The 57,731-nt window shown below is 49.2% G+C and overlaps 1 protein-coding gene and 1 non-coding gene across 2 annotated transcripts; one reads left to right on the forward strand and one right to left on the reverse strand.

Annotated features, from left to right (window-relative positions):
- Positions 1–9,211: 9,211 nt before the first annotated feature.
- Positions 9,212–55,787, forward strand: EMILIN2 (elastin microfibril interfacer 2). Its single transcript, XM_072949162.1, has 8 exons — positions 9,212–9,663; positions 10,190–10,312; positions 30,417–30,592; positions 35,478–37,406; positions 51,052–51,408; positions 52,716–52,748; positions 53,402–53,530; positions 55,379–55,787. The coding sequence occupies exons 1-8, from the start codon at positions 9,530–9,532 to the stop codon at positions 55,714–55,716; spliced, it is 3,219 nt and encodes a 1,072-aa protein (XP_072805263.1). The 5' UTR covers positions 9,212–9,529; the 3' UTR covers positions 55,717–55,787.
- Positions 32,603–32,708, reverse strand: LOC116285362 (U6 spliceosomal RNA). The gene has a single exon (XR_004195042.2). It is a non-coding gene; the product is annotated as a U6 spliceosomal RNA (small nuclear RNA).
- Positions 55,788–57,731: the final 1,944 nt, after the last annotated feature.

Raw genomic sequence — 57,731 nt, forward strand, 5'->3', positions numbered from 1 at the left:
ATTCCACACCAAGAACAGTTTATGCAAAGATTATATTTGCTTACGGGCCTCCAGTGAAAATGACTGGAAAAAAGGTAAAAAAGGGGGCAAGAACTGCTTTCCCTCGTCAGGCAAATTAGATTTGTTTCTGGATTTAACACTCCTGTCTTTGAAGACTAGTTTTCATGTGGACGAAATGCATTTGGTGGATTTGTGTGTTTCTGCAGTGTGGCCTTTATCTCTGCACCCCGCGTTTGAAGATTCATCTGTGACAAAGCACAGCACGTCTCGGGGGTGGGGACGCTGATTGGAGGGAACATCCTCTGAGCAGAAAGTGTCCATTTCCAGACATGCTCCTTTTAAATATTTGAAGTATCTTAGAGAAATATTTAAAACTCCAACTTAAGGCGGATTTCCATAATACGTCTGTCCTTATGAAGACATAATTTATTTGTATTTCCCTGGGAACCATATAGGAGCAGCAGTTCAAAGCTTGAAACGGATTTTCCTTTTATTTGTTATCTCTTTGCAGTTGACAGATCTGTCTGGCTAAGCTGTGATTTGGCGGTGCCAGGTCCTTAATTCCAGCTTTTTAAAAGTACGGGGAGGGAAAGCCGTCATTCTGAGGCGACACACATACAAAACCTCATTTGCCCCTCATTACCTCATTCATCAGGGTGGAGAGCACTCTGGCCAGAGATCACATGCTTTGGCCTAGGGAGAGGGTGACTCTTATTTTGTTCTCTGATCGACCGGGCCTCTGAGCAGGGTGGAGAAGGGCTGAAAATAGTCATTTCTTGGCTGCACGGGACCATTTACAAGTGAGAAGGAGAAACAAGGTCCCTGGAGTTTGGCCTCACTGGTCACAGTGGATGGGATGTGAGCGGAGCTGGTTAAGTCCCGAGGGAAACTTACAGCGGCTTCGATTCATTCAAATTGTTTATATTTGTTAAAAGATAAAACTCAAGTGTACTCTTCTGTTCAAAGTCTGAGTTCTCAGCTTGTTTCCAGGTTGGCATCCCCAGATACCAGCTGTCACCCTAATGTAATGTCACTCTTGCCCTTATATGTTGTGTGTGTTAATCTGATCCACTGTCTTAGGAAAGTCAGACATCTGTCTGCTCTCCTTCACTCATTCAGCCAATGTTATTAAACAAGTATTACGTGCCAGGCACCGTGCAAGGTATTAGGGATAAAAAATGGATAAGACAAATCAGTGGTTTTTCTTAAACATACCTTTATTCAAAACTGGTGTTGGAGGTCAGAATCGATGTGGCTTTTGGGAAGGAAGGGCTTGTGATTAGAAGCAGCCATGAGGGCCCCTGGCGCGCTGGTCATGGTTGGCTTTATGATTTGGGTGCTGGCTAGGTGGCTGCATTCATTTTGTGAAAAGTTCATTGAGGAGATCACTTCTGTGGTGTGCACTTTTTGGTAAAAATGCTATGCTTTAATAAAATTTACATTAGAAAACTACAATCTACAAATATTTAAAAAGAAAAAAAAAACCTTTATGAAATTGGAATCCCCAGGAATAAAGTGAAAGATTCTTTCAGGGATGAAACACACTGGCGCTGAGTTCCGGTTCTTTTTTCCTAGTGTGCTTATTTCTTCCAGGAATCCTGGCACCACTTTGCCCCCAAACAGCACCTTGGAAGGCATAACCTCGGAATATACCAGGGGAAAGTATTTTGTTAAAAGTTAGGAAAAACCATGTAGAAGTGTCATAGAAAACAAAGGCACTTTCCTCCTTGACCCCTCAGCATTCTCTGAATGTGAAACTCTGCTCTCAACTTACATCTTCTGTTAGTCAAAAGAGATTAGCAGCTTTCATCTGCCCATGACATATTATCTATGTTGTCTTAGTCTTTTTAACCAATAAATGTTCAAGGATGTCAGTGGGTTTAGATTGTGAGCTGCCCTTGAGTAGAGCCTTCCTTTCCCTGCTCTGCACTTATGTAAAGGCACTGTGGCTGGGCCAGAGCATGTAAATAGAACATAGCCCCATGGTGCTGTGCTCTTACTTAGGTCCTGGGGATGAGTTTAAAAGTGATGACATTTCGGTGAACTATAGTCAGTATCTTGTAGTGACCTACGATGAAAAAAGAATATGAAAAGGAATATACGTATGTATATGTATGACTGAAACATTATGCTGTACACCAGAAACTGACACAACATTGTAAACTGACTATACTTAAACTTAAAAAAAAAAAGTGATTACATCTAAGACAGAGCCTAAGAAAGTTCATGGAAATACCCAACTTTAGTTTGTCAACAACCAGTTAAACAAACCATGACTCCAGTGCCTGATCAATTTTTTAAAAAATATAATATGAACTTCAGAAAGTTACCACAATGCATGCGGCACTTACAGAACAGGAGAACTTGCCCAAGTAAAGTTACGACTGACAGCAGTCCAAAGCATTCTCCTTTTTCGATTTTATGATTTGCACTGACATTTACTAATGTTTTGTTTAGCTTTTATAGACACTAAGTTTGTGTTAAACAGAGTTGTGATTTTCAGTTCATTTCAGGTCTCTTAGAGTGACCAGATAATTTATTGTCCAAACCGAGGCACTTTTGAAGATGAAAAGAGACAGTAAAAATAATTAACAGTGTTAACTGATCTACAAGGGGAAGTGGCTCGGGCAAATCAGGACATCTGATCACCCAAGCTAGCTTTAGATGAGGGAAAAAAAGAACCAGAGGTTTTTCCTCCACCAGCCTATACTGTACGTTTTAACAGTGACATTTCCTGCACCCCTTCCTCGAGTCCATTACTCTTCAACCTACCTGGCCTCCCTGCTTCATCTACCTCCTGGATACTTCTAAGGCCACATGCTTTGGCCTAGTTAATCTGCCAGCTGTCCCTGCCTTTATGTATTAAACACATACAGTGTAAAAGGTCACGTTAATTGCTCCTTACTCTCTTGCAAATCACATTCTTTTTTTTCTCCTTTTTTTTTTTTTTTTTTGGAGGTACTGGGGATTGAATCCTGGACCTCATGTAGGCTAAGCATGTGCACTACCACTGAGCTATACCACCCCTCCCACATTCATTTTTGATAATCATAGCTGATTTAAAGCAAAACAAAACAAAAAGTGAAACACTCAGCTCAAACCCACACTTCCCCGTGGTCTTTCCTAATTAATACTCAACTTTCCTAGTTGCCTCAGGCTCTATTTCTTTATCATCACCTAGGTTCACTGTTTTTACTCTACTGTATTCTGTTTACCGAATGTAAGTTTGTATGTGTTAAGTCATTTCACACATGTGTGTTTTGCTTTCCAGTCAATTAAGATGATAAAGAACTGAATCTCTTTTTTTCCGGCTCACATATTGCCTGGTACAGAGTTCCATATGCAGAACTTCCTCAGTATGCTTACTGACGAAACAAATCTTTTGATGCCCACAAAATTCCAAGAACTTAACTTTCCCCCAAAATGTAACATTTTCTTGGACTTAAGTTGAAATACAGTCAATCTTCATTAATCACAGATGCTGTATTTCTGAACCTGCCTGTTCATTAAATTTATTTGTAACTCCAAAAGCAATACTTGCAGCACTTCCTTGGCCTTTGGTGGACTTGAGCAGAGGGGCAAAAAAAGTGACTCACCCAGTAGTGCACCTTCCCAGCGGAGCTCCTGTGAGGCCACTCTCTGCCTCCTTGTTTTAAGTCTCATAAGGTAAACATGTATCCTTTCCATGGAAAATTTAATGCCATGTTTTTGCATTTTTATGCTTTTTGTTGGTGATTTCATTATTTAAAATGGCCCCTAAGCGCAGTGCTGAGGTGCTGTCTTGTGTTCCTAAGCACAGAAGTTACGATATGCCTTGTGGAGACGGTATATATGTTAGATAAGTTTTGTTCAGGCACGAATTATAGCGGTGGTGGCCGTGAGTTCGCTGTTAATGAATCAACAATAGATATTAAATAAGGTGTCCTTAAATGGAAACATACATAAAGTCACTGACTGATTGGTTGACAAAAACATTGTGACCAGAGGCCTCCTAACCCTGTGTTTCCTCTACAGGCAATGGTTCAACTAATTCAGTGTTTGTAGCAACTTAATAGAACATACTACACCAAATAGTGAGCATGGACTGTACTTAAATACTTGAAACATTGTTTAGAACTGCCCTACCTGAAATACCAGAAAGAGTTAATTTGCTCATGAATACCATTCTGAGTGTGGACCAAGATTGTCCTAAAATTTAATCATTTACTTTATAATCATCAAACACATTCTGCCTATTTAAAACATTTTGTTGATTCCAGAACAACCAACTCTCATTCCATAAATAAATGATGAACTACAACATAGTTTGATGTGGCTCATATACATGAAGGCATTATTGCCTGAGCTATTATAGTTCTCTTAGAAACAAATGAAATTCTAAGAGCCTATTTTTATCACTTATTTCTTATGAAGAAAAAAATGTGTTCAAAACCACACCATCAGTGTGACAGCACTGAATTGTTGAATGTATTATGTGGCCCACAGTTAGCTATAGGATGCATTTTTAGATCTAAGAAACAGCTGGAAAAAGTTAAAGGAAATGGAATTGGTTACTAATTTCATCTTTTTTGAGGAAGAAGAACATATTTACTATTGCATGGCCTGATTATCTGAGTTTATTTCTGTAGGGTTATTAATCCCCCCAAAGAGTTCATAGAATTGTCCTAAAATTAATTCGTTTGCAATGCAGAGGATGGAATGTCCTGAACAATCAGCTGAACTCCACATTTTCTCTTGGGGAGCAGGAGAAAGAAAACAGGGCTAGAAGTCAAGAGCCCAACCATCACATTTAAAGTTGTCCTGCCGGAGTCGTGCAAATGTCCACTTCATACCTACTTCTTCATCTTCCTTATTTGGAAAAAAGTGTAGTAGATGGTTAGCCACCCACATCAGTGGCACAACAAAAGGATGACAAAGCTCTGAATCTGACTGCAAATTTGTTACAATGCTGAAGCGGTGAGTAACAAAAATTGTGAATATTTATCCTCCACATACTGCGTGCCAGGCACCGTGCTATGCAGTTCACATGTCGTAACGCCACAAATGCTCCCAAAAGCCCCAGGCAGCATCCCATGTTCAGAGGAAGAAATAGAGGATTGGGAGGCTTTTGACTTGTCCCCGATCATTCTGCTCAGGAGGTGAGGGTACCCAGTTTTGAACTTCGCTAACTCCATTGCCTGAGCTCCCAAACAGTGTTTTTTTTCCTTGTGTAATTTCAGGCATGATTTCAACTTTTCACAGTTTTGAAGTTTTCAAGTGGTGATTTAACATGTATTAAGGCACACACCCCTGATCAATCAATATAGGGAGATTTGCTCCTGGCATCTCTGAAGGAAAATGATTAAAATAATGGCCATAATCTTTCATAGTACTGTCGAATCGATTGATAAATAAGATCTGCCTTGGGTTCAGAAGATACAGAGATTTTGAATCTTTAGCTCTGTATAGCTAATGGGATATTTGCAACTATATAGCTAGGAAAAACTGAAGAGAGCAATTGTTCTTTGTTCTGTTTTGGTCTATTTAAGTAAAGCCTTTGACAGATAGGAAAGTAGCTGTTGCTTGTAAGTTTTGAAGTCTGGGAGCTTACTGAATTCATTCTGAAGGCTCCTTGTCAAATGCTGTGCCTAGGCAAATGGAACTACACAAAATTGTATCAACCAAACCTTAGCCTTCCAAAACAGAGACCAAGCTAGATGGTGCAGCCAGTTAATTTTTCTCAGACATTTCTGTCTCTCCCTACCAAACTGCATTAAAAAAAGGTGGGGGGGGCATCTTATCACTAATTTAAGAATGTGTAAGACATTTTCTTAGGGTGTATTACGTTAGAAATGTTTTGCAATCAAAGTTTATTCAAGATATCTAATCTTTAAGGACTTTCTTTTTCCATCATTAGTCAACAGCACAAAGAAGAAGTTAAGACATCTAAAAGTAAGCCCAGAAATGAGGGGAAAAAATTTGTTTTTGAGTTCTGGAAGGCAAAGATGAGGAATGAGTACGGTGGGACACCCAGGCTAGTCTTATGACTTGACCACATCCTAGATGCAAATCGGTTCATCTTGATCAAATGTGCCCAGATGGCTGGTGGTGGGATGCCGGGAATGAACCCGACCGCTGCCTTTGTAACGATCACCCCTCTCCTCCATCAGGCAGTGGAAGGGGAGGCTGGGTGTGCTAGGCACCCAGCAGGCTCACCTCCTCAGGAGAAGTACACTCCCTCGCCCCCAAGTATAGAGCCTGATGAGATCTTTTCTCATGACCAATAGCAAGGGAGTGGATTTTATGAGGTAGTTCAACTTTGCATTTTTGCTTCAGATAATGACACTGAGCCCCCTAAAGCTGAGTTCCTCTGCCAAGTTTATGATTATCCTCTCTAACCAAAATCTTCTTCCCTTTCTTGTCCCGCCCATGTTTCCGTCAGGATTGAGGAATATCAAGAAAAGGGGGAATCAAAACCGAGCAGGACCCTGCAGGGCTGTGCAGGGTACAAAAGCCCCTCTGTGTTCCCTGTTTCTTCTTTGTAGAGAAAAAGGCTTTAGTCTTCTGGGCCTTCCCTGAGTTCCAAAGAGCAGCCTCAAGCAGTTGCTAATTAGAGAAGTGAGGGAATGCAGAAACAAAGGAAAAGCAGTCAAGTAAGAAAGGCAATGATAGCTCACACAATAGTTGAGCGATAAAACAAAGTCCTAGCTCCTCCCCCGGGGACACAGACGACACTCTGATGCATATCTTTGAGTTGTTCTGACCACTACCCAGGTGGAGGACACCGACCACAAGCCCGTAGACCCCAGACTAGCTGGAACTAGAAGATTGATGATTGAAATTCCCAAAGGCTTCACCCTGTTACCTCACCACCAACCAGTCAGACCAAAGTGCACAAGCTGATCATGCATCCTGTAACCCTCACCCCAAATGTTGCCTTTAAAACCCTTCCCTGAAAGCCAGAGGGGAGTTTGGGTCTTTTGAGCTGGAGCTGCCTGTTCTCCTTGCTTGCTGCCCTGCAGTAAATGCTGTGTACTCCCCTTCACCACAGCCCGGGGTAAGTAGATTGGCTTGGCTGCTCACCGGGGAGAGCACCCAAGTTCCGTTCAGTAAGTTGGTTACACAATCAAGAGTATAAATTACTATGGGGCACTTTTGTTTTAAAAACAGAAGAAAGTCCTTCAGATTGTTATAGGAAAATGACAGTTTTCAAGTGCTTATTTGAGGAAGTTGGCGGTTTATAAAGAACTCACACTTCCAGCATCTGCCAGTTACGTCCACTTCATTGTTTGTGACTGGGACCATTGGACCTGCCCAGTTAGACTGTGTCTTGATGCGCTTCAGCTCTCCCTCCTCAGGAAGTCTGCCTCTGCCCTGCTTCTTCTGCAAGATGCTCCGTTTCCTGAATCTGAAGGGTCTTTTCCTCTGGCTAGAGAAGAGAAAGGTCTTTTGAGATCTTGGCTTCAAGTCTTTTTGAGAGCCAAGAGTCCTTTTCCATCTTCCCAGGGCAGCCCCACACCAGAGACGTGGGGATGTGTCTAGAGAGACACATGGGTCAAATATTGTCTCCCTTATTTGACTGTCCACCAGAACCATTACACCCTTCCTTGCACAGGAATGCCTGGCAGCTCTGTAAACCCAGAGCCCACATCAGTCTTGGCTCACCAAGATTCATTATTGTTGCTCAGTGCCTCCCATGTAAGAGATGCTTAGAATAATATTTAATTACTGATAAATGCCATTTATAGCTGATTCAATATAGTATTGTCATTTCAATGAAAATTTGGTCCTCCAGCTTTCAGACTAGAATACAGCTTCCTGGTATAACTGATTCAATGAAAAAAAATAGATGTGACTTGTCAACTTGGCTCGCTCTCAAGTTTGAGAATTTACTGGTATCAAAGAGAAGTGGTTTGTTAGCTGTCAGTTGTAGACAGACATAACTTGGGTGTTTCCTCCATTTTTCCCCCTTCTGTCCCTCTCCCTCATTTTTGCTTCTTCCTTATGACACTTTAGGGACAAAAATTGCATTAGGATTGGGAGGACTGGGGAAAAGTCCCACAGAAAGATAGAGATTGGGTTACGCAAGACAGCTTTTTATCCCTTTCTGTTACTTTCCCCTCGGTGGCTCTTTTGAAGGCTGGGATGATGTCAGTCCATTATTTGCATGATCTTCCACTTGGAGAGTTCATGGACAATGTCCTTACATGGTATATTTTTCTGCTTTGCTCTTGTGAAGTTTCTACTTAGGGAATTTTATTCTCTTATATTTGCAAATCAAAAGGCCCAACATCATCATCAAAGTGTATGAGAAATAAAATGGACCACTGGCTCCATTTAGGTACATTAGGGACCGTAGCAAAGCTTTACTGTCCACAGTTCATAGCCAGCAGCGTCCTGTTGCTCACAGACATTGCAGTTAATCTATTTAGTCCACAAACAAGCTCACTCTGGTTCATTAGATGCAGCAGGTTAACTGAAGTACATAGCCTTCTCCATACCCCAAGAATACAACACCCTGGTGGGGATTTTATGTAACTTTCTTCTGTGGAGTTGCTTCATCCCAAAAAGAAATCAGTAGAGCTTGATGTAACTCAAAAACAGGCAGAAAATACGCAAGCAAGTGAAAAGGTGGACGTCTACAGTGTCTGAGCTGTTTAGAAGCAAAAGCGATTATTGTGGAGTAAATGCCTTCAACGTTGATAGAAGTTAAGTTCAGAATAGGACATCAGAAGCAGAGGCTGTGAGATTACCTTTCAAAAATTAGTGTAGTGTATGTTAGAGTCTCATGTGCGCTTCAGAAGCTGCTGGGAAGTGGTGGGGCTGTCGCTTCCAGTGTCCCCTGCTGCCCCGCACATTGAGTTGGAAACTGTTAAATGGATGCGGAAGGGAAAGAAAGAGAAGAGGACCCGCGTTCATTTCCCCTAAACTCTCCTAAGTCCAAATGTGGAGCAATGGCCGCGTCTTGCCAGAAAGGGAAATCCGAGTCGGGTCTGATAAAGGACTGATAAAGATGTCCCTCATTCTCCGTAGGAAGCCGGCACCCGGGCACGACGTGAGGACCGCCAGACTCGCTGACTGCGGTCGCTTCCCGAGGGGCCCCGGGAGCGCCTGCTGGAAGGTGGGAGGTGGAGTTGCTTCTGGGAAGAGACCAAAGGAATGAGTAACTGGAAATTCTGTAACAGAGACCCTTCTCCCAAACCCTATAGCCCTTTCACCCCAAACCCCCTGCCGAGAAGCAAGAGGACTGGAGACAGGCGTGGTGGAGGGAGAGTCACGTTTCGGAGAGGGAAGTGAAATAAAGAGGGCGGCACCCGGGGGGACCTGTGCGTCATTGAGGGACCGAGGAGAAGAGCGGGCGCACGGGGTGGAAAAGAAGTGGGAGCGAGAAGCAGGAGGGGGCGGCCGCGGAGCGCGAGTTGGGGCGCCGCGAAGCGCCCGAGCCTCCTGCCTTCTCCGGGCCGCGCCCCGGCCGCCCGCAGCCTCCCGGCGCCCGCTCCGACCCACGCGCTCCGGATCCGGCCGGCGGGGCGTGCCCTCCGCGCGCAGAATGTGGCAGCGGACACGGCCCCGGCCCCGCGCTCCCTGGCGCTGGGCGCTGGCGCTGCTGGCCCTGGGCGGCGCGGGGCTGTGCCACGCCGGCCCGCAGCCCAGGCACCCCGCGCGGCCCAGCGCCAGGAACAAGTAAGTGCGCGGCTCCTCCTCGCCCCCAGGACGGCGAGGTTCCCTCCAAGAACTGTGGGGCCTCCGCCTACCCGTCCCCGAACCGCCGCTGGCCCTGAAGCTGCCCTGCCGAGGCGGTGAGCCGCATCCCGGGTCCCACTCCGGCGGCCGGGGCGGTGCCTCCTCCGCGGTGGCTGCGTGCTCCAGGGCCCGCGCGCGCGGGGCGTCCCGGGCGACCTCGCCTGCGCCTCCAGCAGTGCTGCCTCGGGGCCACGGGGCGCGGGGAGCGGCCCGCAGAGCAGGGCGATCAGGAGACTGCCCCCGGGAATCACTGGGGTCCCTGGGACAGGGGGCTCTTCCTATCTCCTGTCGGGCAAAAGTGTACTCTCTCAAGAGGCGCACCCGCGCACCCTCCGGATGTCTGCTTGTCCAGCCCCCGCCTCCGCGGGGACGACGGGCTCCCCGATTCTCACTTTGTCCCCTCTCCCCTAGCCTCATTGTTCTCCGGGTTTACGCTGTGCGCTTCTCCCTCCCTCCTTCACCCCAGGAATTGGTGCGCCTACATCGTGAACAAGAACGTGAGCTGCTCGGTGCTGGAGGGAAGTGAGAGTTTTATTCAGGCTCAGTACAACTGTGCTTGGAACCAGATGCCCTGTCCGTCCGCGCTCGTGTAAGTCTCGGAGCGGAGGGGAGGGCGGGGAGCGCCCTGGCCTGGGCCGCGGGGGTGGAGGTGGGGTCAGAGCACTGGGCTCCAGCCGCTCAGTAAATCTCTTCCAGCGGGTGAAAACTCAGCCCCTGAAAAGTTTGCGCTCTGAGCGGGGTACCAGGCACGCCGGGGGATCTAAGGAACGTGTGTTGCCTGGAGTGAGCGCCGAGGATGCGCCAGCCTTGGGAGCTTGTGATCACCGGACATAGAAGGGGACGAACAAAGTCCCTACCCCCACTTCTCTCTCTCCCTTTTTCTTTCAATTTTATTACTAACATAAGGCAGCTGGACCTAATTAGATCCATATTGTGTGTTCTGGGGCAAGAGATTCCAAAATGTATACTGCTAAAAACTTTTACGTGTAGAATTAGCTGAGAGGTTTGCTCTAGTCAGTGTTCTGAAACAGCCAAGTTTTTCCCAAATGTCCCCATAAGACTGGCCTCCTCCAGGTGTTGTAGATCTCCAAAGTCCCTAGGAACCACTTGCTTGAAAGTGTGCCATTGCTGTTTTTTTCAAATCAGATTTGGGGGGATTCAGCTAAGTGGTTGTCAGAAGAGAATGGTCCTTAAAGAGCAGGGGAAGAATTAATCCTTTTGCTTATAAAGATTTCACCATCTTATAAAAACAAAGAGGAAGCGAAGCAATAGGGTACAGATTTTGTTATGTGCATCCCACTCATTCAGTTGTCATCTGGCAAGTCTTTGTGTTTTTGTGTAAGTCAGATAGCAGAGGATGAGCTGATGTGAATAAATGGGGAACACGTGTAATGTTTGAAATTAATTGTTTTCCCCGAAGAATAAGTTGTTTGTCTTAGAGCACAGTTGTCTTTACAGCAAAGAATAGCCAGTAGGCGGATCTGTCTCTGGCAGTTCAAGGGGACAGCCTGAAGCTCGTGCTCCAGGAAGCCTTATTCCAGAAGGCAGTAAATGAGCCTTCAGGCATGGGAGGTGGAAGTGCTCCCGGGATCATTGCACATGGACTGCGGTGGGAAAGGATAATTCCTGTTAGGCAAAGCTCAACAAATGAAACCTCCAAAACCAAAGCAAACAGAAACTTAAAAGAGATCCCCTACTTGCTATACACAGAGAATCAGATTGAAATGAATTGCTGGCTGTCACATTGAGCTGGGTGAGCCATCAGAGGGTACAGTACTGTCGTACTGCCTGTGTCTCTGGTTGGAACGGGCATTTAACACAGAATTTCGCAGGTGTTTCTGATGAGTCTGAGTAGCTGCTCTCAGTTCACAGGTGTTGTCAGGTTTTCATTATTTGATCCTTAGAAGCTGAGACCCGTGGAAATAAAGGTTCTTGGGAAACAGCCTGGGCTGCTTTCTGGGTGGCATAGGGGTTGCCGGGAGGCCCGGGGCTTGCCGGGAGGCCATGCCAGGTGGGAAGCAGGCAGAGATGCTTGAGTGAAGAATACAGTTTAGCTGCTGGTGACAGTGAGAATGTTGGAGTGGCAGGTATGAGCCAGCGAGGACTTGACCCAGTGGGAACAGAGCTGAGTCGTTGGAGGTGGTGGAGGGAACAGAGGAAGAGAAACCAGGCAAGGAGAGAGAGAAAAGCCAAAACTTTGGAGGAGGAAATGCCATTTTCGGTTCTTCCCCACTCACTGTCCGCCCCCCACCCCCCGCCCCGAGGGTAGGAGAAGCCTGGGAGGCTGAGGGGTCTAGGAAGGCAGGGGTTTTAGGTAGCAGGGAAATTTGCTTATGCAGAAAGACACAATCCCAGGCCAGCGGGTTGGGGGAAGGGGTTACAGGTGTGGTAATTTGTCTGAGATTAAGGGCGCAGGTCGCGAGGAAACTCCTTTACCCAGGAATCAAATGTGTTTCAAAGGTTTTAGTAGGGGGTTGATAGTAGCCAAGTAGGTGAAGAATTACTTAGAAAAGTCTGCATGTTTTAGGACAGAAGTGAAGAAGCCAGGGAGAGTTGCTCTGAGACTGGGGAAACTCGGCAGGGAAACAAGGGGTTTGGTGGGGAAGCCGTGCAGAGGAGAGAATTTATGTGCTGGACGAGCCATTGGGCGCTCAGCCTCCCCGGGCTGTGGGGACCCAGCCCGTGGGCACTTCCAGAAGGGTCAGACGATGCTCCGTTGGCACAGATTAAGAGAGTCAGATTCCAGGTTGTGAATTTGGGTATGGTTATGTGAAACTAGGAGCCGAGAGGGTTTTTGTCTGATACGTGGACGTTTGAAGTAATCACTTTCCTGAAGCTGTGAAGAAACTTCTGGGCAACTAGGCGCTGTGTTAGGGCTGTTCATTCCATATATTAGTTTAATTCTTGCAACAACCCTTCAAGATGAAGACCACTGTCCCCATTTTACCAGTGAAGAAACAAGGCAGGGAGTTTCTGTCCTTTCCTGTGGTCACATGACAGGTAAGTGACTGAGCTGCCTCTGTCCCAGTAGCCATAGGGAGCATGTGTATTTGTGTGTTGGAGAGTGTGCCTTTAGTAGCTTACACACTTCTCAACCACCAGGAACATTTCCACCATCTTTTGTGGGGGCAGTTCCCACAGAAAAGTGAGTGAAAGTTGGTCCGCGTGCTTTAGTCCCCTTTGCTCCAATACACTGTACTGCATCATTTTCCACACTGTCCACTATGCTGTACAGTTTGTTTCTTATTTTATTAAAACACTGGCCAATTTGATTTGCTTTTTTGGGGTTGTTAGGCAGGTTGTTGAAAGGGTGATTGATACGAGGGAAGCCGGAGGGGTGGACTCTAAGCACTTCAGAAAAGCCTCACCTGTGTCCCTGAGCGCAGCCGCCACTCTGAAACTTGGCACCAGGGGATGGAGTTGAACGTGTGCTCCTGGAAAAACAATTCAAAGCTTGCGTCCTAGTGCTTGTGAGGTAGTAATATCATTCTTGTGTACAAAGAATTCTTAATTCCTATGCAGATTTTTCTGTCACTGGGAACTTAAGAGTAGGGATCTCTGGACGGGAGGATATAGCTCATTGGTAGAGCACATGCTTAGCATGCACGAGGTCCTGGGTTCAATCTCCAATATCTCCATTAATAAACTAAACAAATAAACCAACAAACAAACCTATTTATCCCCTCCCCCCAAAAAGAAAAAAGTTAGGGATCACTGTCGGTCTCTATGTCTCTGTCTCTCTTGCACAGGCACTGAATGTGAGGTGGGGTCTGGATCCCTGAGGCACAGGATTGCCTCAACAGACCCTGATTTGTCTGAGGAGGAGAGGGAATTATCTGGTGGAGGTGAGGAGGGAGGGGCAGCTATTTTTAGAATCTAAAGTAGCATAAAGTGGGATGGTAGTGATTTACCATTTACTCCTAATTCTTGAAATGGGGCTAAGGATTTTTTCCCCCTCTGAGATCATTGTTTACCTTTATACTTCTGTATTAAGAAAGGCAGATCTCTTTTAAAATTTCATTGCATTGAGTTTTTCCAACTAATCGTAAAAACCACTGGCAGTTCAGCCCATTTGGTAGACTCACCGTCACGCTGCCACCCACGTGGCACTGAGGATGGTTCCGGCGGATCCCCACCTAAGTCTGGGTCTCTGGAGCAGCACCTAAGCATGGAGAGGGTCTGTCTGGGTCGTGGGCTGGTTTAGGGGCCATTTCAGGAGGCGTGGGAATGTGAAAGACTGAGAATTCTTTCTATGGGTGGGTGTTGGGCAGATCGACTTTCTCAGAAGGCTTAACCCAGTGTCCAGGGCTGATCTGGTGAGACCCTCTCCCTGGAGAGCATCCCTAGCTTCATCGTCCTTATAGCAACCCTGGTGCCTTATCCCCATTTTCCAGGAGGGCATGTAGTCAGGAAGTAGCAGAGCCTGGACCCAATCCAGGCTGTTATTTCTAAGCATTAGGCTCTTCCCACTCCACACCCTGCACCCCCCTCCCCACCTGCTGTCTAAACCCACACCCTGTGAGGAGCGCCTGAGGGTGTGCATACGTGGAGCTGCAACACTGGTACCCCTGGTGTGATGGGAGGGAGGAAGTGAGCGCCTGAGCTCTCCCAGAGCCCCCCACCCACTATGGGTTGGCCGTGCTTGGGTGCACTGCTGGCGGAAAACAGCACTGTCTTTCTTTTCCTTGCTGGCCTAGGCATTGTTCCTTTCATGCACCATTCATGCCTCATGCAGTAATTCCATATCGTTCCATCACCTCCCACTCGGCTGGCTCCAGCTGACTGCTGTTAGTATTTGAGGCGTTTGGGGGCGTCCAGGGTGCAGAGCAGCTGCCTCGTTGGTGAGGACGTAGAGGAGCCCAGATGTTGGGCAGGATTATCCCCTATAGTTGCTTCCCTCTGATACCACAAACTGACGGGAGTTTATCAGCATCTGCCCAATCCGGCCCCAACCCCCTTCTTGGGTGTGTAGTATCTTGGTGGAATTTTTCCTATGAGCTCTTTAAAAAAAAAAAAAATCTCATCAGTCAGAGAAGGGAGCTGGGTGGGGCCAACTCGAGGGGCCTGTGCTGCTGTGATAACACAGACCAAGAATTTGCAAATTTGCAGCAGGTGTGAGTCCTAAGTGCTGCGTTTCCAGAACTCCTCTAATCCTTAGCTTGTAGGGGAGCAGATGGTCATTCCATTGGAAGAACCGTTTTCTATTAGGGAGCAACCTTAGCCAGGAAAAGCTTTTGAAAAAAAAAAAACCCAAAAAACAAAAACCTTGAGACTGGCGGAAAAAATGAGGGCTTACATCTTCTAGACTCAATTCTCCTTTTTTTTTTTTTTTAACATCTCCAGGAACAGAATTCCTTTCAATTCAAAATATGCCTTTTGTGTATAGGGCTTGGGAGGAATGTTTACTCCTTCAGCCTTTTAACCAACATCCTGTGATCCATCGGCTGTGGTGAGCCTTGCTCCTTGGTACCGGAGACCCTGAATCAAGCATAGGGAGCTCCTGCTCGGGGCGCATCCCGCTCATCCCCTCCTGGGGTCTCCCGTCCCCTGGGGCTGTGTCTCGTGCCAGTTTCTGGGACTCCTCAGACCCTCCTTTCAAGCTGCTTTGTTCTTCTGCGCTTTTCCAAGGTTCCCAGTAGATAAGATGCTGTGCTTGGAGAGCCCTTCCATGCTTCCAGCCAGAACACTTTCACAGTGGTTATTTTATTTTATTCTCATCACCAGTTCGGCCAGGAGATTAGGTAGGGCAGAGACAGGGGTCTTGGAAACAGAACTTTATGCTTATAAGCTACACTTTATACCTTTCTTATCTTGGAGAAAAATGAATAGGATTCAAATAGTGGTTATGGCCTTAAGAAAAACGTTGCTTCTTGTGAAACCTCATTTGACTCCCATTAGCTGGTCTTCCTGTACGGATCTGTGATTCCATCATGTCGGCACTTGGTAAATGAATTAAATTTCTGAGATGGAAAAGGGAGGTGGTAGGGGGAAGGTAAATGGGGGAGCATCCCTTGAGGTTGTCCCTCGAGGCTGGCTGGTGTGGCCAACACATTCTAGAAGAGGGAATAGAAAATGCGGCTCCTGGCCTGAGCTATACCACCGCCGAGCTGTGTGACTTCAGGCTAGTCGCTCAACCTCTCAGGTGAGGTACTCAGCCGACAGAGCTTTTAAAACGCCCTCTCACGCTCAAGGAGGGTATGCTTAGCAGTGTCTAATGAATACGCCTTGTTCTCATGGTTGGTTTGGAGTTGTTGCCTCTCAGGTGATCTCATTTTTGAAGGCTTGAATTTCCTGACATGCTAGAGAAAGGCTGAGGTGCTAAAGAATTAAATAAATCTGTTCAGTGCCCTAAGATAATTAAGAAAACGAGATGACTGAAATCAACTTTCTAACAGGAAGTTAAACCCTTAGAGGTTGTGAAGCACGTTAAGTTGGTTGGTTTAGAGTAAGTCCGGATGCCCCGGCCTTCCCTGCTGGTTCCGCGGGTGTTGGGTGCCCGCGGTGAGTCAAGAGAGAAGTCATCTGGTCGTTCTGGGTGCCTGTGCTGGGCCCCAGGCCGTCTTTCATCCAGCCAAGAACGCTCTGTTTTAATTCTTTGCTCTTCGGGAGAAAAAAAAAAAATCCCTTTTCTCATGTTGGGAATATTAAGATGTTACTCTTATGTACTGACTGTGAATAGTGAGGTAGGTACTGCCTATAACAGTTACCTGGTGTTTTACAAACTTGTTTTTTAAAACCTAAAGCTGACAGACTGCCAGTTTTCAGATTACTTTCAGGCTGTCACCCAAATGTTCTGACTTATTGCCGGCTACATGACTGTTGCAGTGTTCAGAATTAACTGCTTCCATGCTTGATGAGGCAGTTTTGTGGGCTTGATAAAATGATCTGAGCGTGACTTTGCCTAACCAGTGCTTTTCCTGGGAGGATCAAGAGAGGAACATAGTAGTTTCCAGTATGACAGAGGTTCACAGTGGAGGAAAGATAATGACATGATTAAAGCGAAGCTCGCCAATAACTTTTCCGCTTTCCTTCCTGTTTTAAAGCAGTGATGAGTCCTGAAAAAAAGTAGGGAGGGTTCAAACTAACCAAATTCCTGGTTTGAAAAGCTGTGGAAGCAAACTTTCCTGGGTGTGTCAGGATCCAGCTGCTCTTTTTTTTTTCCCACCTAAAAAAAATACTTAGAAGATCAAGGAATACGCCTAAAAATTATTCTTTGCAGCATCAGCCTTTCAGGATGGTGTATTTTGCTAAGCATTTAGTTAAAAGAAGTTTGAGACAAAGAGTCTGGGTAAAGCCTTCTCAAGCTGGTCATTTTGTTGAAAGGGAATTTTCCGGGAGACTTCTCAGCTTTTCCCCAGCTTCTCCCAGCTTCATACACATTTGTGATTGTCCAGGGCCTGCCGAATGTATGGGCTTAGTTAGGTTATCTTTTCCGGAGATTTGCTCAAAGGATCTAGATTCTTTTCTAATCCATCGTGGTGAACATGCCACTTGTTTTCTGCTAACTGAAGCTTTTCCATGTATCTTGAAAGTGGAGCCCGAAAGCTGTGGTGGCGATTGCAACAGAGCTGAGGGCGGGGGCGGGTTTCACAATCCAGCCCTTCACGAGTGAGCTTTTCACCAGGAAAGTGATTCTCTGGCTCTTGTTGGTTTCCACCCTGAGAGCTCTCACATGCTGGTGGAATGACGGCCGTGGGCAGGGAGGCATTGCAAGCCTTTCTGGATATTTTGAACACTCCAGAATCTCGAAGCCAGCCTGCTGTCCTGACGGTGCCCAGGCCTGGTTTGGACATCAGATGGCCCACCTTGGAGATGCCCCATCTTCCATCTGCTGGGGCAGCAGCAACTTTTCCAGGACAAGGAGGCAGAATCACGGCTCCATCATGTTAAATGATGTGCCGTTCCCTTTCCAGCACGTTGCATCATCTTCTGGCCCCTCTCAGGGTATTTGGGAGTTGCTCTGTTGCATCGTGGTATAACCAGTGAGCGAGATAGAGCACAGATTCGCCGCGCAGCAGCCGTGCAATAGGGAGGGAAGGCAGAAATGCCATTCACAGCTCGTTTCCTGAAGCAACTAGCAAGGCATCCCCTAAACACTCCTTGGCAGAATCGTCACTGGGAAATAATAATCCCAAAGAGGAGCCGCTCTTTGCCATATTTTCAGAATGCTCGTTTATGTCTTTGATGTTTTGTGTCATTTTATACAAAATGGCAATTTGAAGGCAGCTATAAAAAAAAATTCCATTTTGACTACCGTCCTTAATCACTAGTCCATGTCTTTAAAAGTTCAAAAACAAATACTAGGCATGAGTTCCCAGCAGATAAGACAATTTGTTGTGTGTCTGAACAGTAACCCAATACATTAAAAAAAAAGAGTTAAATCCTCATTTTAAAACTCTGAAAAGGACTTAATAATGCTGGTTTTTGTTTTTACTTAGATATATAATCGGTTAGTCAAGACTATTTAGCACTTTGCTTTCACAATTCTGATGAGATTTAAAAATACCTGAATGCATAAACACATTTATTATATATAAAGTGTTATATATAAAGTATATGTATATTAGGTACAAACATCTATATATGAAGCAGCTATATTGAGGTGTAATTTCCATAAACTGTACAAAGGGAGAGGGTATAGCTCAGTGGTAGAGCACATGCTTAGCATGCACAAGGTCCTGGGTTCAATCCCCAGTATCCCCTCTAAAAATAAATAAACCTAATTACTTCCCCCCTAAAAAAACAACAAAAAAACTTACACATAAACTGTACGTATTTGAAGTTGTATAATTTAACACGTGTATTTCCCCATGAAACCAACATGACAATCAGGACATGGAACGGTCTGCGTCACCCCCGAGTCCCCTCCCATCCCTTGTAACCCTCCTTCCAGCCCCTCCCCCCCACACCCCCTCCCCAAACAACTGCTGACGTATTTTTCCATCGCTGCAGATGAGTTTGTGTTTTCTAGAGATTTAGGTAAATAGAATCGTACCGAATGGAGTCTTATGTTAGGATTTTGACTCAGCACTGCTGTTGTGTGGTGTGTCCACATTGCAGGGTGGGTCAGCAGTTGCCTCCTGTTCCTTGTCGAGGAGTACCCATGTGCTGGTGCACCGCCATCTGTGGATAGTTGTGTTGCAAAGGGCACGTGTGGTGAAGCACAGTGTGGAACTCATTTATATTGATAGTAAGGATACTTCTCTGATTTTTTTCAAGGACCATTTGGGACGATACATACGTAACAGATGGGTGAAACCGTAACAGTGGAGTGAAAGAAACACACCTCACATTCAGCCCCGGGGAAGATGGACGGGCATAGGCCATTCTGAATCAGCAGAATGCTCAGTGGGGTTACTAGGCTTATTTTTTGAAGACTCTTGGTTACTTGGTTTCATTAAATATTTTTGTGCACAGCCTATGTCTGGCCCAGGACCAGGTCCCAGGGGCACACAGCAAGGAACCCAACCTCTCTTGCCCTCCAGAAGTTCACGGCCAGTAGGTGCAGTGAGACATAAACAGAAGTAATTACAAAGTGAAAAGTAGGCATGAGAATTGCGTGGAGAGGAGCACAGACAGCTGAGATGTTCAGAGGCGGAGGAAGTTCAGCCAGGAGGAATCTGAGAACCTGTTTGCAGGTGGTGACTTCCTGGCAGGCAGGAAGTTTCCAGTTGAAAATACATGCAGATGTGAGGGGGCGTCCACATAGGCCGAGACAGAACTGAGCAAGGGCCTGGAAGAGGGCAGGGAGGGCCCCCAGGGAGGAGTAAATCGTGGGGTCCGCAGGGCTGGGCCCTCTGACGGCTGAGGGCGGGGCCTGTTCCCGCCTCTCCCTGTGGCTGGTAGATGGTCATCTTCCTGGGTCTCCACATTGCCCTCCCTCCGTGTGTGTCTCTGTCCAAATCCCACTGTTCACAAGGACACCAGTCGTATGGGGTTAGGGCCCAACTTGATGATGTCATTTTACCTTGATTACTTCTGTAAAGACCGACCTCCAAATAGGGTCATTCTGACATCCTGGGATTTGGACTCCAAAATATATCTTTGGGGCAACAGAGGTTCAACCCATAGCTCCAGGGCTGAGAGTTTGGGCTTTATCATTTAAGCAAAGGGTGGGGGTCATGGAAGGCTTTAGACCAGGACAGCATCTGAGCTACCCAGAGTTCATCTGTTTGAGAGAGGAAAGGACAGGTAGGGTTGAGGGCAGCGGGGGGCCCTGTCGGGAGCCTGGCCACGGTCCGTGGCTCAGCTGAGGCAGGTGTGGTTGGAACAGCAGGTCTGGCCATGGAGTGGAGGAGCAGTGACTGAGATGGCATGGCCAGGGGACCTCTTCTCTGTGCTTTGAGCATCGTAGCTCCTCAGGGGTCTGGGGTGAAGAGCCGTCCCTGAGCATCTGTTAGTCTGTTGTCAGTGGTGTGGATAAGAGACTGTACCTCGTGAAGGAAGGTGAATCCCTGGGCTGTCGTTCGGAAGTCATGGCCAGAGTGCCTTTATCCACAGGATACTCAGGACCTCATTACTTACCACCTTTGAGAATCAGGAATCAACTCCAGTCCTTCATACAGGCAATTGAGTCTGTTATTCTAGAAGGAGCTCGTAATTTTAGTCTCACTGCAAATTTTTGCCTCATGGTAAATATATACGATTATATACGTGCTGTCCAATACAGCTGGTCTTTGGCTGAGTTGGCTCCAGCAGGGGGACTGTTGTATGGATAACAGAATTAGGCAGGCTCTCTGTAAGTATGCTTGTTCACATTAGATACTGCTGGCTCAAGGAAGGCCATTGCGGGGTGCCTGGGGCCCACCTGGTAGGCACCCAAAGGACGTTCACTGAGTGAATGGATGGATGAAAGACAGAGCGAATGGCTTATTATTATTTTTTAAATCAAGACTGTTTTCGGAGCAGTTGAAGGTTCACAGCAAAACTGGGGGGAAGATACAGAGATGTGCCGTGTTCCCCGACCCCACTATCAGTGTCCCCACCAGAGTGGTTCATTTATTACAGCCGACGAAGCCACCCTGACACGTCGTCACACAAATCCAGAGTCTACACCAGGGCCCGTTCTTGGGAGGCAGAGATTTCAGCCTGTCTTTCTTCCCGTTTTCAAGAATCACGTGTACTGGTTTGGTTTTCAGGTTTCTGGCACGGAGACCGTTAGTTTGAACAAGTGTCCCTGGCTTGTGTTTCTAGAATGGGAATCGTGGCAGATGTAGATAGTCTTTGAAAATGATTGTTAATGAAAATGCAGTGGCTTGAGCTAAAATGAGGGCTTGTGATGTGATAGATTTCAGTTAAATCAACCAAAGTAATGACGTACCTTGTAATTTAGATTCTTGAACTGGTCATCTCAGTGTAACCTTTAGAAGTCTGTGCCAACTGTGTGAGGTCTCTTGACTCCCTGTGTGAAGTATGATGCAGCTTTGATTTGGGGAGGGGTCATGCTCCACAGCTCTAGAGCATGATTTGGTGTAACTGGGAGGATACAGCGACCAAAGATACAACTGCATTTTGAGGCAATTAAATAATGAAAATACAGGGAATTATTTTAAAGATGATTTTTGTGACTTCTATGAAAATACCACACGTGCTTGTGTATTTTATTTGCAAAAAGTATTTGAGGTAAGTTGTAGTGAAGTCTTTGGGCGGTGGGCCAGCTCAGGTCCCCAGTCACTAGGAGGATGAGAACCACTACTCAAACCACAGATCTTAATTGCTTTATTTAAATACACAAAACAAAATAATGCGATCTGTCATTTTTTCCCTCAAGAAATGATTTTAAAGAGGCGAAAAGCAAACCACATCTGTTTTAAACTTATTCACAAATGTTAGCTGGGCCCCTCTTCACCTCAGGTTCTGTATATTTATCTCACTCCCCACTCCGTTTACGAGAACTGAGGATGCCCAGAGGTTCCCCTCTAGACGGGGATGGTCCCCGAGCCCCGTTGTCCAGCAGCCCTTGTGTCCCTGGTTCCGTGGTGGTTTCCTCAGAACCACAAGGATTTGGCCAAGGTATGGAACACCATACCCTCACATTCCTTAAGAAAAATCCAGTTCCTCAAGCCTGTGTGAACTCGAGGGTTCAGGGAAGACTGTAGCAACCCTAAAAATCCATCGGCCACCCCACATCTTCTTGGAGAAAAGTTCCTCATTTCTTCATTCTCAACGGCCTCCATCACCCCTTCCTACGTAAAAGCAAATAAGCATAATTCTTCTTTTTATCTTGCCTCCCACCCTCTGCTTGTCTACACCTTCCGGCCCAGAGGTGGGCGAGGTGGTGGCAGTGTCTTCTGAAAAAGAACCATGTGCCTTCTAAGCAGAGTGCAGGTGAATGAAAATATCTCCACTTCATTGTGTTAAGTGTGGATTTAAAAAACAGAAAGTAATTCTGGGTTGGCCTGGACAATGTGAGAAATATAAGACTAGGTTATAATACGTTGGTTCTTTCCCCCACTAATGTGGTCATAAATTAGAAAAGAAATAAGGGTTCCTGTGTTTTCAGTTCCCAGATTTTTTTTTTAACGGAGGGTGAATGAGCCCAAAGGAAGAAAATCTTTTTTAATATCTGCAGAGAAACTCCTACCGTCTGAGGATTTTCTAAGCTTTTAAGTGGCTTCCACCAAGTTCCAGGTGAGGCCTGTGTAAGAGCTTGCCGCCAGCATGGTCTTCATCTAAAGGTCCAAAATTGATTGTGGTTGGGATATCACAGCCAGTTCCCTTTTTGTATGGAAAAGCAATACAGTCATCCCTCGGGATCCATAGGGGATTGGTTCCAGGACCTCCCACGGATACCAAAATCCACAGATGCTCAAGTCCCTTATATAAAATGGCATAGCATTTGCCTGTAACCTACACACACCCTCCTGTATACTTTAAATCATCTCTAGATTACATATAAACCTATTACAATGTAAATGCTATATAAATATGTAGTTGCTAGGTGTGAGACAAATTCATTTTGCTTTTTGGAAATTTCTGGATATTCTTCCCCCATGAATATTTTCAATCCGCGATTGGCTGAACCCGCAGATGCGGATCCGCGTATCTGGGGGCGAAGGGCTGGCTGCACTGAGAACGCTGCGGGGGCAGCTGCACATTGTGGGATGGCTGGAGGATCCAGAAGTGGAGAGGGAAGAGAGAGCACAGAGTGACTGGAACCTTAAGAGGGAAGACCGATGTTGCAAACCTAGTCAGGGGACATACAGGAAAAGGGCTTTCGAAATAAGCGTGACTTTTGTAGGAGAAATTGAGGAAATCATCAAAATAGAGTTTTTCGGTGGCTCTGAGAGGAAAGGTTTGGATACGCAAACAACAGGAAGTCACACTTGTGGTAAACTTCACACGAAAGGCAGAGGCGGGCAGATGTTCTGGGGACCACACAGTGGGAACACCGAGGATGGGGGCGTCTGGGAGCATTCGGGCGGAGGGTGCTCCCTGATTCTGACTCTGGGAATGAGGAAACGTGATGTGAGTTTGAGAAATGGAATCACATGGAATTTAGTTGGGGAAAGCAGCCCGCAGCAGCAATGGCCTGTCCCCAAAAGAATTCTTTAGGGGAATGTGGGCCTTTGTTAGTGTTGGATTATTTGGCTCTCCAGAAAGCCAAGGCGGTTACTGGGGCCCTGGGAGACCCCCACACTGGCTGGCCCTCCTCCCCTCTGTGGACTCGGGTTCTGTCATGTATTTCCCAGAGTGAGGAAGTTAAATCTAAGAATGTGGAGTCATTGGAACGGGTGCATGAGCTGTATTTCATGCTGCTGGACGCGCCTTGCTCTTGGAGATGATGTCATTTTTAGCAATGTGAGATTGTTCCGAGGGAAGGTACTGGCTCTTACAGTAAATCTGAAATTGACTTCATTGTCTGTTGCAGCCGAGTTGGGCCTCAACCTCGCAGCTGACCCACTGTGCTTTCCTTTAGTCACCGTTCTTCAGAACTGCAGAATTTTCTTTCTGTCCTCAGGGCTAAGGAGAGTGATAAATTGTGGGGAAAACTTGTACTTACTGTACTGTATGATCAGAGCAAATGACTGAGAAGTAAAGAGGATTTTAGGTTTTGGAATCTAACTTGCCACTCCAAGTACATAGGGAAATTAATTCAAGAGGAAACGGGAAAATAAGCAGCTGATTGCGATTTCTCCAGCAAGTGTCTCCTTTGTGCTGGGAAACAGTCTCCTCGACGTCCGCTTTCATTTTGAACACGTTGCTTTGGTCTAGGATCTGTTAGTTTAAGAAATACATAAAGCTGTGTTGTAATCTGAGTGTGATCAGGGCTCATCAGTCTGACTCTGAGATTCATTAGATGCATTTTGTAATTCAGAAATGTATTTGGCCAGGTCTTCTGGCTTCTAAAACTTCTGTGGATCGTCCTAAGAAGTCAAGTAAAATATTTTAATTTTTATTTCCTTCAGTGTTACTAATTTCTCCATGCAGAGATCTAATTAAAAATGTGTAACGTAGCAGAAGATAAAGTGAAAACTCTGACTTGTGTATGTGATGTGCTTTAACCCGGAAGAAGGCCCTCTGATCCCTTCACTTTCTCTTGTGTGGGGAGACCTTTTCAGAAGGTGGGAAGTCAGTACTGAAAGGGACCTTGGGGGTCAGAGCCACCTCTTCAGATCGTCTATAGATGCACATGGTTTCAAATGGCCAGTTTTTTATTGTCAGCCAGACAGAGTGGATTCACATGGGGAGTGTCTCTTCTGCTGGCGCAGAACCGCTCTTCCTTCACATAGTTCTGGAATCCCTTCCAGTTTCAAACTTTATAGCCTCTACTGCCTGACTATAGTATTTACTTTTTGGCACAGTGTTACTTCAATAAAAAGCTCACTTATTTATTCATTGACTGATAGAAAAACAACCAAAAAAGGAAGAGAAAATCCATATGTCATAGGCAGTTCCCAGAGAAATCAGTCCACTGTCTTGGCAATTTCTGAATTAGAACACTGAGACCAAACTGTGTACAAGTGAGTTACTGTGTAAAAATGGAATTGTGATGCATGCTACAATACAGATGAACCTGAGATGAGGGGGTGGGGAACATACCGCCTCAAAACATGCCACGTTGCCTGTTGATTGTTTTGAGTTGAAGGCCACAGAGAAACTGCAGAGACAAGACCTTTCTGCCCTCCCCACGTATGTCTACAAGCAGGCTCTGAGTTTCCTGCCTCTCCTGTACCAGGATGAGGGGAGTGACCCTTATCACCGGAGGCAGAGAGCCAGCACCGAGAGGAGTCTGCAAAAACAGACCTTCCTAGAATAGCCCCTACTGTCCTTTAGGTTCCCCTGTATATTCCCTAACCATCGCCCCACAATTTGTTGCCCCTAGAAGCCCAGACACCCTCTCCTTTGGTCACTTTTCCCCCTTTATCACTCTGTTAAAATGGTACGTGAGCCTCTGAGTCTAACTGCTTCCTTGAGTTTTCACTTCTTTTCTGTGAAGCCCCCATGCGCATAAAAATCTTAACATCAACAAAATGTGTATGTCTTTTCTCCTGTTAATCTGTCTTTTGTCAGTTTAATTCACAGGCCCCAGGAACAATCTAAGAGGGTAGAGGAAAAGTTTTTCCCTCTCCTTCAAGGACATTATGCTAATGAAATAAGCCAGTTACAAAAGGGCTAATGCTGTATGTACTACATGATTCTCCTTATGTGAGGTACTTACAGATGTCAAATTCATAGACAGAAAGTAGAATGAAGGGAGCCTGGGACTGAGAGGAGACGGGGGATGGGTTAGTGTTTAATATGGGTGCAGAGTTTTAGTCTGGGATGATGAAAAAGTTACGCAGGGGGCTGGTGGTGATGTTTCCACAACACTGTGAATGTGCTTGATGCTGTCATACTGCTGAAAATGGTTAAGGTGGTAAACTTTGTGTAATGTGTCTTTTACCACAGTTTTAAAAAAAAAGAATTGCTGTGGCTGGAGTGAACTGCTCGATGGGAAACTTGGAGTGGTGGCCCTGTGTCTGTCCTGGGTGCACGCTGGGAAGCCCTGGAGACGACTTCTCGCCTTCCTGTGCGAGCTTGTCCCCAGGCCTGGGTGCGCCCTCCCGGAGAGCAGGAAGCGCCTCTTCTTTCTGGCTGACTCTCCACCCTCTCTGTCTCGTTCTCCTAGAGACTGTGCAGAACCACACACGTGGAATGAAGCAAGAAGAGTTGGCTCTGGGCTTTTTTGGGGCAAGCCAGTGACTGGGAGAGGAATTTACTAGAAAGTCTTTTTCTTGGGAGAAATCCCAGTCAAGCAAGTGTCCCCAGGGGGCCACTGAGCTTTCGATTTGTGTAGAGCGTTAAAACAGAGGTAAATCTTAAACGCGGGGAAAAGATCCTCACCTTGTGGGACCGCTGTCGAGGCGGTGCTCTGCCAGGGACCTGTGGTTATCTTTCAGGGAGATGTTCTACTTGCAGTTTGAGGGACGTGGGAGGGGAAATCAGAGATGAACGCATAGACGTGAGCCTGTGCTGTTCCTCTGACAACCTCATGAATCCCAGCTGGCCCGGTCCAACAGAACTTTCTGTGATGATGGGGATGTTCATGTTGTTTATTTAATACTGTAGCCACCGTGGCTTTAAAGCACGTGAAATGTGGGTAGTGTGACAGGAACTAGACGTTCAGTTGTTTTCCCTTTTCTTTTTAATTGAAGTATAGTCGATTTGCAATGTTGTGTTAATTTCTGGTGTACGGCATAGTGATTCATATATATAATTCCTTTTCATATTCTTTTTCATTACAGGCCATAATCAGGCATTGACTATAGTAGGACCTTGTTATTTATCTATTTTATATATAGTAGTTTGTATCTGCTAATATCAAACTCCTGATTTATCCCTCGCCACCTTCTGTCCCCCTAAGATGTTCAATTTTATTTAATTTTAATGATTTTACTTTTAAACAGCTGCCCTTGGTTGTTGGCTGTCTTAGTGGAAAGCACAGCGCTGGGTCCCCTTGTGGTGTGTGATTCTCGTCCTGTCTCATGACTGTGGACTCCAGAGTGTGATTTCATTCCCGGAGGACAAAGGAATTGGCATCTGCGGGGTTAGATGTCGGGGGTCACTCTGGGGTTTTTCGTGTGGACATTGGACTCCCCAAAACCTTGCCAAAAGTAGGCCTAGTTTCATTCATTAATTGTCAGGTCAATCAGTTACTGGTTAATGATGAAAAATCAGTTACTTATGAAACACAGTAGGACAGACGCTGGGTTGAGCAGCGGGGATGTTGTAGAGGGACGGAACCAGCAGGCGTCCCGTCCTGACGGGCCGGGGTCTGCGGGGAGGATTTCCGCTGGACGAGCGAATACAAGTGTGACTGAAGCACGTGAGAGGGCGTTTTGCCTCCCACTGGTAGGAAGGAGTCTTTGTGACAGTCATTTTGTCACATCAAGGGCACTTCCAGTCATATGGTCCCTGAACTCTGATTTGGCTTTTCCAGTCCTTTTCCCGCCACCTTCCTTCTCATTAGGGTCTCCTGAGTCCAGCTGGTGCCTCGACACGGTGACTGAACTTATGAAAACAGTGAGCCCTTGTTTGACCCCAAAACACCCCTCCAGAGCTACAGAAGGAGAGGAGGGGGCTGTGGGGCAGCTCATCGCCAGCCCTGGGGGTGCCTGAGGCAGCTGGACGGGCCCCCTTAGGGACAGGATGCTGTCACAGCCCTGACCCGAGGCTGGGATGGGGGCCAAGGCAGCAGCCCAGGCAGCCCTCGCTCCAGCCCACTGGGCAGGACCCTGCCCCTTGGCTGCGGCGCCTGGTTGGCCCCCTGCTGGGTGTCCCCCGAACACCTCACACACCCACAGCCCCAGGGCCCCAGGTAATGCTTGGCCTCCATTTGTTCCCTGCCTGGCTGTCTGCCCCGCGGGCCTGGATCTGGGGTTCACTTCTCTACTCTGGCCGCGCTTGGTGATTACCTGGGAGTTGTTTTGAAAAGTACAGACCCCTGGGCGCTTCTTCCTGGGACCAACGGAATTAGAATTTTGAGGCTAAAGGTCTAAACATTTTTTTTAAAGCTCCCTGGCCAGGATTCTGTCCCTTGGTGCTTAAGTGATGGGGGCAGGCCCTCCCCATCCTCTGGGGACTCCTGGCTGCCACTGTGGAAGCAGGGACCCCGTTACTGCAGGGATATCCCAGGAGGCTGTGGGGCCGACACCTCCTACCTCACCCCATCACACCCACAAACAGGTTTGGGGACCTGTTGGTGTCTCCGGGATGTGTCCTGCAGCAGGGAGCTCGCTGTGAGCCTTCGCATGGTGGCGGTGGCCCCTGATGGCTTCCAGCTGTCACCGCTTCCACACGTGGGGCTAGACACTTGGTCAGAGAAGCGGTCAACCTGAAGTCCACTGAACCTGGAAACCCTATAGGAGGCGCCAGGGTTAGGGTGCGTGGGGTGGAGGGGGAGGCGAGCGCTCCCGGGAACTTTCCTAAGTTATGAGCTGGCTCTGAAATTGTAACTGCCTCCGATGAAAATAGTGAAGTGTGTTGGAAAAACAAGAACTTTCTCACACTTGGCCGGGCAGTGAGGGGCTCAGGCCCTGGGTCAGGTGGGGTCCTCCCAGGTCCCCCAACATCGGAGCCACGGGTTTTGGTCCCCTCGGTGTGGCCTGCCCCATCCAGAAGGGTTTCACGTGGGCTGTCATCTCCTGGCTCACGAACAAAACCCCAGAGCAAACACATTTTCACTTCAGTCCTAAATGCTCAGAGGAACAGAGTTTTTCTGAGATGACACATTTTTCCAGCATTATGCTGTGCTTGTGCAGGCAAAACAATGAGGTGGAATTTTTCTCTTCCTGTAGTTTCTAGGACCACACAGAGGATGCTTTTGGTAGGTGGGGTGCTAGGGGGCCGATGGCTGGTGTGTAACGGGGCCAAATTAGATGCTCAGGCTACCTGCTTACCTAGCTCGAGGGGCCTTCTGGAACGTCTCTGGGTGGGTGGGGTTGCTTCAGAGTTACGGCAGTGGCCAGAGAGACAGGCTGCTTCTGCATGCCGGGAGGGCCATGTGGGGTTCAGGGGAGAACACAGGTTTAATGTCCAGCCCTGGCCCTCCCTGACCTTTGGAACTTGGAGAGGCCACTTAACCTCTGTGAGCCTGTTTCCTCCTTTGTGAAAAGAGGAAGATGTACATAGTGGGGCCTTGACGGGGATGTGGCGGGACCGAGAGAACGAGGGTCTTGCACCTGCTTTGCCCCTAGCCCTCGAGCAGCGCTTCTGTTTTCCTTGGTTTTCCTTAAGAAGGCTCCCACCCCAGCTTCTCAGAATCCGCCTGCCCAGGCCACACCGCCAACCAATTAAATCAGAGCCTCTGAGGGTGGGACCCAAGCCTGGGTCTTGTCCCGGTTCCCTGGCGATTCTGATGCATGGTCCAGCTTGAGACCCACTGCCCTCAGTGACCCAGGAGACCGGGGTTGCAGGGAGGTGTTGGGAGCCAACGCTGGGAATTCTGAAGGGTCGCCTGCCTGTCCTGGTGGAGGAGTTCCTGGCGAGTGGGGTTTTAGGGGTCAGGGTTCGGACCCTCAGGGAGGGTGCAAGGGGCCATTCCATTTAGCCATGTGTAATTTTCTCAGGAATCTAACTTTGAACTCCCCTTGCACGAGACTGGTGCCTGCCATGGAGTCGCTTGGTGGGTGCGAGGCCCCCAGCAGCTGCTCCCTGCCTGCCCTGAGCTGCACACAGCAACCCTGGGGATGTGATGCAAAGCCCATTTCTTTCAGAGAATTGATCCCCCAAAAGGAGGCCAGCTGCTGGTGCTAGTGTTGAGAATGAAGAGAAAGTAGAGAGGTTCAAGCGAGCCACAGTCCGCAGTCTGAAACGGGAGCTGGGAAGCTGGGGAGCCGGCTCGCCTCTGCCCTGAGCAGGGCCCCTGCCTGCGGCTGTGAACTCCCGGCCTGGCCCTCTCAGCACCCAGGGGCACTGGACTGTCGCTCTCTATTCTGGGCCGAGGTCCAGTCCTAGCTTGTTGCTTGGATCCCAGTGTGACAGGCAAGTACATCAGGGAACATGCGCTTTAAAGAGGGTTTTTGAGTGAGATCATTTTTTTAAATGGAGGTCGCAGGGGTTGAACCCAGGACCCTGTGCATGCTAAGCATGCGCTCTACCACTGAGCTATGCCTTCTCCCCCTAATGGGGGTTTTGAGTGGTTCCAGCTCTGCTTCCTTATTTCTGTCATTAGCCGTATGGACCAGGGCATCTTAAAAAGATCTGAAGATAGTGTGAGGTGCGTCTCCAAAGGCTTGCTGCTCCCTTTGCGGAGTTGGGAGGATGGGGCTGAGATGAACACCCTGGGGGCGTGGGAGGCAGGGCACCAGGGATGTTTCTCTAAAACACAAAACAAATGGTCCTGGCTTACCCTGAAAAAATCTCCACAAAGCAGCGGATTGTAGAACAGGAGTTTGTCAGTGAAATAAAAGCTCGGTTTGTGGAAAATGTCCACATCCAATGAGAGTCGTGGGGCCAAGTTTTTCTGTCTGATTCCCCCGCCTTTAGTTGGGGGAAGCTGGGTGCAGGTCTCTTTCAGAGATGGGGGAAAGGGCTGGTCTGATTTTGGCTGAACCCCAGGGGATCAGGGCTGGACTGAGGGAGACCATGGCCCTGCCAGGTCAGCCTGGAGCTAGCAGTGATTTGGGTCCTCTTCATTCAGGGCCAGTGCCAGGAGGGCCAGGGATGTTTGCAACAGTAGCCAGTAGAGATGCCACCCTTTCCTTTGGCAGGTACCGTGTGAGCGTCAGACCCAGATATGTCACCAGGTACAAGACGGTGACCCAGTTGGAGTGGAGGTGCTGCCCTGGCTTCAGAGGGGGAGACTGCCAAGAAGGTGCCAGAGACCCGGAGAGGACCCCCCGTCCCACGCCCGCTCGGCCTCGGAACAGCATGAAGAAAGCCACAGGTGACCTCTTACCCGGGCTCTGCCGTGCGCGGCCGCCACCTCCTCCGCACGCCGGGAGTCAGGAGTTATTACAGTGCCGCGCTTTCCGGGGCCTGCCGACGGTGCGCATGTATGCCTGCGGTAGACACGCGGGGCACCCGCATTCATTTGCTGAAGTGGTAGCAAGACGAACTTTTAAAAAGGAAGCCGCTTTGTAAAGGGCTGCCTTGGTGTGACAGCCAAGGCCTCAGAGGAGGAGCTGCTGCTGGTTTCGGCCTTCTGCGGCCTGAGGCACAGACGGAAGAGCCAGGTGTAATGATGTGAGGATGCTGGGCTTGCTTTTACTTTGCTCTTTACCTCCGGGCTCCCGTAAACCTGAATCTGGAGGAGCTCACATTGTTTTCTAAAGAAGAGGTAAATGAAATCGTTCTCATTCTGCTCAGGGTGAGATGGCTGCAAAGCTAAGCCCTGAGTTAAAAGTATCCGGTGAGGTGGTTCTTAAATTTGCTTCTGATTTGTTTTTCTTCTGTTTTCCCCACTGTTTTTAATTAAACCTTTTAAGCATATTTCTTTTTTTGGGTTGGGGAAGGTAATTAGGTTTATTTATCCATTTATTTAAATGGAGGTGCTGGGAATTAAACCCAGGACCTTGTGCATGCTGAGCACACACTCTACCACTAAGCTGTACCCCCCCCCACTTTCAATTTTTTTCTTTTTTAAGTGAAGTAGCACAAACCCAGTGAATAGCTTAGAAAGCAATGGTAATTTCCACCTTTGCCTTTAAGTGTGATATTAAGAGACTGATTTTTATGGATAAAAATGTCTTCACATTTTATCCTACCTCAGTTTATCTTTCTTCTTTTTATTTTTATTTGTTTTTCCCCTCTTTTTAAAGTTTAGTGAGAATAACGCAACCTAGGTTTCCCTATGAGCTAGATGTGTAAGTCGTCTTTAAATGACTATATTTTCCCCTGAGATGTTTTCAATTCTGAAACTAGTGGTGTTTCCCAATTTTTTCTTTAAGACAGATTTTAAAATAATTTTTATTACGGAAGTTATGCATATCAATTAAAGAATGTTTATAAAATACAGGAAAAATGTTTAAGAACACTTAATCTTGCCACTGTTAACATTTTACTATATACAACAGTACGTCTTCTCTACAGCTGCACAGACATCTCGTTAAAGAAAAATTCATTCATTTGTCCCACAGATAGTTATCAAGCTCTCTCTCTGCAGGCTCTGTACTGGGCACTTGGGAAAAGAGAGGCCCAAGGCAGGCACAGCCCCCGACCTCCCCGGAGGCTAATATGAGACAAGTGCTTACAGCAGATCGTGGCAGGCGCCGTGACGGGGACACGGAGGGGTCTGCTGGATCATAGCAGATAGTTTATCTCTGTTTAGTTTAGCTTAGTTTTCATTTTACAAAACTTTAAACACATGTGTAGTTTAATGAGTTGGATAGTTTTATAAGCACTGTTAGGATAAGCAGGGATTCCCTTTCTCCCCCACCTCCCTTCCCAGTGGTAATTACTTTAAACTCTTAACATTTTTTTTTAATTGAGTATAGTTGATTTACAATATTAATTATAGGTGTACAACACAGTGATTGAATACTTTTATAGATTATACTTCATTTAAAGTTATTGCAAAATAATGGCTATATTTCCCTGTGCTGTACAATACATCCTTATTGCTTATGTATTTTATACATAATAGTTTGTGCCTCTTAATCCCCTTTCCCCCTTCCCTCTCCCCACTGGTAACCACTAGTTTGTTCTCTACCTCTGTGAGTTTGTTTCTATTCTGTTATACACATTCGTTTTATTTTTTAAATTCCACATAAAAGTGATAACAGTATATTTGTCTTTCTCGATCTGACTTATTTCACTAAGCGTAATACCTTCCAGACCCACCCATACTGTTACAAAGGGCAAAATTTCATTGTTTCATGGCTGAGTAGTATCCCATTGCATATAGACACCACGTCTTCTTTATCCACTCACCTGTTTATGGACACTTACGTTGCTTAAAAATATGGGATGCCTCACAAAGGTGTGTGCCATCCCTGTGCAGGGGCCATGCTAAACTTCTCTGTGCCAGTCCAGTTTTAGTATACGTGTGCTGAAGCGAGCACTGCTTTAAACTCTTTAGATGGTCCTTTGGAATTTACCTCCATGTCTCTTGACTTCTCATTGTGGAAGGTGAGGATTTAACTCCCTTTCATCTACTTGCAAACACAGACGGGGCTTCTGTACCACCGTCCTTTCCCTTCAGTTATCCTGTGTTTTTATCTACTCAGAATTTCCTGTTTCCATTGTAGCGGTTACGCAGGTGATGTCTACAGCTGAGCCCTGGAGTGTACTGCGGATGTGCTGCCTTTCCTACACAGCTTTTGGATTTCTCTTGAGTTAATAGCTGTGTTTTCCTTTGCGTGGTTTTCTACATTTTTATCTCTATTTCAACCCAAACTCTGCCTGGTTATCTAAATGTCCCCTCGTTGTGTCCAGAGACATCAATTTCTTGAAGAAATGTCTCCTGGCGCCTTCTCATGTGCCCCTCCCCCCGGACTGGTCACCTGCTTGTCCTTGTTCGCAGCGGCCCCGCCCCTGCCGTGATCTTGCCTCACTTCTCTCCCATCCACTGCCTGCTCCTGTCCCCCTGCTCTTTCTCGACTTACTCCCTTGCTTCAGTAAAGCAGATCTTCCAGTGGTTTCATGAGAAGATTGCACGGGGCTAAACTTCCCAAAGTTTTACAGCCTGAAAACATGTCTCTAGCTTCAGAATTCTAGGTCTGAAATAATTTTCCTTTAGAATTTTGAAAGAGTGGCTCAACCTTCTTCTAGCTTCCAGTACACTTGAAAAACTCCAAAACCGTTCTGATTCTCAGTTTTTCACGTGTGACTTGATTGGCATTTTGGTTGTTTTTTTATTGGGATTTCAGAAGAGAATGAAAGGAAGTACTTATCCTCAATCTACTGTCACTATAAGGAGCAACATACTGTTTGGGGAACTTACTTTTTAACTTAACTATTTATACTGAACAAACCTCCATCATTAAATGTTCTTTTTTGTTGTTGTTGTTTTGAGGGGAGGGAAGCAATTAGGTTTATGTGTTTATTTATTTATCACTATTAATTTTAATGGAGGTACTAGGGATCCAACCCAGGACGTTGTGCATGCTAAGCACGTGCTCTACCAGTGAGCTAGACCCTCTCCCTCCACCTTATTAAATATTCTACGATATCATTTAATGACTTCAGAGAGTGTGATCGGACACAATCCCCTGCCATTGATCACTTAGGCTTTTTGCCATTTTTCATTATAGGTAATATTTGAATAAGTATTTTTTCCTGTTAAATGTTTGGATTCATCTTTATTATTTACTAGAATAAATTTCTAAAAGTATAACTGCAGTGTCAAAAGGACTCTGAGTATGTTGATACACTGGCCAAGTTATCCTTCCAGAAAGTTGTAGCAATTCTCAGAGTCACCAGTAGTATAGGAGACAAGGATTTCCTTACATCTGGATCCTCCCCGCTTCTGCCCTTTTTAAAAAAAATTTCCGTTGCTCAGAGCAGCATTTCATTTGTATGTGATTCAACAACTTTTTTTTTTTCCTAGTGCCCTGAGATAAAATACATTTCTCAGTACAGAATATAAGGTGTTCTTTCTAGTTTTCTGCATGGGAGTTTGGACATCTGAATTCCAGTCTTGGTTTTACCACTAAATTGATTTTGCTGAATAATAGCTGTTATGATTGCGTGCAAAAGGTTAGAGGAGGGAAAAACAATGAACTTTGAACTCAAATATCCACAACATCCTAAATATACTTCCAGTGTTTGTCGGGGTGCCAGTGTTTTGTGGTGCACTTTATTTCATTGTAACCTATGTTGTGTGTGACCTTTCCCACTTGATGGGGTAGGTCTCAGTGTGGTCTGCAGGCTTGTTGATGTTAAACGCTTTCTAGTATTCCATGCATCTGTCGCGTTCAAGGGCATGGTTTCCTGCTTATTCTCCCGTTGTCTCTTGTTTCGATAACCTCCTTTTTGTTTAATTTATCTCTCTGTATCCATCAGTTTATTTTCATTGTGAGACTCATCACAATTATTTCATAGTAATTTTTTTCTTTTGAACCATTTCCTTGGAGGTATATTTGTCAAGGTAGGATTATCAAAAATTCAGTGTTTGTGTACTTTGACTTAGTGACTCTTACGGCATAGGGGCCACAGGGCTCTGTCCTTAGGAGATGCCAGTAGAATCTGCTGCTTTATTTCTCTTTTGCGTTTAGTTTCCCCAACTGCATGACGGCGCTAAACAAGGTCTGTGAGACTCCTTTAGCACAGGGATGCTACAAAGAGAAGGAGAACACTTAGGAGCTGCGTGGAGGATGACTTGCTGCTCGTATGATGTCATACCACCCGGCAGCTAATGGGTGGATCTCAGTGGCTTCTTGTGGTTTTACAGAATGTGGTCAACCATCAGGGTGCAGCTGCAGGTCCCTAATGTGGGAATGATGTGTTCATATGATAAAGTAAATAAAGATTATTTCCCTTCAGGGTGAAAGAGACCATTGAGTATCAATTACATGCCATGGAAATATTCTCCTAACCACCCAAAGAGGGAAGACAGTCCCTCTGTTTCGTAGATGCAGGGATTATAGTTCACAGAAGGGAATCAACTTGCTCGAGGGCAGACTGTAAACAGTTGAGCCTGAACACCACCAGGGGCCTCTTTGACTTAAGCCCACAGTCTTTTCCACTCTACCAGTGTAGTGACCTGCGGTGGGAGGGGAGCTGTAAGTGGAGGTTTGAGCGTGGTCTATGAGTACCCTGTTTACTGTCTTTGCAGAAACTCGGTGAAGGTAGAAAATGTTAAGTCATGTCCAACTCTTTCTTTGTAACAGACAATGAACCGAGCCAGGTCACAGAGCCTAAGAAGACTCTGTCACCAACCCCTGTGGCGGAACCAAGTCGGACGGTAGATCCAAAACAGGGGCCCCAAGAACTTCAGGAAAAGAAAATCCAGGTGCTTGAGGAGAAGGTTCTCCGACTCACAAGGACAGTTACTGATCTCCAGTCTTCCATTGCCGGGGTGAATGAAAACCTCAGACACGCCATTCAGGACGATGCCAGCAAAATGCTGGCGTCATGGCTCAGTAATCTGCACCCCCAGCCCGTGCCAGACAGTGCCGTTGGTGGAGAACCAGAAACGATCCAGCTTCCCGGTGTCCTCCACAACAGGGACTCTGGCATGAAGGACATCCAGTCTGAATTGGCTGAAGTCAAGGATGCTCTGAAGACCAAGAGTGACAAGCTGGAAGAGCTGGATGGGAAAGTGAAGGGTTATGAAGGGCGGCTCAGACAGCTCCAGGAGGCTGCCCAGGGCCCTATAGTCACCATGACGACCAATGAGCTCTACCAAGCCTATGTGGACAGTAAGATTGATGCGCTGAGGGAGGAGCTCATGGAGGGGATGGACAGAAAGCTGGCCGACCTGAAGAACTCGTGTGAGTACAAGCTGGCTGTGCTCCAGCAGCAGTGTGATGACTATGGGAGCAGCCACCTGGGAGTGGTTGAGCTTATAGGAGAGAAGGAGACGAGCCTGAGAAAAGAAATAAACGACCTCCGAGCCCATGTACAGGACCCGTCAGCCCAGGGAAATTGCTGCGACAGTGCAAAGAATGGTGACTTTGGGCAGCAGATCAAGATGTTAGACCAGAAAATTGAAAGAGTTGCCGAAGCCACCAGAATGCTGAACGGACGTCTGGACAATGAGTTTGACCGCCTCATAGTTCCGGAGCCAGACGTGGACTTTGATGCAAGGTGGAATGAGCTGGACGCAAGGATCAACGTGACTGAGAAGAACGCAGAGGAACACTGCTTTTATATTGAAGAGACCCTACGAGGGACCATTAATGGGGAGGTGGATGACTTGAAGCAACTTCTCAGTCAGAAGATCCAGTCTCTGGAGGAGCGCCTGGGGAGCGCGCTGCTGGAGGTGGCCAACAGCTCCGGTGCAGAGCTCGCCGGCCCTGCGCCGGCCCCGCCAGGGGCACAGGGGGCTGGGCACGGACAGGTCCTGATGGAGTTAAACCACCTGAAGGACAAAGTGCAGGTTGTCGAGGATCTCTGCCTGCAGAGCTTCCAGAGACAGCCTCACGGGGTAGACGATGCTCTACAGAATAGAGATGGCCAGACAGCGGGGGACAGCTTGAGCCTTTTGAAACCTCTAAATGACACGATGCACAGGAAGTTTCAGGAAACCGAACGGAGCATCCAGAACCTTCAACGGGATTTTAGTCTTCTTTACTCTCAACTCAACTACACAGAAGACCACGTGAGGCATCTTCAGAAGGAGCTGAGCGGTTGTGCAGGAGGCAGCAATGCCGGATTTGGGGGGTGTTCTAAGGGGGATGAGCTGGAGAGGCTGGAGGAGCCCCTCCCATCTGCCCGGGGCACCCCGGCGCCCTGCTGCGGCCCGCTGGACGAGGGGTGGCAGAGGCTGCGGAGCCAGGTCCTCGCTGAGCTGGACACTTGTAAGGAGAAGACGCACGAGGTCCAGAGGGAGGTCTCCGTGGTGGAGGACAGAGTGTCTCACATGGAGAAGACGTGCAGCAAACTGGACTCCATTGCCGGGAGCCTTCAGAAGATCAAGGAAGGGCTGAACAAGCACGTCAGCAGCCTGTGGACTTGCGTCAGGCAGATGAACGGGACGCTGCGGGCACACTCCAGGGACATCGCCGGCCTGAGGAACTCTGTCCAGCAGTTCTACAGCCACGTTTTCCAGATCTCTACCGACCTGCAAGATCTGATCAAATTTCAACCATCAGAAAGTAAGTGGGTCTTTACAATGCCACTGCTTGTGTGTGTCTGCAATCTGTATTATGCTAGAGTGTGATGGTTTGTGGAATGCACTGAACTGCATCACTGCTACCCTAGGTGTGCTTCGTGGATGGGAGCCAGTGTGTGAGTTGTTTGGTGCTGGGTAGCAACGAGACAGATACCAACAATGAGAATAAAGATTTAGGAACTTTGAAAATAGCTTGACATCAGCATAGAATTCAGGCACGTGATCTGTGCATTTTGCGAAGTATCAGCCTACAATAAACTGAAAATATGAAAGGAAAAGTGGTCCTTCAGTGCAGGTAGACGGCAGAGGGTTGATCTGTGCCCTCAGGATGGTGAGCTTAGACTTGGGGTCAGATAGCTGGCATCAGAGCCTGGCGCGGTGGATGTGTTACCCGTCATCCCCTCAGGGGGGTCTCCTGAATGCATCTGTATTCTCCTCTCTACAAGCTTTGTTTTTTGTTTGCTGGTGTCATTATAATCTTTGTCACCATCATCCGTGGGCCACTTCCTAATCCCTAAAATCTAGGGCCTAGGTGATGGCAGTTAGAAGGCTGTCATGTCCTGTCCAAAGACAGAGACAGGACCGTGGGCAGAAGCCCTGCTGGGGCGTTGTTTAAAGCCCCATCGTGCCCGGAACAAGGATGCTCATCAGTTGTGCTCAGGGCAAGGCTTGCTACATATCACTCAACAGATGTTTGTTGGATGAATGAATGAACTGAATGAATGAATGGTCCCCTGGTAGAACTGAGTGACATAATTCAAGTTAATCTGGTCCTTGGGGGTTCAGCCCTTCGTCCGAGAGGGGCAGCGCTGCTCTTGTACCCAGCTGGGGTGCCTCAGTACTGAGCCAGTCCTTTCTAATGGAGGCGGGGAGAGACGAGCAGGGAGCTCACATTTATTGAGCACCTTCTGTATACTGGCAGTACACCAGTCCCTTCAGAGACGTGTCTCCAAGCCCCACAGCCACCTCATGGGGGGGCACACTGATCTCCCGAGGGGGAGTGTGGCCAAGGTTGCACAGCTGGGAAGTGGTGGAAGCAGGAGAAATTGTCCCCAGTCCGGCACACATCTCGTATCTCCCAGAGTTGAATGCAGACCCCCTGGCTCCATAAGGACATGTGGAGGGCCAGCTGTGTGCCTGGAAGGACCCACTTCCTGACCTGTCCTCTCCCTGTTTTCTCTCCCTCGTCTTCCTTTTTGGCCTTTATCACCTTTCCATCTGGCTCAGCTCCAGGTGACAAAGGCCCTGATGTGTTGATGCAATTTCATGGCCTGTGTGAGCCTATAGGATTTAGGGTCAGGTCCCAGCCGAGACATGCAGCCTGGAGCAGGAGAGGCAGGCGAGCCCTGGCCCAGCCTCCTGGGTGGGAAAGTGCTTTGGACGTTCCCCAAGATCAGGAGCTTGTAGATAAGGGTTACCCAGGCCCACCCCACTATTTATAGCACCCCCGCAGGCCCTTGTAATTCCTATCTCTGGAATGTGGGGTAAAGGTCATGGGACTGTGTGTGTAGTCACATTGTCCCTGTGGTGACAGTGCCGTCTGGACTGTGCTTTATAACAACAGATTGAACCAGATATTTCCAGCTGATTTGCGACTCCCAGGCAGCGTGGGAAGCTGTATTCACGCTTCCACGCTTGTCTGTGGAAGCAGGAGCAGGAGGTGGATGCCTTTAAAGAGAATGGCTTCCGAAAGATGATCCTTCGGGAACGAATTCACCATTGTGAATGTGGACTGTGTGGACTTTGGAGAATTTCATTGACGGAAAAGAGTCAAAATAAACGGGCAGAGTCTGTCCATCCCTGCAGGACATCCAGGTCTAGGGGATCCGGGACTGAGTCCTTGAGGTCCGTGGGCAAGTCTGGAGTTCAGGTCCGTCACCACATCGGAGTCAGCAGTACATTTCTGAGCTCTGTGAGGGGTGCGGAGGCCAGTGGCCCGACCGTCCCCCTAAAGGCACTTCCAGCCACGGTGGTGAAGACACACATAGGTCTGCAGAGAGCACAGGACACAGTGTGTGACCCCGATGAGCGGTGCAGGGTGCTTGCAGTTCATAGCATCTTACTGAGCCCATGTTGTTGGGAGTAATGAGCTTGTGTGCGTGGCGTATGGGACAGTGACTATGTGACAGTGACAGTCTTAGGGGAAACAAGCAGACAGATGGTCACGGGAATGGGGTGTGCACAAGGCGCACTGGGCATGCAGAGAAGCACCCACGGCCACAGTGGAAGTCAGGGAGGTCTTCCCAGAGGAGGGAGCCCTGAGCCGAGCCTTCAAGGTCGGGTCGGTTGAGAGTTCTGAGCTGGTGGGGTGAAGAGTGAGGTGTGGTGATGAGGGAAACTTCTGGAAGGAGGTGTTCCTAGAGATAATACTGACGGATGGGCAGGGCTCAGAGAAGCAGGAAGGGAATTTTGTGAATGGATTTGTTATCTCTTGCTGTGTCACAGCCTGCCCCAAATCTTGGTGGCTTAAAACAACAAAGATGTATCCTTTTCCATTATTGTGTGGGTCAGGGACTCGGGCAGGGCTTGGCTTGGCAGTTCTTCCGCTCTATTTGGCGTCAGCTTGAGTCACTCACTCAGCTGTGATTGGAGGCAGTTAGGCCTGGCTGGACTGGACGGTCCAGGAAGACGTGGGGACTCAGGGTTCCTCCCCATGGTCACTCTTGCTCTCCTGAATCATGTGACTCACTTACCTGGGCTTCCTCACAGCATGGTGGTCCCAGGGCGGCAGACTTACTACACAGCAGAAGCAGGAGCTGCCGACCCCTTCCAGGCTAGGCCCAGAGCCGGCATGGGCTCCCTTCTGCCATGTTCCATTGGTCAAAGCAAGTCAATCCTGAGGGTGACGAGGCTTGTGTGTGTCAGAGGCACAGTCATTACGTCTCCCACCATGAGCCAAAGTCCAGAGCTGAGATGCAGGATGTAGTCACCGGAAACCTGGCTGCTGGCCCAGGGACGCAGACCCTCCCATTTCTACTTGGTCCACTGCCTCTGTCACAGAGGCCATTCTTTCCTTGGGAAGCACCGGAGGGGTCGGGCTTACCCAGGAAGCGACCCGCGGGGAGCGGAAGGGGCTTCAGTGGATGCTCGAGTAGATCCAGGTCTCTCTGTCTCCCTCCCGTGGGCGCCGATGTCCTTTGCCGGGTGTAAGAGAGATTCTTGAGACTATATACAAATGTTCAGTTACTTTTTTGGACAAAAGGCCTGTGACTTTCATCTAGGACTCAGAGAGGTGCTTAGCTTCTAAAAGGTGAAGAGCCACTGCATTTTCACAACCTTCAGCTCTGTGATGTGGGTGTGATGCCCCTCCCCTGGGCCCCACACGCCCCCCCCCACTCCTTCGACTGTATAGTCATTCATTCAGCAGACACTTACTGAGTCATGTCCTAGTGCTGGAGTTTCAGCCCTCGGGGATCTTAGGGTCTAGAGGGGAAGAACACAGTGAATGCATAGCCAGGCAAACAAAGCTCTAATTTCAGCTGGTGCTCGGTGGGTGGGGAAAGGTAGACCAGAGGGGAGTGAAAGAGTACAGGGGACTTTGTATTTTATGAGAGATCAGGGAGGGGTGCTCAGTGGAGATGACATTTGAGCAGAGACATGAATAAGATGAGGGAGCAAGCCCTGCTGGGATCTGAGGGAAAAGTGTTCCAGGCATTGGGAACAAACAGCAGGTTCAAAGGCCCTGAGGTGGGAATGTGTCTGTTCTTTTTTTTTTTTTTTAACATTTTTTATTGATTTATAATCATTTTACAATGTTGTGTCAAATTCCAGCGTTCAGCACAATTTTTCAGTCATTCATGGACATATACACACTCATTGTCACATTTTTTTCTCTGTGAGTTATCATAACATTTTGTGTATATTTCCCTGTGCTATACAGTGTAATCTTTTTTATCTATTCTACAATTTTGTTTTTTTTTTTGGAATGTGTCTGTTCTGTTTGAAAACTCAGAATGCCAGTTAGATCACGTCTGTGAACAAGGGGGAAGTCCTAGGCGGTGAGGTCAAGGGGTGGGAACCAGGTCAGGTGGGATTTCATAGGCTGTGATAAAGGATTTGGATTTTGAGTGTCATGAGAAACTATGGGAGAATTTTGAGCCAGAAAGTAATTATTATTTGCAGTCCCAGCTACTTCACACATTCTCTGTGACTTTGGACAAGTTATTTATCTACTTAATGCCTCACTTTTGGCATCTATTAATTGACGATAATAGTGTAGTAACACCTAAGCAGTTAGTATGAGGACTAGCCCTCCTAAGTGGTGGAGTGTTACATAACGCCTGGGGCTTGGTGGTCACTCAGTGGCACCTGCCGTCCTGACCCTCTGCCCCCACGATCGGTGGTCACTCCGCTCCTGGATGACCTTCTCGCTCTCTCCTTTCCTACAAGCCCTCAGGCCTTGAGAGTGGGCTTGTCTGTACCTCAGACGTGGGATGAGAACCCTGGGTGTGGGGCTTCTGGCTGCTCTGCAGAATGTTCTAGAAAGCCCTTTGTTTTTCTTTTCCAAATTGGGGGGGTCAGGTATAAAGTCTAAAGAGCCTAGAAATCTCCCCTCCCCAGCATTCAGGATTCATGGTCGAATACTTTTGCTGATGAGAAACTCAGCACCTGGGAATAAACTAGGTTCTGTGCGACGAGGCAGCGGCTCAGTCCTTTGTTCTTCCCTGTGACGTGGCCGCAGGGGCTCGGCCTCCGTGCCTCACGCACCTGCTCTCGTTTTCACAGCTGGGCGGGGGCGTTGGTCCTTCACACTTTCTCACCAGCACCCTGGCCTTTCCTTTAGCCGGCCTCCTGTCCCCAGTGGCCCAGTCTCACCGCCGCTGAGATTGTGGGGGAGGAAGTTGCTGTTCTGGCAGCTCCGGGGCTGCCCCCAGAGGGTGAAGGCAGAGCCTGCTTCCCCGCCTCCGGTCCTAGCCTTCCCTGTCGGACCTGGATGCCACACCCGGCCAGACCCCAGTCCCTGTTGTACCTCTTACAGGTGGGACAGAAGGGGAAACCTGGGGCTCCCGCCGAGCAGAGATGGGGGCAGAGGACGCGTCTGTGCGTCAGGGAGGCTCTCCTCCCCTCCGCCTGTGCCCGCCGGGATGCCACAGCGTTGTGCCAGCCCCGCCAGTGACAACTGTGTGGCTTCCTTCTTCAGATCTCCCCCTCCCTTCTGCTCGTGTCTCAGGGCAGTTTCTCATGAGTACTTGAATTATATTAATCTATGTAATTAATCTATATAATTATATATGATGTATAATTAATAATGTTTCACTTAAGAGTGTTACAGATTTAAGAATTCCGTTTTTATCACGTTGCTTAACCTAAGCTGTGCTGTGAGAATGAAAAAGCAGATTTTTCAAATAAGTGTCTAACTGTAGAGTCTGGCCAGGGAAGAGTGGCTTGATGCCAGCATTACGACGCTGTTGGCCGCTTGAAATCCACCGAGTTGGGGGGCCAGTTTCAGCCCACGAGAGCCTGAGAGAGTAAGTTAGAGTCTTATAAATACATCAAGGCTAAATGAACCGCATCCACTCGGACCACACGGGCTCAGACAGTACCTGCCGAGAGCACCTGGGGTCTGTGACGCCCTCCAGTTGCGGGGGAGTAGCAGCTGCCTTCCTCCATCTTAACCTTGTCTTCAGAACTGCGGGGTCCCGGGAATCAGGCTGTGTCCTAACCGCGTGCAGAATCTTCTGCGAGCTTTAAAGAAAGATTTACTCCAGGCTTGCTCAGGAGATTTTTGCTCAGCAAGAAGGAGGTGAGATCCAGAAATTTGTAATTAAGACAAAAACCCGCTAGCTCTGGTCTCCGAAATGGAAGGAAGGCCACCTCACAGGCAGCACTGGGGCCGCTGTGCCCGGAGGGAAGCAGGGGCGGGAGGACGGTGAGGAGAGAGAATAAAACCCCAACTTGGACACAGTACACCCACGAAAGCGTGACTGGGATGTGCATGTCCACAGATGGACTCCACCGTTCATTACTGACGTGTGTCTCCTTACGTCTTGACTGTTACAAGTGGTCTTCACAACTGTCTTAAACTCAGGTAGGTCCTCTGCATTTCCATTTCCATTTCAGAGTCAGCTTGTGAATTTCTACCAAAAAAAAAAGTCCCCAGTGATGCTCATGTTCAGACTGGCCCCTCTAGGGTTCAGTGACAGTGAATTATGTTCCACATTCACTGCCACCGTCGTTAACGCACGCCCAGAGCTGAACCTCGGCTGCCGTGTTCTCTGCATTGTACTTTTCAGAAACGCAGGCGTTTCCCCTGGTCGGCCTGATTCCACAGCGCTTCAGTGGGGTCACGTCTGGATTCCTTTTCCTGGCTGGGCTCGCAGTCTTTGTTCTCTTGAGCAGGAGTCAGTACGGGCCCTTCTGTGATGTAACCACATAGTGCTCCTTGGACAAGCTTGACCATTTGTCCTCTTTGTTCCAACCAAAACCAACGCAGCATTTCGACTGCTGTTTGCTTAGAGAGAACCATTCCTGTGAACACACATCTCCCGTCCTCTGTTAGGAGAACAAGGCAGGATTTCTGCAGATTATCTCCCCAGCCCTAAGAATCGTTTTACAGGCCTGCGTGTCCCCCACTTAGAGGGCAGACTCCTGTCCTCTCTGACGCTGGCCTTCCTGTGGGGCCCCAGCCCACCCTGTCCCCACTCAGTGCAGGAACCATGGTTCCTGGGACCTTCCTGAGGAGTTGGGCGTATTTCACACCTCGTCAGGGATGGTGCAGGGCCTTTCCCAGGAGCTGAGTGGCTTTGCGGTGCAGCGTGGCAGTCCATCCACTTAGCCTGCTGAATGTCAGCATTTGGATGTATTATTTTTAAGTCAGAAATCTTGATTGACGTCTTTAAAATACTTGCATGGAGGGGGAGGGTACAGCTCAGTGGTAGCGTGCGTGCTTAACATGTACTAGGTCCTGGGTTCAATCCCGTGTACCTCTGTTAAAAAAATAAACCTAATTGCCCCTCCCCCCAAATTTAAATTTAATCTTGAAAAATAAAATAAAATCCTTGTATAGTTGCAGCGTCTGGTCTGCAGACACTCCTGGGACGCTAGGCAGGTCAGATTCCACCCCCTCCCCCCGGGCTTCTCATCAGCTGCTCCTGACGTTTACACCGTGCTTTAGTCAGGGGAGCGCGCCCGCACCCACCGCCTCGCCTGCCGGGCTCGGATTCTGCCTGCTTGTCGGGAGGCATTGCCGGTTTAGCCCTGTGATGGATGCGGCGATAACTCCGGAAATTTCCTTGATTTTCCCACAGCCACGCCTCTAACATGGACTCTGACGCCTGCGGCTGGTGTCCGTCCCCACAGCCCTATCCTGTGACGAGACACCACCGAGTTGCCAGGCATAGCTGGGGGGCCTTAACTCTGGTGATTGAGATTCACGGGACAGCGCCTCCCTTCAGGGCTCCCTGGTGGCTGCAGGAGGAGACGGATGACCCTGGCTCCTGGCAGCAGAGGGAGGTGTGAGTCAGCTGGAAGACACGCATTCTTAACACAGCAGCCTCGCAGCTTGTTGGGGCTTTTCTTAGGCAGGTTTTTGTCTCAGTGACGTTGAAATTGGCTTTTAATAAGAACTTCAAAGGAGAGAGAGTGGCCTCTCCTACCTGGTGTCAGGTCCATCCTTGGTAAAGCCGTGGCACAAGGCCACATGCTAGTGTCAGACCAACGCCTTGGGGCAGGCTCTGGAATGAGAGCAGGTGCATGTGTGTCTGATCGTGCCTCTGTTCCTGACACACAGGCAGCCACGCTGGGCTCTGGTGAAGAACTCAATTCAAATGGTCGCTGTCTGGATTAGAAACATATGTCCAGTTCAGAGAGCCATCGACTGCCAGAGCTGTCTTCCCAGAATGAGCGAGAGGCTGTCCAGTCTTTGTTACAAGTGTGGAATAAATGTGTGTGATGCCTTGGGCTGAGCTGGAGCCGAGGCCTGGCCGGGGACGTCAGGGTCTAGGGCAGCCTCCTCATCGCTGTCTCCACTGTGACAGGAGGGGCTGGAGCTGTTGCTCTCACAGCCTCGTGGACCAGCGCCCCGTGGAGGTTAGAGGAGGACATCTAGCCCAAGCGGTGTGTTTGCTCCTTCTTTTCCCTCTGCTTCCCACTTGGCAGGACAGGCCTGGGTGTTGAGGGCATGGGGACTGGAAAAGGGAAGCCTCTGGCCGGCTCTGGGCACCGGCGTCATCATACTAGGTTGGTTGGCAGAATGAGGGCGCCTCACTGAAGGGCTGCAGAAAGTGGGGTGCGGCCCATGGTCCCGGCTGTGGCCCAGCTTCCCTTCCTTCACCAAATACTCCAGTGCGTCAAGTGCCAGGCCCTGTGCTCAGCCCTGGGGATAAAAGGTCACTAAAAGTGCCCTCCAGTGCTCAGCATCCAGCAAGAGAGGAAAGAGTAAACTATGGGGAGAGCCTCCGAGGCCAAAGAGCTTCATGGCCTGGAGACAGGCCTGTCCAGACCCCACTGGCCAGGTTCCCGATGGCCTCAAGGAGATGGCGTCTGAACTGGGGCGGGCGTGTGGCAGCGAGGTTGTCCCAGGAGGCATTTTCGGGCATGTGAACAGCAAAGCACGAAGCAGGGCATGTCAGGTGACAGCTGGGCCTGGCAGAGGGACTGGAGGAGGTGGGCAGGGGGTGGACACGCGGGGTATCAGGAGTTCCAGTTTGCTTGTACGAGTGCTGGAGATGTATGAACGGGAGGATGATGAGGGAGCGTTCTGAGAGAGGTGTGGGCGGAGGTCCAATGTTAGAATCAGCTGGACTTAGCACAGACGGGGTGCTTGTGATAAGAGAGAGAGGAGAGTGAGGCAGGACTCGGGTGCCTGGACCAGACATCAGGAGAGCAACAGGACGTCAGAGAGTGAGGGCTGGTTTGAGGAGCTTGTAGGGGAGAGGTGAGAAAGTAAGGACCAGGTGAGGGGCTGGAACTTGGCCATTTTCAGGGGCTTTCATTGAGGGCTGTAGGACTGAGAAGTCATTGCTTGTCCATTTTGGGGGGAGACATGTACCCTTGGGCTAAAGAGGAGGAGCCAGTGAGGAGGGACTGATGCTGGACCGAGCAGCTCCAGAAGAGAAGGGGGGCTCCGCTCTGCTCGGATCCTGTGCCCCGGGGCTGGGGTGGGGGCAGCCAGCTTGGTGTGAGGAGGGAGCCGAGACAGATAAGGAGGGACCCAAGCCGCTGGGACTGGAGGGAGAGGAGTAGAAACAGGCCCTTGGTATCCTCTGTAATTACATTTTATAAAAATAAATTGGTACCGAGAAGTTTATAATGAAAACCAGCTCCCTTGCCCCCTTTCCCCTCCAGAGGCAGCCACGTGCAGCTCCTTCAGCTGTTTCCTCCCCGACGCTCACCTCCATATTTCTAAATCCGTGTATCAGCTTTAGATAGCTCTCTGTAGATATTATATGTAGTATTTAGACATTATGTGTATTATTTTATCAGCCTATATACTAGGCTCTCTTCCCCTCCTCCCAGATCCCAGGAGAGTTATACCGCAAAAGTCAAGTCAGTATGCTATTAGGAGCTCAATAGCTAAATCTGATTATGTTGCTTCCGTTTTGCTTTTCTCTGAAGTAGCAGTAGTCTTGTATTATGATTTGCTAGAATTTTATGCATCTACCTTGGGTTCTCCCCACCCTCCAATGCCCTGTCAATACCATAAAAAGATTCAGATCATTTGTTCCATTTTTTAGAATTAGTGACCTCCTTCCTAGAATTCTCTCTTCCTGATACAATCTGGGGTGCTCACTCTCTAGAGTTGCAATAAGGCTTTCAGTCTGAAATTTCCTTCAGTACCATCCCAGAAATTTCTTGAACCTTTCTCCAATCTTAGACCCTTTTCTTTACTCCACATTTACAGTTTACTCCTTTGTTTCACTGGAGTACATTTTTTAAAAGCTTTCTCAGAAAGGGTGCTTTAGAGAGAGTTTTGTTTTTATTTATTTTTTTAAATGTTTAAGTCAGTTACAATGTGTCAATTTCTGGTGTACAGCACATTGTCCCAGTCATGCATATACATACATAAATTTGTTTTCATATTCTTCTTCATTAAAGGTTATTGTAAGATATTGAACATAGTTCCCTCTGCTATACAGAAGAAACTTTTTATAAATCTATTTGTATATTTAGTGGCTAACATTTATAAATCTCAAACTCCTAAATTTATCCCTTCCTACCCCATTTCCCCAGTAATCATAAGATTGTTTACTATGTCTGTGAGTCTGTGTCTGTTTTGTAGATGAGTTCATAGTGTCCTTAGTCTCTCTTTTTTTTTTTGATTCTGCATATGAGTGATATCACATGATATTTTTCTTTCTCTTTCTGGCTTACTTCACTTAGAATGATGATCTCTGGGTTCATCCACGTTGCTGCAAATGGCATTATTTTATTATTTTTTATGGCTGAGTAGTATTCCATTGTATAAATATACTGCAACTTCTTTATCCAGTCATCTGTCAATGGACATTTAGGTTGTTTCTGTGTCTTGGCTATTGTATGTAGTACTGCTGTGAACATTGGGACACATGTATCTTTTCGATTTAAGAGTTCTCTCTGGATATATACCCAGGAGTGGGATTGCTGGATCATATGGTAGATCTGTTTTTATTTTTTTGAGGCATCTCCATACTGATTTCCATAGTGGCTGCATCAAACTACATTTCCACCAACAGTGTAGGAGGGTTCCCTTTTCTCCAAAGCCTCTCCAGCATTTATCATTTGTGGACTTTTGAATTATGGCCATTCTGACTGGTGTGAGGTGATACCTCATTATAGTTTTGATTTGCATTTCTCTGATAGTTAGTGATAATTGAGCTTTTTTTTTTATGTGCCTATTGGATATTTGTATGTCTTCATTGGAGAATAGCTTGTTCAGATCTTCTGCCCATTTTTGGAGTGGGTTGTTTATTTTTTCGTTACTAAGTTGTATGAGCTGTTTATATATTCTGGAAATTAAGCTTTTGTCAGTCGCATCATTTGCAAATATTTTCTTCCATTCCATAGGTTGTCATTTTGTTTTGCTTGTGGTTTCCTTTGCTGTGCAAAGGCTTGTAACTTTAACTAGGTTTAGTTTTGCTGTTATTTCTATTGCCTGAGTAGACTGCCCTAGGAGAACATTGCTAAGATTTATGTCAGAATGTTTTGCCTATGTTTTCTTCTAAGAGATTTATCATGTCTTGTCTTATATTTTAAGTCTTTAAGCCATTTTGAGTTTATTTTTGTATATGGAGTGAGGGAGTGTTCTGACTTCATTGATTTACACACTGCTATCCAGTTTTCTCAACACCTCTTGCTGAAGAGACAGTCTTTTCTCCACTGTATATTCTTGCCTCCTTTGTTGAAGATTAATTGACCATAGGTGTATGGGTTTATTTCTGGGCTCTCTATCTGTTCCATTGTTCCATATGTCTGTTTTTTATGCCAATACCATGCTGTTTTGATTACTGTAGCTCTGCTGTCTGAAGTGGGTCTCTTATATGCAGCATATTGTAGGTTCTCGTTTTATTATCCTATCTGCCACTCTTTTGATTGGAACATTTAGTCCATGTAGACATTTAATGTTATTATTGATATATGTGTGTTTACTGCCATTTTGAACTTAGTTTTCCAGTTGATTTGGTATTTCCTCTTTGTTCCTTTCTTTTTCTTTTTGTGGTTTGATAATTTTCTTTTGTATTTTCTTGGTTTCTTTTTGTTTTTTGTGACTCTGTTGTATGCTTTTGACTTGTGGTTATTCCAGTTGCTTCCCTGGGCATCAGGGATTGTCACATGGGGTTTAAAGACTGTCACTCACATGAGGACACCTGGTGAGAGAAGGGAGAGTTTTGTTTTTAAATATTGCATATCTAAATATGTCTTTATTCTGGTCTCACATTTGATAGCTATTTTGGCTGGGTATAGAATTCAAAGTTAACAACTATACTTCTGAAACATCTGAAGGGGGTGCTTTTGTCTTCTACTTCCCAATACTGTTGCCAAGAAGCCTGATGACGCCCTTCTGAATCAAAGTCACCTTCTAATTATTTATCCCCTGAAACCTTGTGGGATCTTCTCTTTATCCTCAGTGTTGTGAATATACCTTGATTTGGGTCTTTTATTCAGAACTGTGCTGGGATCTTCATTGTCCTCAGTTCTGAGACACTTTTTTTTTCCCCTTATGATTCTTCTTTGGTAAGAAACTGTGGTTTTGATTCTCTCCTTAACACCTCATTATCCCTATGCCCCAGATTTTCTGATCTTTGTATTTGGAAAAGACTTCTGAGTTGACCTTATGGTTTCCCTCTTACTGTCCATCATTTTGTCTTTCTGGTCTACATTCTGAAAGATTTCCTTGATTTTACCTACCAACTCTAACATTGAATTTTCTTATTTTGGCAAGCTTATTTCTAATCAGCAAAGGCTCATCTCTGTTCTTGGTTAGGCCTTTTAATGCCAGTCTATCCTTGAACTTCGGATGCAGTGTCTTCTGTTTCTCTGAGATGATTACATGTTTACTTTCTTGTATTATTACCTGTTTCTTTAAAGCTCCTTTCTGTCGGTTCCCTTTCTCACTCTTAGCCGTCACTGTGGCTGGTGGTGTCTCCATGTCTGGAATCCCTCTGCCTCAGTTTCGGTGTCTAACCCAGTCCTTCCCACCAGAATCCTAAAGAGAAATAAGGCCTGAAGCCTTTCTGTTGTGCGGTGTGAATTAATCTTCAGTCCATGTAGAATGGCATTAGCTCTGCACCATCCTTGGGAGAACTGAGAAAATGATCACTTCATTCATTTTCTGTAGGGCTTAATTCTTTCATGGAGAACTGGTCAGGAAAGGCTACTTGAGAAATAGCCTCCCTTTGTGGCTGGAGGTGGGCTAGCAACCCAGCTCTGAGGGGTGAGCATGTGTTTGATCTGCTGTAATTACCTCTATGAGTTTTAAAACAGAACTAAGTGGCTCAAAATGCAGTCGCTGATTTTGCTTGGTCGTAAGTTGGTAGCGTTGGAACCTGGGCCATTGCATGTACCATGCAGACTGGGGAGGTGGGTGGGGTCTGGCTTTTGAGGGTGGTATCCCTGCGCGTCCTGGCTATTTTTAGATGCCTTGTAGGCCTTCAGGCAGGGCTTCCTGGAAGGCTGGTTCCAGGAATGCATTCATAGGAGGAGAAGGGGGCAGCTTCCTGTCTCTGCCACAGCGCCATCCCAGGAGGGCAGGGAAATGTGAGTCAGGAGTTTCCTCCAGTGGAAATTCCCTCGGTTGGTAATCTTGTGGCTGTGACCAGAGGCCTGGGGCCTTGGCTCCTTGGGGCCAGGGCTGCAGAGGTGGCCGGAGCTCCCCGACCTCTGCCTGGGTCACGTGGCGTCTGCACCGGGCAGGCCCTCAGCTTGTACAAGGTGACCCTGAGACTCGCTTGTTTGAGAGAATGTGGGGTCATCGGAGGCAGCAGATCCCCTTCAGTAATTTGCGATACCTCGGTGGCATCACCATGTCGGGAAATCAAGGCGCCTGGTGCTAGAGCCAGGAGCAGTGCTGATGGGGAAGAGACGCTGAGGATCCCCCCTCCGGGGCAGGGGGTCCGAGCCTGCGCTGGCGTCTTCCCGTGGAGCCCGAGGCTGAGCATCGTGTCTGAGGGTTTTAACCCTGTGTTATTTCTGTCCACTTCCCAAACGCTCAGCGGAGGAGCCTTCCGAAGCGCCCCTGCCTCCGTCGTCGGGAGGGCAGGCCCCGCGGAAGCCGCCCACCGAGCCGCCGCCTCCGGAGCCCACCCCGCGGCCGCCACTGCCCGACGACCCCGGACGCCAGCCGCACGCGGGCCAGCGGCCCGTCCTGCCCGAGAGACGCGCCCCGCCGCTGCGGCCCGGCCGCACGGGGCTGCCCTTCTTGCCTGGCTCCACCGGGGTCATGATGGAGACGGGCGAGGCCGGGCCTCCGGGCAGGATGGGCGTGTCGGGGAGGGGCCTGCCCCAGGGGGCGGACGGCCAGACCCGCCCGGGGCACGTCCCCAGCGCCGAAGGCTACGCCGGAGCTCCGGGTAAGGCTCCCAGGCTGCCGGGCACAGCTGAGCCCGCGGGGCTGAGGGAACCCCGAGGGCGCTGTGGGTCATGGCTCCAAAACTTAGCTCCCCGGAGGTGCTGTGGTCCCGAGTCCTGTTCGTGCTAATCACACCCCGGAGCCTGGGGTGCCCTGGGCACAATACATTGTACTTAGAAATAGATTTGCCCCAAGGGCTGGAATTCCTGCGCCTTGCAGGCAGCTCATCCCAGCAGGACGTGCACCTGGGCAACCAAACGCGTCCTGGGAGCTCCTGTGGCGGCAAAGTCAAGCTGCACATCAGAGTGCGAAGCCGGAAGTGTCTGGCTCCAACCCCAAATGTGTCTTCGCAAAGCTCAGCTCCTTCAGCCGCAAAGGGAGGGTAATAATAGGAGTACTGCAAGAATGAAGGGAAAAAGCCCAGTTTGGTGCTTGGCTACTAAGTGCTCTGTGGGAGTTGTGAACGTCAGCACATAGGGGAGGTGGAAGTGGAGGTGATGGTGGTGGAGGAGGAGGAGAAGTCAGGTAAAGTCTGGCAGGAAAAAGAAAAAGGGGCATTAGTGTGCCAGAAAGTGAACTAGGTGCTTGATCCCCTGTAGCTCTCTTGACAGCGCTGTGAGGGTGATGTTCTGTTTACAGATGAGGAAACGGAGGCTCTGCGCTATGACACGTAAAAAAGTGAGGTTGCTTGGAGCAGGTCATGCCAGCTGGCACAGGACAGTGCAAATCAGTCACCTTAGAGTTAGACCAAGCTGACAGTCGGGGGCACCCAGCCATGCGCAGGGACAGCCTGCCTGAAACACCGTGGCTGTGTTCCTTCTCAGCCATCCCAGGCTTCAGTGATCACAGCTCTCAGGCAGATGTGCTGCCTCTTCTAAGACGACAGGTTTCCACCTGTTAGTTCCATATATCATGGATGCTTATATTCTGCTGGGCTATTCGTGCATTGTCCATCCTTCCACCCACCCACCCATACAACAAACACTGTCCAATCTTGCTGGGGCAAGGCCAGTGAATAGCCAGTGCTCCTGGAGGGCCTTCTCCCTGGCTGGGGCCCCAGGACTCCAGTCCACCTTTTTCTTCATGTTCCCCAGCCAGCTAGTCCTGACAGCCGTCTCTGCCCAGGGAGAAGAGGGCTGTGGAGGAAGCGGGTACAGCAGAGTGCCTCTGCTTCTGGGAAGGAAGCTTGGAGTGGGTGCCGTTGGGTCTACTTAAAACAGTGAGGAACAGGGAGAAAAGGAGGGGCTTAGAAAAAATGACCTGCTGTGTAGGGTTTTGACCTTTGTGCACCTGCGTTTTCTTTTTCAGGTTACCCCAAGTCACCACCTGTAGCCTCCTCAGGTACGTCAGCCAGGAGGCCAAGGCGAGTTGTTGTTGGCAGCCCCCGTCCCTCCCCTGCCTGCCCTGCTTCCCCACTCTGGGCCATTAGCACGGCTGGAGCCTGCAGCCCAGCCCTTCCCCGCCACCAGCTGGGGCACAGGGCCTCTGAGGACTCAGGCCCCCCAAGTTTGCTCCTCAGAGAGGGTGTAAGTCCTGCCCGAGACAAGGAATTTCCCCTCCGACGTCACCCCAGCTCGTGGAGTTTCCCGAGGGCCGCAGGGTGGGCCTCTGCCGGGCGTGGCCTTGAGCAGCTTCCTGGGTGTCTGGGCTTCACTGGCTCTTCAATAAGGGAGCAACTTCGTAGATTATTCCCATCACCCACTACTTGCCCAGCCCTGTCCCCCAACACACCCCTCCGCACCTGTGTAACACGGCACCACGCACACGCAGAGCCCCCCGCACACGCAGCCTCATGCATATGCAGTCCCAGCAAGTCCCTGCCCAAGCCCCCGGCCTCCTGTACATCTGACCCGGACACCGTCAGGCCCCGGTCTGGGGGTCGGGGGTGGGGTGTCCACATTGAGGTGAATGAGAGGGCGAGGCTGCCTCTGGGGATCCGCACCCAGGCCTCGGCTTCGGGCCTGACCACATGCCTGTCCTCTCTCTCTGCCCAGGGGTTCCAGTGCCATCTCTGGTGTCCTTCTCTGCCGGCCTCACCCAGAAGCCTTTCCCCAGCGATGGGGGAGTCGTCCTGTTTAACAAAGTGCTGGTGAACGACGGGGACGTGTACGACCCCAGCACCGGTGAGTTCTTGTGCGCACATGGCCTGGCGGTGAGTGGGGGTGGTCGCAGGACGGTGCCCAGCCCTGAGGTCGGCTCAGTGGTGCTGGGGGACTCTCGGGGTGCGGGGAGGTTGTCAGGAGGGCCCCTCCCAGCTGCCCCTCTTTCTCTGTCATCCTGACACCACACCCCTCCTCGCCTCTCGCAGCATTCCTGGTCTCCCAGGAACTGAGCCCCAGATGGGCCAATGTTCTCTGCGAAGCTAGTGGGGATGGGAGCCGGTTAGCTTCCCACCAGCCCCCAGGCTGCTGTCCTCAGCGGGCAGACCCTTCCTGCCAGGCCTGACACAGGTGTCTGCGGGAGTAGGGACAGGGCCCCACTGACCTGCTGAGGTCCCCAGGCCCAGGGGCAGCCCCCAGGGAAGAGTGACTCCAGGGGCCTGGGCTGGAGGCGGGGCGGCGTGCGTGGTGGCCGGGACTCTGCGAGGCCCCTGGAGACAGGCAGAGATGTGAGCCTTGCCGAGGCGTCAGCCAGGTCCTCAGGTTGGAGCGAGGCCCTGCAGACCAGGAGAAATGGAGCTCCTGGCCCTGGGCCCCCTGGAGTGAAGCCATATTGCCATTATTTCTAACCCGTTCCTGAGGCTGGGGGTGTGCAGGGCGGCTTCGCTTTCTGCTCCAGTCTGGCTTCCTGCGGCGACTCTCGCCATGCGGCCTGGGTTGTGGGGACAGCGTGTCTGCTCTGATGGGTCAGGTGATCGCTGCAAGCAGGGATGGCAACCTCCATTTCTCTTGTGTTCCCAGGATGCCCAGAAACATCCTCTCTCCCGCAGGTCAGGTCTTCAGTAAAGAGCTTGGGGGAACCCCGAACCCAGTCGCAGGCCATGTGCCCAGAGTGCTAGGGCCCAGTCTGTCCCTGGGGCTTTGAATCACAAGCTGGGGAGGGGAGCTGGCTGGTCTGGCAGGTTTCAGGCAGGTTAAAGACGCAGGCTCCTTGGGTTCCATCTTGGCTCTTGGCCTGTGGTCGGTGGCCCAAGTCTAGTGCCCCCCTGAACCCTGGGCAGTGGCCACTCCTGAAAGTATTTGGTCTGAGCTCCCATTCTGGGCTCTGGGGCCACTGGCAGCTGCTGTGCAAATGGACATCATCTGCAGACCTTCCCTCCCCCTGACCACACCCTGCCTCCCCAGCCCCAGAACGTGCGGGTCGTTGGCTAAGTGCCAGCAATGTTCTGGCTGTGCCTGGACCCTGGTCCAGCAGGGAGGCCGGCTGTGGCTACGTATTTGGTTCAGTCTCTTCTTCCTGCGTTAGTGACAGGTGTTGTGGGGGTGTTTGGGGTCTTGCCTCCTCGGAAAATGGCAGTGGTGTTTTGTGGCTATTATGCCCATGAGGCCGATTCTAAGTCGGCCTTGGGGTGCTTTCAGGGATGGAGAAAACTCCCCAGAGGTGACCAGGAAGGGGGAGCTGCTTCCTTCCCACAGGACCTTAGGTGAGGCGGGAACAGGCCTGCGTGCGCAGTAAGAGGCCAGTTTGTCCTCGGGCTGCTGCTGGGCCTGTGCGAGTTACTAATTATACCAAATCCCGGGGCTCCTGCCGCACCTGGCCTCTTCTGGGTGTTCCACGCAGAAGACAGAGGGTCTCGTGTGGGGGCTGGCTCAGTGGCACGGAGCAGCATGGCTTTGGATTAAAAAGGGGCTGTGTCCCCTGAGCCGGCCGGCCTTCTGTGGGGAGGGGACCAGGGCTTTGAGCCCACAGTGGGTGATCCTGGGCCAACCCAGGTGGCTGGTCTGCCTTCAGCCCGGTAAAGTGACGCCCTGTCGCCGGGGGCTGGGATGGTGTCACGTGCACACAGGTGTATCCTTCCGTCTCCACCCCAGGGATCTTCACAGCTCCGTACGACGGGCGCTACCTGATCACGGCCACCCTCACTCCCGAGAGGGACGCGTACGTGGAAGCCGTCCTGTCGGTGTCCAACGCCAGCGTGGCGCAGCTGCACACGGCCGGCTACCGCAGGGAGTTCCTGGAGTACCACCGGCCGCCGGGGGCCCTGCACACCTGCGGGGGCCCGGGGGCCTTCCACCTCATCGTGCACCTGAAGGCGGGCGACGGCGTCAACATCGTGGTGACGGGGGGCAGGCTGGCTCACACGGACTTTGACGAAATGTACTCCACGTTCAGTGGGGTTTTCCTTTACCCTTTCCTTTCCCACCTCTGAGGCGGCCGGGGGAGGGAAGGGCGACAGCGGCAAGAAGTCGGAAGCTTTAATATATTGCATTTTTGTGCGGACCCGGGGCCCAGGTCTAGTTTTCTGCAGACTCCCCCTCCCCCGAAAGAAAGGCCGCTCCCAGCTGCGGAGGAACTGCGGGGCGCAGGGCTCCTGCTGCCGCTCCAACCCCACAGCCGGGAGCCCGCCCTCCCGTGTCTCCGGCTCCGCCTGTGAGCTCTGGTCCGGGCTGGGGCTCAAACAGCGGTGGCGGTGGCGGGCTGGGGGACCAACCTGCCGGTGGAGGAGGAGGAGCTGCCGGGTCCTGCCCGAGAGGAGGCCGGCCGGCCAGAACTGGTCCCCATGGCCACAGTCTTTACTGGAGCAGAACTTTGTCCTCCTCGACTGTGCGTGCAGGAGGAGTGTAAACACTGAAGTGGCTAGTGCCACCACAGACCTAGGGTGACTGGGCTGCCCCAGGTCTGGCTCCCCCCGCTTCCCCCTCCCTCCCTTCCCCCGTGTCTGCCCGGCCATGAGGGACGCGGGAGAGACTTTATGTGGCTTGTTGAGCTCCTTGAATGACATGTACCACTTTAGCGCAAAGACAGGGAGTGTCAATAAAGACGCGAAACCACTTCAAGTTGCTGCAGTCTGGTGCCTTATGGATCGAGGGGCTATTGCTGAAAAGCAAACTGCAGAAGGTAAATGACTTTTTCTAATTGCTGTAGAAAGTAAGTTTGAATAAATTAACCTCAACCACGTTAACTGTCAGGTCTCAGCATCCAGGCTGTATGTACACTTGGGGTTTTGGGTCTTGTTTCTGGCCTGTGAAGACAGAGCAGATGTGCTTGGCGCTCAGAGCCCCATGTGAGCCCCACAGCTGAAAGGGGGGCCCCTCCCGGGGATGCTGGAAGTTAATCAGCAGCTGCCTCACTCACCGCACACGCAGCTCTAAGAACACGAGGTCCCAGGCAACAGGAGGCCCAGCACAAAGCTGGTCACGCACTGAAAGCTGAGCTCGTCTGAGGAATCTTCCGACGGAGAACATGTCACCAGCGGCCACTCCAGCCGGTCCTCGCTGGTCAGGCTGGTAAAATCCGTTGGCCAGTCAAGTCCCCCAGACCCCAGGGAAAGATGGGGATGAGAAAAACCAGTTTCCTTGGCCTGAATCAAGCCACCAAGATACTCTTAGGGTGTAAAAGGTTAAAAAAAAAAAGAAAAGAAAAAATGCTTTTGAATTTCCAGGACGGCGTGCAAATGAGATGAGTGGGTGGCCACTGGATCCTGCAGAGAGAAGCCGCCTTCCTCAGCCCTCCCCTGGCTGCAGAGGAGGAGCAAGAACCCGAGGTTTGCTGTTTCAGCATTTTCAAGTCTGGGCCTCTCAGTCCAGGGCACGGGGGTGGGGGCGGCATTCTCACCCTGTCTCTACAGCGGGGGAGCTGGCTCACGGTGGCGGTTGCTGTCACTGGCTTCCTGGAGGTGACTCATCGAAGAAGCCCCGGTGCAGGGGCTCAGGGTCAGGAAAACCCAGCTGGCACGTGCACCTGCTTCTGTCTGCTCCCCTGGCACCCGGTTAGGGACCCTACCCAGGGCCAGAGGGGGCACGTGCTCCAGAGCCCGAGAGGCTGGGACAGACAGAAGGTAGCGGTCCCCTTCCTCAACTCCACAGACTGTGTCCTGGAGCACCGTGTCAGACGTGGTCCTCCTCAGAAGTGCACCCTGACTCTCACACTTTAAGAGGAATTTCAGCTCTGCGTAGCCAAGACAGGCACAGGAGACTAGCTGCAGCAGGCCCTGCTCTGACTACAAGATAGAACAGGATGAAGGCTGGATCGTGGCTCATCAGGAGTCAGCCTCTTAAGAAGGGGAAGAAAGAAAAGCGCAAGATGGGCTGAGCGAGCCCCGGAGCAGCTCCATCCAGAAGCTGGCAGCCTGGTGCCGTGTGCCCGAAGGTGAGACGTGGAGCCAGGCCCTGGGGCTCGAGCACAAGGTTATGAACCCTGAAATCACGGAGCTGCTGAGAAAAC

Source organism: Vicugna pacos, chromosome 24, assembly GCF_048564905.1.
Source record: "Vicugna pacos chromosome 24, VicPac4, whole genome shotgun sequence".
Lineage (NCBI taxonomy): Eukaryota > Metazoa > Chordata > Mammalia > Artiodactyla > Camelidae > Vicugna > Vicugna pacos.

Excerpts from the sequence above, each read along its gene's own strand:
- EMILIN2 (XM_072949162.1), top strand. The coding sequence starts at position 9,530 with ATGTGGCAGCGGACACGGCCCCGGCCCCGCGCTCCCTGGCGCTGGGCG. Across the intron at positions 10,313-30,416 it reads CCCTGTCCGTCCGCGCTCGT|GTACCGTGTGAGCGTCAGAC; the intron begins GTAAGTCTCGGA and ends TTCCTTTGGCAG. Across the intron at positions 53,531-55,378 it reads CGTGTACGACCCCAGCACCG|GGATCTTCACAGCTCCGTAC; the intron begins GTGAGTTCTTGT and ends TCTCCACCCCAG.